Source organism: Coffea eugenioides, chromosome 6 (genome assembly GCF_003713205.1).
Source record: "Coffea eugenioides isolate CCC68of chromosome 6, Ceug_1.0, whole genome shotgun sequence".
In the NCBI taxonomy this organism is placed as follows: Eukaryota; Viridiplantae; Streptophyta; class Magnoliopsida; order Gentianales; family Rubiaceae; genus Coffea; species Coffea eugenioides.
The window spans coordinates 18,889,148-18,944,532 of NC_040040.1; the positions used below are offsets into that span (position 1 = coordinate 18,889,148).

Here is a 55,385-nt window from a genome sequence, read left to right on the forward strand (position 1 = left end):
CTAATAACACATCAACATCTTCTCATTTATACCATAGACTCTCTTACGAATAAGAAAAGAATTGACCACAGTACATAAAACCTAAACTATTGATCCGGACAAACCTTATCCTTTTTCTGAACAAGAATGAATGAACTGAATATTTGGGTATTAGAGATGTGCACCACTTATTCAGCCCTTCAATAACCAATAGATACTAACGAATTATCCTGAGCTTGTAGTTGTTTGATAAAGGATGAGTACATAAATTGGGATCTTATTTATTTTTTTCTTGTGATTGCAACAATACAATAATTTTACTATATCTTGTATATGTACAGCATTCTTTATCTTCTTATGCACATCGTGGAGAAACGAGCCCAACGTTGCTCAAATTGACATTGTTGCATGAAGCTTTTGCTGCTCCACCTCCTTCACCTACTAAATTAACATTTTGTAGCACAATCCCTCGACATGGGAAGCTTTTGCTGCAATTCAAGTTTATGGCTGCGGCTGAAGCACTTGTTCCATAGATGTTCTGATAGAGTACGTTGCTAATTTGGATGGCTGTATGCTGTGATTAAAGAAAAGATTTAATTGCAATTATTGACGTTAATTTTTGTAAGAATAAAAGCTGTCTCGTCTAAGATTTGCTAAAAGTAGAGATTAAAAAAGAGAACATCTAAAATTTATGTTCCTCTTGAAAAGATAGGGATTGGTTAAGTTTAGCCAAAAAAAAGAAGAAGAAGAAGAAGAAAAATTGTCCATGATTAATTATTCACATCTTGGTGGATAATTCAAGAATTAAATCTTCTACCTGTTGTGTACAAGGCGTGGCTTGGTCACAATAGTTTTGGTCTATGATTATCGGGTTCTGAACATCATGCACTTGGATATTTTGGAACTTGATGTTGCTTACACTCCCAGCTGCCCCCTGCAATAACACAGGATTGAGAGCTGAAGAGCTATTTTTGCCTGCATATATTGATGAAGCAACAGTTGGGAAGAAATTTGGAAAACTCAAGTTTTTTACCTGCCATGTCTTGATCCTAACTCCGTTAGTGGTGCCGGAAAGCCTTGCTCCATGTACAGTTACATCAGAGACATGAGCTTCAGAATTTTCTGATCCCAAGCTTCCAATACTGATTTCGCATGCCAACCAAAAAAAAGCAAAAAAAATAAGGGACAGAGAAATAAAGTAGTCAAATAATCTTGATGGATACAACACATGTTGCACCTTTGATTAGAAATTGATTTTTACTACTGTACCTAATTCCATGTCCTGGTCCACATGTTATGTCTGTAGCTTGCACGTTTTGGGATCCACTTACAATCGAAATGCAATCATCACCTTTTATGGACAAAGTTAAAGGTAGATTCAAACGTTAGTAAGGTGGAAGAGAGTGATATGATTAGGTTTTCTTTGTTGTAATTAGACGTTGGAAAGCATTAGTACTATACCTGTTCCTATTGTGCAGCCAGAGATTTGGATATTTTGAGTGTTTGTTACATGAATTCCATCAGTATTGGGGCTTTCCTCTGGTGCAGTCACAATTAAATTGGAAGCTTGGACATTTATGCATTTCTCAAAAGCCATATGAATTTGTTGTGCGTCTTGGAATCTGAGATTCTGGACTACCAAGTTCTTGCAGTTGTAAAATATCACAGCCTGAAATCGTGTTAAAAATTCATGTGAAAATAGAAATCAAGTTGATGTCATCCCAAAAAAAAAAATTGTAAACATCTATAAAAGTAGAAAAAGGTAGTTTACTACTCTTGTTTTTTTTTGGGGTATGAAAGAAACATACGCATAAGAGAAGTTACGAGTCAGTTACAAAAACAAGGCAGTCAAAGGCCTCTAGAGTCAAGTTCTGCTAAATTACAGATAGCCAAAGGTAGTCTTGTTTCAACGTAAGTTTAAGTCTACAATTATTTGATAGGTTTCCCAAATGAAAAGGCAGGCAGATCATGTCAAGGTGTGAACAGACTTCTCAGCAAGAGTAGGAAGACTAATAAGAGTTGGGTTTACATCGTGGAGTATTGGAATCTTCATGTTAGAAAGGAAGTATGACAAGTGGTCATTCAAGGGCAATGGACCTAAGATTTGTACCACATGTAAAGTTCAAACCAATGTTTTGAAAATCAGACCGGACCGGCTAGATCGGTTGAACCACGAACCCGCCGTGCTTCCGGTCCGGTTTAATTAAAAACCCAAAAAGTTAATTAAACCGGTCAAAATCGGTAAAAATTAGGAGGTTTAACCGATTTTTATTAAGTATTTATTTTCTAAAATAAATATTTTTGTTTTATTCAAAATTCTTAATACTAAAATGAATAAAAAATTATGAAACCTTTGAACGGGGATCGAACCGGTTGAATCGGTCGAACCGTAAATCGGAAGGTTTTTCGATTCACTCTTCGGTTCGCGTTTAAAAACATTGGTTCAAACAGCCATTTTTGAAGGGCCATTGAGCTTTCCGTATTTATGGTATTTGATCCAAATCTCGAATTGGAAGCCAAGACATATTATTTCTAATCGTATGCAAAGTATTAACATGATGTTCTTTGCCATGGTATACAATGTTGTTTGTTTGAGAATGATAAAGCAGACGTCAAGCGCCTAGCTAGAAAATCAAATAAAATGGTTTGATGGGAAATAAAACTAAAGTTAGTAAGCAAGGAACCAAGAAAAAATAAGCTGATTTTTTTGGGGGAAAACAATAAATGATACTACTTTAGTATTCAAAAAAAAAAAAAAAAAACATACCGTTGGTGCGTCCTTGCATGGCTGCAAGAAAACAAAAATTGAAGAAGACGTCAAGATAAATAATGGTAACCAAAAAAAAAAAAAAAGTCAAGAAAAATAGTATAATATAATCAAGTCAAAAAAGACAACACTAGTTAAGAGAAGCATCTCGAAAAACTTCTGTTGTTCAATAATAGTTTACCAGAGCTTTGTTGATTTTGCATGAATTTTGCCACCATATATTTCCTCTCCCATTGATAACTCCACCCCCTTCAACAATCAAGCCTTGGACGCTGTCAAAACGAATCCACTGCCTCCCATCTCTACCATAGTCTGATCTATCATCAGAAGCTAGAAGGACACCATTAATCTGCATATTTCATGGAAGTAATAGCTACTTTTGGTTAAATACTTTACATGCAAAAGCTTTGAAAAACATTACTTGGACTCACAAATTTTTCTCGATCGAACTGACCTGCACTGTAATTTCAGACTTGCAGGGACCTGAAAATTTAACAGGTTTAAGAAGATAATCTTTTCCTTGGGATACCACAAGAGTAACAGCTACTGTAGACAAACAAGCTTCTCTCCAAGCAGACTGAAATGCCTGAGAAAGGAAGTTCATAGGCAAATTAAAATTGCTCAATACAAATCATAAAATTGAAGTGGAAATTTGCCTCTAAGAAGTCCATTCAATTTATTGCATGTCATATAGTATAAATTAAACGTTGTTTTATTTATTTATTTATTTTGGTTCTCGCACGCTAGTAAAATCTATAGTAACAAAATAATGATCCTAATTCTTCTTAGCAGTCGAGGTACTTACATTTGAATCGTCCTCAGCTCCATTACCCTTAGCTCCAAACCTATCCACATTAATGATTCTACCCGAGCTTTCGAGTCTGGAAAGTTTGGTCAAGCCATCAGAAGCCCCGGCTTCAAACATCATGGAGTTATCAAATTGGCTGCCATCAACAGTACTAAGAAATGAAGGGTATGCTTCAGAGTCATATCCAGTTTGCTGGATATCGCTATGATCATGTAGGTCCCCATGAAAGGCTGAGGGACATGAAACTAAAAATAGGAATGTAACAATCAAATGTGCAAAGAATTTTGTATGTAGAGCCATTATTTCCTATTTTGTCCTAATTAACTTGTCGTGTGAAAGAGGGATGATTATCTCAAAAGTGTGGGGAGATTGATGGGATGATAAGCAAAGAGGTGTAGGCTTTAGTAAATGTGTGATATCAGTTCCATGACGAAGTTGCATATTTATAGAGAATTGGGTATGGAAGGAATGGGTGTAGATTTTGTGTTTTACGACTCTTTATGGTATGGAATGATGAGAGTGATTCGGACGCAAGGGTCTCTTGCACTTATTCCTGCAATTGCTGACATTGGCAAACCGCCCCCTCAATATATATATATATATATATATAAAGAAAAAGGAAATATATAAAGAAAAAGGAAAGACATTTTAGCATATGAAAGTTAGGCATTCAAGAGAATCAAGATATCTGTCCTGGTTTCTTTTTTTTAAAAATTTTTCAGTTAATGGTATTGGCACTCCACCGTTTTTTTTTTTTTTTAGTTACACTCCATTTTTTTCATGTGCTTTTGTAGAAAATATAAAAGAGATAGTGTTATCAACAATGATCGAGGCATTATTAACAGTGCTATTTAAGTTGTTTTTGCCAAAAACTTTTTGAATTGTATTCCAAATAGCCATGGTTATGTCATTATCTTATTATGCTTCACAACCATAATATTTTGAGTAAATCTTACACTCATTATCCCATAATGTATACACTATCACAGTAAAATATATGACACATGAGCAAAATTTAAAATTTATATTTATATTTAGTTATTGTCAGTGTATAAAAGATTAATCATAATATTTTTTGTATAAATTCGTATAATTTAGATATAAACTTGAATTTGTTAACTTATACAACAAAATTGGTATCAAATTCATGACTATGCCAAAATCAAATATAATAAGAATTACATGAACCGATTTGAAGTGAAACTCTAACTTCTGTGGTCCAAATCCAATATGTAACTGTCTATACTTTTTGTCCCTAGAGCACAAAGATGAAACCAAGACATCGTAATGGAACTTGAACGATTAACTATTATCATCACTACTATTTTTTTGCAATGATACCAAATTCAGCTAAATGATCTTACATCTATTCAGGCATGAGTTAAGACATGGAAATTTTTACTCTTCATGCTTTCACTCTAATCTTTTTTACCACCATATTAGCTCTCTTTACCCGTGCATATATGTATCCTGCTATGATCTCCACAAGGAAAAGCTAAGTATACTTCAATCTGCAAGAAAGATACCTTTTGCATGTTAATATTACAACAACATAAAGTCAAGGTAGTTGGAAATGGTCTCATCCATGAACCATATTAGCCGAAGAAATGCTGCTAGACAAATATACCTATTTTTAAAATACTACAAATGGTTGAACGAACACCTTCATGATGCATCATCTTATGATCCTGGCGTGTTTCAAAATTTCCACATGTTCATTTTCAAGAATGGTCAGTACTATTATTTTCATTTGTTTTACAATGGTCAAATTTTAGATCTCAGAAGCCAATGAGACACGTAATTAAAGTGTGGTATATTCAATCCTTTTGCATCCAATTAACATCTATATCATCCCTGAAAAAGGAAACAGAAGTCATGTACGTAATTTTTAGAAGTTTTATGGCGTGATCAGATGCCTCCTCATTCATTTAATTGCTCATGTCACGTTTAGTTCAGTTTAATTGTTCAAGGCATTCCAGGCACCAAACTTCAAATCTCTGTGGATCCTGATCCGGTACTGAAGTTAAGGCTAAAAATTCATACTCCTAATAATGAGCTTGTGAAAATTGTAATTTAACCTCCTAGTGGCAACCACTAGCCTTGAAGGCTTAACATGATCTGCTTCAATTTTTGAAATTTCAATGGAGAGTTGCACCAAGCTACTACTTCTTGATTACCAAAAAAAAGGGATAATTTCAGAAACCTCAGGCGTGATCAGATGCCTCCTCATTCAATTAATTGCTCATGTCACATTTAGTTCAGTTTAATTGTTCAAGGCATTCCAGGCACCAAACTTCAAATCTCGGTGGATCCTGATCCGGTACTGAAGTTAAGGCTAAAAATTCATACTCCTAATAATGAGCTCGTGAAAATTGTAATTTAACCTCCTATTGGCAATCACTAGCCTTGAAGGCTTAACATGATCTGCTTTAATTTTGAAATTTCAATGGAGAGTTGCACCAAGCTACTACTTCTTGATTACCCAAAAAAAAAGGGATAATTTCAGAAACCTTCCCTGAGGTTTCTGACAATTGCACATAAGTACCCTCTAATATTAAAAATTACACTGCCCTCCCCTTTCATTCTGATGTGACCAATTGTCAACTTCAATAGCAATAAAGTGACAGAAATACCCTCATCAGTCTCTAAAATATTAGAAATGTGGGGAAAATATAAGTCTTCCAAGTAATATTCTTGATATGCAATTTGGCGCCATTACACTTGGGATATATAATGCTTCTGGCGCCTTCTGAACAGTCTTACTACTTCTAAAGTGTAGAAGAAATAGCTATAGAGAAAGGACAAGATCTAGTAGCAAAACTGGTAAAAATCCTTCATCTCATGAAGGATAAGCTAGAATAGTGGCATATCTGCAACATATGAGCTTAATAGAAAGTTGTTAAGGTTATCACAATTTTGTTGGATTTATTGTACCTATTTACAAGTAATAGACACTAATAGTGGATGTTAATGATCTATATGCTTGTTATAGTGGCATATAATCTGTTATTAATATTATAAGATGAAGATATGGCTGTGAGATTGCTTCAAAAGTTAGGTAGTAGAAAGGGATGATGGTTTTAAGGTTAGATCATATCTACGTTGATGTTTTTTATGCTAAATCTGTGACTAATAATGCATGCATGTGGTGTATTTGATGGATTTTTGAGCAACTGATGTTCATATAGCTTAATGATTTATAGAGGGAGAATTGTATTGCAATGAGTTTTACTTGATGATCAATATGATGTTTCTTGTTTTTTGTCTAAAATATAGATGTTTGGTGACTCAATAGAGTTTTAGTTAAAAGTATTTGTTCATCTCATTTAGTAGATAAATGGCTTGTACTTGTTATGTAGAGCTTGTTGAGTAATAAAGGATGGTAATAGAAGAATGAAAGACAAGTTGAGATTGTTCTGGAATAATAAAGCTATCTGATGTGAGCAAATGAAAAGAAAAAATCTATGATGGATTATGGAGTTTTTTGTATTTTGAAAGCTGCTCTTAGGTATTATTATATGACAAAGAAGATTTAACTTCATTATTTAGATTTTGATGTTAGTAAGTAACAACTATGATATTAATGATTAATTTGGGTAAAACAGAATGTCACCTGTGGTTGCACATGACTTTGTAGTTCACTACAATGGAAGAAGAATCAGGATTCCCAATATAGATCCTGATAGGTATTTTTATATAGAACTGTTGAATGATATTTGTGAGAAAACACTTCATGAATTACCTGAAAATCTTAATTATTTGCTACATATGAGATGTGGAATTCCAAGAACTACTGCAACAATGGACGTCAACACTGATAAGGCAGTCTTGGAAATATTTAAGGTGTATGAAAATAAGCTGGTAATCAATTTGTTTGTGGACCACATGGATGTAATTCCATTTAATATGCCTGAGGTAAACAACAATAACAACTTTTGTGCTGGGCAAGAGAATCTAGGAATTGAGGATATTGCTGAAAATGCTGAACCTAATTTACAAAATATTGAAAAGGATGATGAAGTGTTCATTTCAAGTGATGATGATTCTTGATTATATGAAGCAAACAATGACAAAGAGAACAACTTAAGCAATGGCAGTGACGCACATGAATCATCTGATATGAGTAATATTGCTTTCTCAGATTATGAGGACAAATATGAAGGTGATGTCATTTCGAATTCTAAATATAAGGATGAAATTGATCCAAATAGGGCAGCTTTAAGAGCAAAAATGTTCACCTATAATCTGAGAGAGGATATTGAATTTGAGAAGGATATGTTATTCACCAATATTGATGCTTTTAGGGCTGCTTTGAAGGATTATGTAATCCAGAAAGGTTTTCCCATAGTAAAACTGAAAAATGAAAAGAAAAGGTGTACTGCTAAGTGTGCTGTTGAAGGCTGTCCATGCAAAATCCATGTTTCTCCTGTTGGTGAAACAACTACTTTTCAAATTAAGTCTTACACACCTCAGCACACTTGTGTTATGAACAATAGGAATACGGAGGCTACATCTGATTGGATTGCAAAGAAACTGGTTCCACTTCTTTGGATCCATTCTCAAATGAATACAAAAAGTGTCTATGCTGAGATTGTATCAAAATATGATGTGCATCCTAGCAAGATGCAAATTTGGAAGGCAAAGACAAGGGCATTAGAAGAGATATAAGGTACACACTATGAGTCATATGCAAAATTGCCCAAGTATACTGAGATTTTAAGGAAAAATAACCCTCAATGCATCTACAAAATACATTTGATAGGCCAAATCTCTTGGTGGAATGAAGATTTTTGAGAATTTTTATTAGTTTCAAAGCACAAAAAGATGGATGTCTAAGATATTGCAAGCCATTTGTTGGTTTTGGTGGTTGCCACCTCAAAAGACCATATGGAGGAATGTTGCTTACTGCTGTGGCTTTGGATGGGAATAACAGCATATTCCCTCTTGCAATTGCTGTGGCTGAATGTGAAAACAAAGAGACTTGGTCATGGTTCTTTCATTTCTTTGAAGAATACTTTGGTCCATTTGATAACCAACTGCCTCTAACATTTATGAGTGATAGACAAAAGGTACATTTTGTTCTACTTACAAATGTCCCATTTCTATTGTCATATAACTTAACTACCAATCTTCTGTTTGTTCTAATTAAATTATGTTAAATGTAGGGTCTAAACTTAGCATATGAAGAACTGATGCCATACACTAATGCAAGATACTGCTGTAGGCATATTCAGAGCAACTTTAAACTGTCCTTTCCAGGGTTGCTGCTTAGTAATTACTTCTGGCAGGCAGCTAAGAGCTTTGATACAATTGGTCATGAAGAGGCAATGGAGAAAAGAGATAAACATTGAAACTTGGAAATACTTGACAAAGATACCGCTAACAACTTGGGCAACACACTCATTTTCTCCTATTATAAAATGTGATCATGTGATGAATAACTTCACTAAATCTTTTAATGCATGGGTTGGTGATCTGAGGGGGTTGCCTATTCTTACATTGCTTGAAGGTTTAAGGAGAAAATTCATAAAGAAACTATAGAAAAGATTTCATAAGAGCTGTACCTACACAGGTGTTGTGCCAATTGTGGAGAAACTGAGAGAAATTGCCAATCAATCTAGAAAATGTGAGTTTTCTATGGCTAGTGAGACACTATTTGAAGTAAAGGAATTTGGCAAGTCCTACATAGCCAATCTGCAGGAGAGAACTTGTGAATGTGGAGCATTTCAAATTTCAGGAATTCCATACAAGCATGCTGCTTTAGGAATTATATACAAAAGAGAGAATCTTGAGAAATATTGTGATCCAATATTTACAATTGAAGTGTACCAGAGGATATATTTTGGAATGATAAATCCAGCTTCTGATGAGAGAAATTGGCCTGATATGCTAAGGTGACCCCTGCTACACTATTACTAGCCCTATTAAGAAGAGCACCAGGTAGACCAAAAAAGAATAGGAGGAGAGAATCTGATGAGGATGCTCCTTCAACTCAAACAGGAAGGTCTAAAGCTTTTAGGTGCTCATTGTGCCAATCTTATGGGCATAATAGGAGAACTTGTGAAAGAGCTCCAGTGAAAGCAAAGAAAGAAAGCAATGCTTCTAGTAGTGGTTATGCACATTGTCTATATGACCTTTGTTCGTTATTTGCTTTGGTTAATATGACATTCTAACTAATTTCATGTTATCAGGTTCGTCAAAGAAAAGGGAAACCAGGTAGAGGATTGGCTAATACAGGGTTATCTGGGGTTGTACTTTGGGTACTACAATAGTTGTTGGATTCAAAATTTATTATGGCATTCATTATCAACTGTTACACTTTATATCTGAATGCAGGATCATGTTTCTAGAAAGGTACCTGTTGTTTTCTCAAGTCAAGGTAGCAATCTAATTGTCCAAATTAGGTATGTCTTATATTCATGTCCTTGTGCAAGGTAGAGCCACTGCAACTGCAAGACTGAAGGATAGAGGAAGAGCTAACAAGAGCTTTTAGCAAGTTTGAACTATCGGCAACGAAACTGGAAGGGGTAGATCTCTGCCCTGAGGACATTTGCGAGGGGGTTCAAGACTGTAGGCAGAGTTTGGTAGGAAGACTGATTGGTGAAAAGGTTGCAAATTTCACGGGCATAAAGAACTTTACTAATCATGCCTGGGGATACCCCAGGAATCTGACTGTGACTGAACTGGGTCCTAACATTTTCCAGTTCCAGTTGGAGAAGGGAGAGGACCGTGAAAAAATTCTGATGGGAGGACCATGGATTATGGATAACCAGATTCTTGTGATGAAAGAATGGAAGGCTGGGTGCGAAAAGAAGGATCACAATTTCCGATTTGCTCACCTATGGGTACAAATCTGGAATCTCCCAGTTCATTGGTTGTGTAAGTCAGTGGGCTTTAAGGTAGGAAAGGTTTTTAAATCTGTTAGGGAGGTTCTTGTTCCGCCAGGGGGGAGGAAATCTAGGAGACATATGAAGATTATGGTGGAAGTGGATCTCCTACAACCTCTCCCAAGAGGAACTTTGGTTAAGCTTGAGGGAGTGAATACATGGGTGGAATTTAGGTATGAGAGATGCCCAGATTTTTGCTACAATTGTGGGATCATTGGGCATGGGGATAAGTCTTGTACTGGGGACAAAAGGGAGGGTCAGACGTGCAGGGAAGGACAATATGGAGCGTGGATGAGGGCAGGGAATATTATGGTTTCCCCTCTGAAAGTGTGCTTAATGACTGGTACAGAGGTGATTAAGAAGTCCAGAGATGTAGCATTGGTAAGCAAGGGACCAAGTAATAAAGCCGGGATGATAACTGAGACAGGTCCTGGGGTCGAGACTGGTACAAGCAGCAGGGAAAGTGACAAGGTATATAAAAAGAGTGACCAACAAAAGCTAGCAATGGAGGAAAAATGGGATGAGATTCTGAGGGAGAGTGTAGAGATGAAAGGAAGCTGAGAGAAAGAGGACAAGGAGGAGTGTACACGAAAGGAGGGGGACGAATTCAAAGGAAGAAACAATACCGAGAGGCCTAAAGTGGTAGTGGACCTGGGAAATGACTGGAACGGGAAAGAAAATCAGCGCCCAGAAGATATGGTTTTAGATGCAAGCATTGACCGAGAGGATAAAAATAAATATGAGAAGGGGGTATTAACTAACAATGAGTCTGAAACAAAGGAAGCCAACTGCTGGACTCAGGAAAGCAGAGGTAATCAAGGAAGGAAAAAGCAGTGGAGGAGGAGTTCACGTATTAAAAGGGTGCCGCTGAAAGACATTACGGATAGAGGGACAGTGAGTAACCTTGGTGAGAAAAGGAAAACAACGGAAGAATGGAAGGACCTGGACTTTATGGAAGAGGACATAACACATAGTCCACAACACAAGCTATTAAGAAGGGACCAGGAAGTCGATCAGCAAGGAGGGGAATTGGAGGCTAGCCCCGCAATGCCTCCACCTATACAATGAAGGTTGCGGTGTGGAATTGCCGAGGTGCAGGAGGCCCCTTGACAATTTCCCAACTGAAGGAGGTAATTCACCTCCACTCTCCTAGTGTGGTGTTCCTATGTGAGACAAAAAACAAAGAAAGGTATATGAAACAGGTGCAAAATAGAATTAAGTTTGAACATAGTTTTGTAGTGAATCCTAAGGGTAGAGCAGGGGGACTAGCTTTGTTTTGGAAGGAGGGGGTACAATTATTGGATATACACATCACTGATTGGTATATTGCAGCAAGAGTGGAAGACAAGGAAACGAGTGATTATTGGTGGTTGGTTGGTATATACGCAAGTACAGATGAGAGGGTGAGAGTGCAGCAATGGGAGACAATAGGGGAAAAAAAGAGGGCATGGGGTGAGAAATGGGTAGTAATGGGAGACTTTAACGACATTTGCTCAAACGGGGAGAAATGGGGGGAAAGAGAGGGATCAGAAGGTAGTTTTAGGGAGTTCAATAGCTTTATTTCTGATAATGACTTAGTGGACATAGGGTGTAAGGGGGTGCCTTGGACATGGAGTAACACATGGGAAGGGGATGGAGAAATAAGAGAGAGACTAGATCGATGTTTAGGAAGTGTTGGGTGGGTACAAAAGTATGAGAATGCTGCTGTGGAACACATTGAAATAGAGGCTTCTGATCACTGCCTGCTCCTGATGGACACAAAATCGAAGCAAAGGAGGGCCAAAAGAAGGTTTTTCTTTGACCAAAGATGGGCAAGGGATGAGGCATCAATAGCTGTTATTAAAAGAGCTTGGGGACTGGAACAAAATGGGTCTAGAATGTTCAGAGTGGTGAAAAGGATTAAGGAATGTAGAATTGCTCTGATTGAATGGAACAAGTCACTTAAAGGCAACACAAAGGCAAAAATTCAGGAGCTGAAGGAGAAACTAAGGTCCGTCCGTGAGGAGAATGAGCCATGCAACAAAGGAGTTATCACAACCTTAAAGCTACAACTAAGCAAAGCTTACAAGGATGAAGAGTTGTTTTGGAGCCAGAAATCAAGGAGTAGATGGCTCAAAGAGGGGGACAAGAATACAGCATACTTTCACCTAAGTGTCATGGCTGCTAGGAAACGGAACAATATCAGTATACTCCAGAAGGCTAATGGGGAGTGGTGTACGAGTGCAGAGGAAATCGAAGCTGAGTTAAGCGAGCACTATGCGGAGCTGTTCAACTCAAGTAATCCATCTGAATTTGAAGAAGTGTTGCAAGGCATACCGTGCACTATTTCTAATCTCGCGAACACACAGTTGATCAAGCCAGTGACAGAATTGGAGATAAAACAAGCCATATTTTCCATGTTCCCAAATAAAGCCCCTGGAGTTGATGGTATGCCCCCTTTATTTTTCCAAACATACTGGCATATTATCAAAAATGATATTGTCAATGCTGTCACAAGTTTTTTCCATTCTGGTAATATCTTAACGGCTATCAATGAGACCATTATCTCCATTATCCCTAAGGTTGACAATCCTGTTGTGCTTACTAATTACAGGCCTATAAGCCTTTGCACTGTCCTTTATAAAACTATTTCCAAGATTTTGGCTAATAGATTGCAAAAAGTCCTAGTGCACTGTATTAATCCGTCTCAATCTGCTTTTGTCCCTGGGCGTCAAATTCTTGACAATGCTATCATCGCTCATGAAGTCTTGCATTTCCTAAAAAGTAAGAGAGGTGGTAGAGTAGGCTTTATGGCTTTAAAGCTTGATATGTCAAAAACCTATGATAGAGTGGAGTGGAAGTTTCTAGGCAGAATTATGTTACATATGGGCTTTTGTCCTACTTTTGTTCGCTGGATCATGACGTGTATCTCCACTGTTTCTTATTCTTTTAATTTAAATGGACAAAATGTGGGTTATATCAAACCATCTAGAGGTCTCCGTCAAGGGGATCCCCTATCCCCCTACTTGTTCATTATATGTATGGAAGGGCTGTCCAATTTAATCAAGAAAGGTGTGGATTCTAAGCAACTAACGGGCATCAAAGTCTGCAAAGACAGCCCTATGATCTCTCATCTCTTTTTTGCAGACGATTCTCTTTTGTGTTGCAAAGCAAGCAAGGAGGAGGCTAAGAAGGTAAAGGAGATCATTCAGACTTATGGACAAGCCACAGGACAGGTAGTAAACTTTGGTAAATCAGCCATGTTCCTTACTAAAAATACCTCCAACAGGATTCGAGGAGAGATTAGAGAGGTTTTGGGCAATATGAGGGCAGCCTCTAGTGGGAAATATTTAGGATTACCTATGACTATTGGGAGAGCTAAGAATCAGGTTTTTGGGTCCCTGAAAAGTACCATCATTAGCAAACTCCAAGGATGGAAACATAAAGTGCTTAGTCAAGGGGGTAAGGAGATCCTAATCAAATCTGTCATCATGGCCATGCCTACCTATATAATGTCTTGTTTTAAGCTCCCTAAAGGCTTGTGCAAGGGTATTAGTGCAACTATTGCAGGTTCTGGTGGGGCGGGGATGGTCTAGAGAACAAAGTGCATTGGGTGAGGTGGAGTAAGCTTACTGAAGTTAAAGGGAAAGGGGGATTGGGCTTTAGAGATTTAGAAGCCTTCAATGTTGCCTTGCTTGCAAAACAAATTTGGAGAGTTGTTACAAATCCGAATTTGTTAGTAAGCAAGGTCCTGAAAGCTAAGTACATGAAAAAGAATGACTGGCTTGTTCAAAAGCCCCCGAGCACAGCATCTTGGTGCTGGAAAAGTTTACACAAGGGAGGTGAGCTGCTTCAGCAGGGCCTATACAAGAGGGTAGGAGATGGAAGGTCAATTAAAATCTGGGAAGACAGATGGGTAGCTGGATCGTGCAATGGAAAATTAACTACGGCAAAACCAGCAGGGTGTCAACTTGAGTGTGTCCATGAACTAATAGAGGAGGGGAGGTGGAAGACTGATACTTTGCATCGCTGGTTTAACATAGATGATGTGGAACTCATAACTAACATCCCTCTTAGTCTATATGAAAGGAAAGATAGATTGTATTGGTTGCATAGCAAGTCTGGTGTTTATACAATCAGAACAGGCTACGTTATTGCCAAAGGGGGAAGGGAGACTGTGAACCACAGGATAGCACTTGACTCTGAGACTAGCTGGGCAATTAGGAAGCACACGGTGTGGAAAAGATTGTGGGGCTTAAATATCAAAATGAAGCTCAAGCATTTTTTATGGAGGTGTTTGCAAAATAGGCTGGCTACTAGTGAAGCTCTCTACCAAAGAGTTGGGAAAGGAAGCAATCTGTGCCAATGTTGTGGTGAGGCTACGGAAACCATTGAACATGTATTCTTTTTTTGTCCAACAGCTCAAATAGCTTGGAGGCTAGCTCCGGTGAGTTGGGAAGGGATAGTTGAGCTACAATGCAACATGTGGAGGTGGTGGGATGTTATGATGGAATCGGCAAAGGGGGCCCAAGGAATGGACCGCATCAAGCTCACAGTAAATATCCTTTGACAGCTCTGGAAGGCGAGAAACAAGAGAGTATTCCAGCTGGAGAGTGAGGATGCAAAAGTGATAATTGACAAAGCCCAGCAAGAGTGGATCGAATTTGAAGAGGCAACTGTTCCTCAACCCCGAGGATTCGCATCAACAGAGCAGGAAAGACTGAGTCAGCATAATTGGGAGCCACCAAAGGAGGGAGTAGTGAGAATTAATACGGATGCAGCAATCTCAGCAAAAATGGTCAGGATCGGATTGGGAATTGTTGCACGGAACTGGCGAGGAGATCTAGTGAAAGTCCGAGGGATTAGTAGAAGGAAAAAAGGGGAAGCTGCCACAGAGGAATCATTAGCAATCCGAAGTGCGCTGGAAATGGCTCAAGCTGCAGGATGGACAAAGATAGAAGTCCAGTCGGACTGCAGAAACGTTGTGAGCTCGATCAATGCGGGCAATGTTCAGGATTGTAAGTTACAAACAATCCTAGAAGACATTGAGGCCCTAAAGACTAGTTTTGACAGTTGTATTTTCTCTTTTGTTCCCAGAAGTGCGAATGGCTACAGTCATGAAGTGGCTCAATTTGCAACCAAGGTGGTTAAAACCATTGATTGGCAAGCTTCATTTCCAACATGGTTAACTGTTCTTGCTAGAAAAGATATGGGGGTAGTTACCCCTTTTTGTAATTAACTCTTGTACTTTCAAGTGTTAATATCTATATAATGTTATCGTTTGATTAAAAAAAAAAAATTCATGTCCTTGTAAGTTGTATACTGCTGTTAATTTATGGAGATACCTAAATGTTGGATACAATCAAGGGAAACACAAATTCTGTATTTGCTCGAGCTCAATTGGGTACCGGAACTCCATCTGCTACTGTTAATGTACAAAATCAATTCCAAGCTAGCCCGAGTCGAACAAAGAAGGTATAACTTTGTTCATTTCAATTTCATTTGATAGCCACATACATCTTTATATGCATATACATGTCTCTGGTATGATAAGAGCACTTTATGATTTATTTTTGTTAGAAAGGAAGGCCTACAAAAGCTAAAGCCATAAGGACAATAAACACTATTGAGAAAAAGACTGGTGGTACCCCCATTCATTCACGCATGCCTTCTAGAGAAAATGCCCCTGTAGAAAGCAACAATGGAGCTTCTCAAACATCCAGAACTGTTACCATAGAAGCTAATGCAACTACTAACTCTGTCAATGTTAGTAGCTCCTTCAGCATGTGGTTTTAATGGCTGATCACTACATATCTAATTAGTAATTTAAATAGTATTTTACTAAGCAAATACTAAGCCTGCATTCAGTGGTAGTGGTCTGAATCTTTTGTACATCAAATCTCATGATGGAACTGATACCATATAGTCACCTAGTCACCTAAGCTTAGCAATCCTTACCATTCGGACAACTAGTCTGAGATGATGTTTTGTGTTCAATGGATTGCTTGGCAAACTCAAATCTGTAACTGAAAGTAAGGTGCTACAATTGCAACATTTACAATCCTAACCATCTTCAAAGCCTATTAAGATTTTTTTTTTTTGCCTTGGATTGCTCATTATGGGTATTCAATCAACTTGATATTTAAGATATTTAAGACTTGTTTTAGTTTATTTTGTTTATAGTGCTTTGTACCACTTGCATATGCAATTGTATAAGTGGTTTTGGAAATTTTTTTTTATTTTGAAGCATGGTAGATAAACTTCTATTAAATATTGTAGATGAATTTAAATCCACCATATCTTGACCTTGTGGTTCTACCACTATATAATTACCAAGGCTCAAGTTTTGGTGGTACAGTCTTACAATTTTATCCAATTTTTCTTCCTTTTTTTGTTGCCATTTTTCTTGCCCAAAAATTTTAACTCATTTTCTTGTAGGATCAATGGGAGTAAACTTGGAAAATAATTGTTTGACAAGACTAATTCATTATTTTTAAATTTACTTTTTACGACATGGACTTAATTTGTTACCAAATATGTCAATCAAGGGGTGGGTAGTGTAATTTTTGATATTAGAACGTATTTATGTCTGAAATTATCCCAAAAAAAAAAAAGAACTACTACTTCTTTAATGTTGGATAATCCCCCAATCTTCCCTATATTGTCTTAACCTAATCAAGTCTAAGATTTTTTTTTCGAATCCCAATAATTATGTACCAACTATCACCTCCTGGTTTCCTAATGTTTTTTTTTCGGGACACGATAGACCTATACTTACTTTATACTAGGGAGAGGGAGGACCTTTTTTTCGGACACGATAGACCTACACTTACTCTATAATAGGGGGAAGAGGACCTAAAGAGATCTAAGATAGACTTACAATTACACTTACTCTATACTAGTTTCCTAATGTAAGGGGAACAGATTTGAATAACTTAAAGGCTCTATAATGTAGAATATCATAAGCGCAGAGGTTCAAGGCGGAGTCAACCGGGGGAAGGGTTGCCGCCAATCCATAAGTTTTTAAATTTTTAGGATTAATTACATTTACTTCCCTAGAAGTTTGACCAAATTATCAAATGGACCCCTTGATTTGGCCAAACTATAGGGCGCCCCCAAAAAATCATAAATTGTTAACTACTACACCCCTCCCGTTAGTCCTCTGACGTTGACCACCTGAAATTCAACAAAGACTGTAGTAACTTTACGTGAAGGTCCTAAAATACCCTCGAAGCACTATTACCTTTTTCTTCTTCTTCTTTTTTTTCCGCCACCCTTATTTCTTCCTTATTCCCCGGAAACACCAACTGTAGCCTTGCTAAAGCAGAATCTCCAACTCTACATGCCAATCTGTCATGGATGTTTCAAGATACCTAGTCATGTAGGTAGTGATCTTTCTTTTATTCAAACTACCAAAATCCAAAGAAAAATTGTCAAGGCCACCTCATTCATATTCATTAATATCTCTTAGATCAAACTTTTTTTTTAGGAGTCTTAAATCTAACTTCAAACACTAAAATCAAAAGAAAACACTTTTTGAGATGTCAACAGCAATAATATTTTGGTCACAGCATCTTAATCTTATAACACGGTAACCAAGACCAAAATTAATAACAAATAAGAAAAGAAGATTCAAAAAAAATCTGCACCATTAGCAGCAAATTCATGCCACACTCCAAAAAGAACATGAAAGAAAAACTATTTTGTCATGTCAAGAACCAAATCTAAGTTGTAGATTCAATTGATAAAACAATACGTTCAATAGAAAAGGAAAGATAATACGAAAGAAAAGAGAATTGATTGAAGAAGAGGAAAGAAAGATTTGGTCCATTTGGAAGATGAATATCAGCGCGGAGATTTGTTCTTATCCCATTTTGTTCCACGTTTGTGTTTTATTTTCCAACTTTTTGTACTGGGTCAATTTTGTCATTTTAGTAATATATGTTAGTTGGGTTTACAGAAGGTTACTGACGGAGGACTTTTGTAGTTTGACCAAACGATGGGAATCATATGGTAATTTGGCTAAACCTCAAGGGTGATAAATATAATTAAGCTAAATTTTTATTTAACGACTATTAAATTCTAATTTTTTTTTTTTTTAAAAAAAGTCCTCTTCTTGACCCCCGAAAATTTTTGATATCATGTAATATATTTTCTCCATTTTCCTAATTTTATGTTTTATAAAGTTTTAACTTATTTCTTTTTAAGACTGGAAAAGTATTGGTGTTCAATATGGACAAGGTGCCCCTTTCCCCACCCCTTTCATAAATTACTTGCTCCGCCACTAAAATTCCATATCAAGGTTAACGCTGTTTGGATAATTACTCATTTTGAACGAGCATCATCTCATCCAAGACTGGTGAATTTCATCTTCTGGAATTTAACTATACATGTAGGCAAACGTTTGTGACAGCATGATTTTCAACTTTCTTTATCCAAACAAAATGGGCATGTGTGTGGTTGGTTTTTTGTCAGTCCAACAAGGAAAATTCGAAGCAATATGTTCTGTCACCAGGCCGACCACGTTTCTAAGAATTGGTCTTTTTTCCCTGTTCCACCATTAGCTTTCAAGACTTAATCGGCAAGCAAAATTAAAAGGCAATTTCAATCAAAAACTAAAAGGACTACTGAGGTACAACCCAATACATGAAAGATTTTGCATGTTGAAGGTTTACCTAATATCCATCAAAGGCTAGTACAATCCGTTGTACTTGCTCTATCTGAATTTGATTCTATAACAAGAAGAGTTTCCAGACTAGCTGTACTTGGAATTTCTTATTCATTCCTTTTGTACATTCTTTGGTAATTGACATGCAAGAGTGAGTATAGCATCTTTCAAACACATAAAATCAGCAAATTACTGTTTTCCAATAGTAAAAAACAAAGAAAAGAATCTGCCGAAAACCTAATACACCAATTAGCAGATCATCAAAATAAATTTTCTTGCTTTTCATGTTTAATCATCAATAAGCTGTTAACTTTTCTCTATTGCCCCATTTCTAAAACACTTTTCTTTGTTTCCGGGGGAGGATGATTGGTAAATTATGTTTTGACCCTCAAACTATGCACTTTATATCACTTCAGTCCCTAAATTTTAAAATGGAACACTTAAGTCCCTAAATTATTAAATCCATCCCAATTAAGTAAAATCGTTGATAGAATCCACAAAATCATCAGTCTTCTTGAGGTGTGCAAACATACGCCATTAAACGAGACTAGGTTTCAAATTCTACCAAAATGATGAGGGCATAAATCTAATTTCATTGCAAAATAAATAGAAAACAAATGGAAAAACATTTTGGGCTCTTTGGTTTAGGGGTTCGATTTGTAAATCACGGAGAAAGACAATGGAGAGAAGGACAAGAAAAACTCAGAAATTTTTGGCTAATACTAGCAAAAATCGATTGAGATCTTCAGACGGTGAAGATTGCAACAATGGCAAGAAAGAGATGGCATTCAAGAGAAAAGCCATCTCCAGCAAAGCTAAAGAAATCGAAAATGAAGACTGAAATTGGTAATCAAAATAAATTTTTTGCCTTTTCATGTAGGTTAATTTAATAGCATAATCCATACATGAATTAGAAAAAACTATTAATTTGTAATGAAATATGTCTCCATCGCCATAGGGATTAGTGAAAAGTTAGGGTTTTATATGGTATTGAAATTTGTCTCCTTTAATATGCTTTGTACGGTCATGGAAAAGATCTATTGCATAATTTACTCGAAGAATCTATAGTCCTTGTTTTCAAGATATAGTGATTTATGGCATAATCTATCTCCCTAATGCTCCTTGTGTTGATGACATTGTGATACCTTTTTAGAAATTATTGAATTTTTTAAAATATTTTCTGATTAAAAAACTTATTTGCTTAAAATCAGAGAGCGGGCAACATGGTATTTGGCATGAACCATTTACTTTGGAGATGAACCATCAGGGGGAGTTTACAAGATTGCCAAACACAGAATACGTAGCAGGAAGGGTTGACCCCATTGATGAGTGTAATCCTGAAAAATGGTCACTTCAAATGCTTGATAAATGTGGAGAAAAACTTGGATACCCAAAAGATGTAGGTTTTGGGTGGTACGGTAGACTGCCGGGATTACCACTCGATCAAGGACTATTTTTTGGCTTATGTGATGGGGACTGTGAATTACTTGTTAATACCTTATAGGTGCTGAGCTGTATCTCGCAGTTGGAGCCTTGGAGGTAGAGCTAAGTAGCTAACAGGGTGAGGTTCCATGCTAAGAATATGTAGAATAACGCCATGCATGAAAGTCAGACAACTCCTTCAAAAGAGGCTGGGAAAGATAAAGGTGCAGCTAGTTGCGATAGTGATGTTATTATAATAAAAGAGAGTGAGAGTGATGACGAGGGAGTAAACATGAATCCACAAAAGTGAGATGCTCAAGAGGGGCTTTTTGATGTAGCTAACTCGGAATCCTTGAAAGTAGACATTGAAAATGAAACTGATGTGGGAGTAGGCATTCCAAATATCATCAATGAAGCCACAATAAATGCTGATGACACAAATGACTTTGACATGGTAGCAAAGAAAGCTGAGTGCAGTAAAGCTGATGAAGTGAACTAGAGAAGGCCAATATGGCGGATACTGGTGACCATGGAACAGCGACAACCCAGTGAAGAAACAACTATACCTTCAACCTCCTTATTTTCCTTTGCCACAGCCTTGAGTTTTCTTGCAACCTCCCATTCTCAACTTCTATTTTGTTTTTTGTTCTTAACATTCCAGGGATTAGACCCTTGAACTTTTGACATATTTCAAGATCAATGATCAATCCAATTCTAGTATCTACATCCTCCCGATTCCTACATTAACAACACCATTAAGAGAATAAAGACAAGTTTAGCTAGGTGCGTTGCATACAAACTGGAAACATGGGAAAGTACAAATAGAAATACCTAATGGAAATTACCATTGACGAGACCTTCTTCCTGGGTTTAAGTCACTGGCAGAGCCAGAAAAAATTCTCAGTGGGGGCAAAAGCAACTCTAAAATTTTTTACCTAATTTTTTTCTAGTTTTTTAAGCAAAAATAATAATATTCACTAACAAGTACAAATGATGCATATATTTCATGAAAAATATAAAAAGACAAACTATTATTAATGTAATAATAATTTTATTTCAAAAAGCAAACTAAACCATTTACAATTGCTCACGACGAGTTTTCATATTTTGATAACGGTTTACAACCTTCTCATTTTGAATTTCACGAAATATATTTTTTTCAATGTAAGCAACTAAACAATCAGTAATCCAAGTGTCTCCCATTCAATTTCGTAACTGATTCTTTACTATATTCATAACTGAAAAAGTCCTTTCTATGGTAGCTCTAACAACACACAAAATCAAAGCGAACTTTAGGTGCATATAAACCAATGGATACACAAAATTTCATGAGGCACACTTGAGATTATATCAAAATTCTATGGATACTATAGAAATTTAAGGGAGGCAGTGAGGGCCTGTGCCCCCACCGTAGTTCTGCCCCTGGTTTAAGTCTATCCATGATGTTCATCAATGGTTGTTTTTCACAATTACATTTGTTCCTAATCATCTCTCCTTTTTCTTCTTTTTTATCTTCAGATTTCTAGCCTTTTTTTTCTTCTTAGTTCTTTCCCCTCATTTGGAGATGCAGCCAATTGGTCTCTATTTGTCTAGGACACATCGATACCCTTTTATGAACTGGATCGGATCAAGAATATGACCCGTATGTGGTGAATAAAAGGAGGGAAATCCCTCCTTTGTGCTAAATAATTTCCTTTTTATTTTTTTAATATATTTTTATGAATTCCTATACTTGCCCTCATTCAATGGCGCATGTTTACATACCCCAAGAAGACTGAAGATTTTGGGATTTTGTCAATGATTTTCCTTAATTGCGATAGATTTGATAGTTGAGAGATTGAAGTATCTCATTTTGAAGTTTAGAGATTAAAGCAGGATACGTGCATAGTTTGAGAGGTCAAAATGGAATATACCCCAGGATTATTTGATATAATTAGAGATGTTGACCAAATTATACAATTTTTATCTCAACATCTCATTCTTAGTTTTGTTTAAATTATTCTTGTCAAGCCTATGAAGTTAGTTTTAATTTGTCTTAGAATCTATTACAGCACTTATTACTTTTTCTAGACAATGAGTAATGACTAAGTACTTTGAGATATCAAATTGTACGTGATTAATGACCCACCAATTTGATATTGTGATATTTAAGTAGAAGTTAATAAATACTCCCTCCGTCCCACTTTGATAGTCTGGTTGTTTTTTCACACAGTTTAAGAAAAAACAGTTAACTTTGTTAGAACAATCAATTTAGGTAGCTATTTTCCTAAAATACCCTCACATTAATTAGAGTATAACTTTATGGAAACTTGATTTGATGGTAAAAAAAAATGAACTCTCATTAAATGGGGTAGGTTTATAGTAACAACAACTTACATTGAATAAGGGTATTTTAGGAAAATTAAAATACAACTATATTCTTCAATTGGAAATTGGACTATAATTTGGGACAAACGAAAAAGGAAAACATGACTATTAAAGTGGGACGGAAGGAGTACATGCTACGTCGACAATATTGTGGCTCAATCTTTTTTGAGAGTCGCAAAACTAAATTGTGAGAATAGGGTTGATTTTTTCTTAATTGAATTAATCTTTTCTATACTATAATAATAATGTAAACACTTTTTACACTATTATGAGTACATGCATATCCCATGTGTGAAGACAGATTTTTAAATTGCAAGAAAAGTGAAGTACCAATTAAAACGTTACTCTAGAAAAACTTGCACTAACAACATTACAAAGATTATCCCTTTTATTAATATTTCAAGGCAAAAGAGGAAGGTGACTTTATCCCTTGCAGTTCTCACAACAATATGGATAATAAAGTAAAGATAATTCGTTGAGGATGCATCATTTTAGAGCAAAATGGACCTCTTAAAGCAGTGGCAACTAGTGAATGACAGCCTGTAAAAGAAGTTTCTTAAAACAACAAATGTTGACGCGTAATCTCTCGTTGGAATATTGGCCTCTCAACCAATCTTGTCTCTGTGTCTCTTATATATCAAACCAATAGGGACATTAGAAACAGTCTAATCTGCAGGACACATTCCGTGTGAATTTAGATACCTTAGTGAACTGTGTCGGCGTATCTCATGTAATGTTTTGCCCCACTTTTCCTGAAAATTCACAGCAAAGTCTAGAAAAGAGATTAAAGTCCACAGCTCCAAGGATGATGGCTGCTCTCCGCGTTTTAAGATAATCCTTTTAGGACGGTGAAATAGGTTCTTTCTGATATGTAGCTGCAGGCCAGGTGCAAGTCCCCAGATTCTATTGACATTGTAGCCGTGAATCTCAATTGCAGGACCCCCTTAATTTAGAACAGATATCTATTTTTTCTTACCAGCTTAATTTTGAAACAATTCATGTTTTAAGTACTGACTTAGCTATAATGATTTTAGACAAACTTATCCCGAGAATTGCAACTTTTGCTGATGTTGAATAAACTTACTCTAAGGAATAAACTTACTCTAAGGAAGACCGATATATTATGTCAAAGTTTATCTTGTAAAAAGTGCTTTGCCAAACTTTAGTATCATTAGTAATATTTCACGTGATTTGCACGTGATTATATTATCTTAAAATATAATTTTTTTTAGATGTTATTAACAACCATCATACTTTAGCAATAATATCACATGGGTCTACTAAATTATTTATTATTTTACATTTATTATTTGTATCCAATTTAGTCCAGTAAATCATCTGATCATGTATTATACCAATAGATTAGATGATTTGAGACATTTATCTACCCTTTTTCACTTTTTCTTTTTCTTTCACTCTTATAGATACTTTCAAGTTACTAGCCAGTTGACTTTCCCTACTTAATTTCTCTGAAGCAAATTGAGCACAATAATAACTTTTTTGTCTTAAGATCACCTTTTCCCTAGTATATATTTTAATATTTTTGATGATCTTGGAAATGGAATTGTGGATATATAATCGAGAATTTTTTTTATTAACAGATAAATTGGGAGTAAAACGAAAATGGATAGTTTAATTTAGATAAAAGTGCATTATTATCTTATTTGTCACCATAATTTAGATTTGATGCTTCATTTTTGTAACCACTGCCATTATTGTCTATTATTGAAATGCAATGACTTTAATTATTGGAGGGTAGAGTATTTTGGGCATCACTAAAACTAAGGCCAGATTTTGCAACACTTTAATCTAAGACTGATGATACTTTTGGTATCAAAATATCTGTATCTATATCTATGTATTTCTATTCCATTCAGGTGATGTTAATGTTCTCTTTTATGACATCTAAATTGAATTTTCCAATGTTTTTTGGGGTAATATTTATCATTCTTTATGTCACATATGATTTTTTAGTTTTTGTCTGTTTTTTAGTTTCTTTTTTTTTAACTATTAATATTGATACAATTATGACACTAGGTGCAACATGTCCGAAATTCTTCTCATTCTTCTAAATTGGATGTGTACAACTTATTATTTCATCTATTTGCTCAATGTTTCTCAATTCAATTTTTTCCTTTATAAATCAATTTGGTATGATATAATACGGTGAATTTAATCATCAACTAATATTCTATCTTGCCATCAACCATTATTTTCTATAATGAATTTTAATCATCATAAATCATAAGAACATAATATGAAACGCTAATCATCAATTAATAAGAATATAATTGAAATGACAAAAACTAAGTTGACAAAAATGCTTATACTCAAAGGTACCAAGACTCATAGTACTTTTTATAATAGTAATGATAATTATGTATAGCGGGATCTTTGAAACAAAAACTTAGTGATTCATAATTGATTTTGAAGACCTGAGGAGGAAATTCGTTGTTTAACTGCCCATTCTTGAATTTTTAATTGGTTAGCATACGTAATTAAGAACATTTCTGTTCAGTTTTAGTTTAGCTCAAGTACGAAGAATTTTGCCATAACTGTTGGAAAAATGTACGTCGGATGACCAAGAAGAAGTGACAAGATTGAGAAAGGCAAGAGACCTCACTGTGACCTTAGAGCAAGAAATTTGAGCAGTTCAATCGCATGTTTGCTCGGAGATGCTGGGGATTATCTTGAATTTGATGAGTCGCAGACCATTCTTAGATTACCCAATTCTCTCGAGTTGATGATTGTTTCAAAGTGAATATTTTACTTATCTTTGTGGTCTGCTTTCAAATAATGGTCACTTTCCCTAAACGAAAATTGTAGATTATAAAAACACACCTTGTAGTGCCAATGAGTTAGGTGGAGGAGCTCAATACCTCACCAGCAATTATCATAGTATTAGTTAACATAAGTTGGTTCGATTGGTAAGAATGGATTACTTTCTCACAAAAGGTAGTATATTCAAATCCCATTACCGATATAAGATTCCGAGAACATGTCCTGACTCATGGTAGCAATCGAAATCAAACCCACTCAAACATTTTCATATTAAAATATATATATATATATATATATATAGATATCTATCGTAGCCTTAGGGTTTTGAAATGTTTTTGGTAGATTGCACTTTTACTCATTATGTGATAAGTTTTGTGCACCACAAGTTTGATTACATGTTTTAGTCATATAAATCAATTCTTGTGCTGCTAACTTGAAGGCGAAAATACAGAATTGGTCTACATCCCTTGCCTGATAATAGCTCCATAAAGGATCACGCCATCATACGGTCCTGTCCATAAAGGCCCAAAACTGCTATACCAAAATCACGTTTTCTAAGGGCCCTGCGCCTCCTCTTTTCGAATCTTTATTTGAGAGCTACTACAACCCGCCCTTAATTTACAACAATCTAGCCCCAGAACCAGAAGGCACCCAAAAAAAAAAAAGTGAATCCAGAGCAGAATTTATGTAGTGATTTGTAAATTGAACATTTTGGTATTTTATCCTCTAAGTACATAATTTGGTAGCCTCAATCGCACAACCAATTGAAGACACAATTAATACTGTGGTATTTACGTGTCACAATTAGTCTAGCAATTATATAGACTGCCACTCTTATTTGCATATCACAAGGGGGTCACAAAGACAAACTGCTTTTCTTGCAGTGTTACCATGAATTTCTTTTTCTTTTTTTTTAAGTTTCTTTTGATTTCATCATCTCAGATATAGATGTTTGACATATACACAGAATCAGGGAAGATAGGGAAGATTTAGATATTTCATCAATCAAGTTTTATGCACAGATAAGACTGCTTTATCATATTTACATAATTTAGCTGAGAGACACGGCAACATTTAACAAGATGAATCAGCTAAGCCATAGCAACGATCCAGATGGATATTCGCCCCCTCAATTTATGCAGTTGGGTAGGAAGAATCCATAGCAATTCCACAAAGGCCTTCTTTAGCAGCAATGCCCCGTTTCATCTTTATATATCCACTCTCACCCCAGCTTGTTCCCCATGAGTTCTTGACCAACCAATACTTTGTACCATTAGAAGTTTTCCCGTATCCAACTGCAGTAACACCATGGTCTAGATCCGTTCCACAATCTCCGGTGAAAACTCCACTGGAGTAGAATTGGAATGCCATCCCACTCGCATCGATGGAAACAGAAACTGGTTGGTTTGCCACAGCTTTCAACAATGCTGCTTCGCTGTTGACAGGCACCTTTTCATAACCAGCGATCTTGGCTGCGTGGGAAGCTTCTTTAGTTTTGCTGCAAGTTCCATCAGCTGCCGTGTATGGGTAAGTGGTTTCAGTGGCAATGCCTTTGTTTTTCACGATGAATTCGAAGGCATCTTCCATGTAGCCACCACTGCAGCCCTGATCTTGACTTGTTCTGTCGCAGTCCACTATTTCTTGCTCAGAGAGTGAAATCAACTTACCGGTACTCAGTTTTGTAATCCCTTCAGTCGCTGCAATTGCTGAAAATGCCCAGCAACTTCCTGCAAATCAGAAGCAAATTACAAATATATATATATGAGAAAACCATGCCCTTTTCAGATTTGCTGCTATCATTTATTAATTGAGAATGTGATAGTAATGTAAAGATTATAGAGTGGCTTAAATTTAATTACCACATTGTCCTTGATCCTTAATTGGAGTGACTGCACCTTTGGTCCTCCAGTCCACGGTAGCAGGCACAGCAGTCACATTTTCATACTTGAATGATATACTCCCGAACAGCCTTGGGGAGGAGGACATCTTCAATCCATTATGAGAGGCAACAAACTCCTCGTTGGTAAGGTCTGCGAATCGATTGATTCCAAGATTGTAAGGCCTGTTTCCAGCCCTGTTAAAAGATTCAATGAACTCCACATTGTCCTTGAATATCTTGAAACGCCTTTCTTTCTCTGCACTGTCCTCGTATACGCGTCCGTGGAGGCTCATCCACTGCTCATGTCTCTCTACCATGGCCTCATCATTCAGGTTACGTGCTGCACCTTGGATTGCTAGCAATCCCAAAAGGAAAAAGAAACCGATGACTGCTTTCATTTTGTTTTATTGGTTGTGTGGCTTGAAATTTGAAAATGTTGCTTGGCCTGTTGGTGCTTTGGTCCATTGCAGAGCTAGGACTATATAGAGAGTGCAGAAGGTGCTTATGGTCATTGATGCTCCTCCAAAATTGAAGTTTCAATGTAATAGTGTGAGCAGAAGAGTTCAAGTTCTCAGTTTGCCGGGCAAACTATGCTGTGGTGACTGGTGAATTGGACAACCTTATTGAATAGCTTACGGAGATGGTAACTATTTGACAATGATAAGTACTTGAAATTGTAGTTCAGTACTACTATGAGGCCTAAATTGCACATAACCCCCTTAGGGTTGGAGGTGGCATGCACATAGTCCCAACAAATTTTTATTTATCATCAATTTTCCCCAAAGACTAATAGTTAAAGTTTACTACTATTGTTTTTTTTTTTAAATTTAATAATGTGACATAATGATCTTTATATCCTTAAAATATAAGCACCTAATTAATTTGCCTCTCTATGTTTTTGTTTTGTTTTTCCTTTCTTTCCTCGTAGTCTCGTGACATTTGTTGTAGTTAATTTATTTCTTAGTTGCTTATATAATAAAACATACTTTATTAGTAACTAACTGGGGAGGGGATGGGTTGGGTGGTAAGGTGAGAGGAAATATAAGTAGAATCTCCTAAATTCAAAACCTCCCACTTATCAAAAAAATTTTAACTGGTTTAAATGTATATATACAAACAGGTTAGATCGTATAATAAATTAATTGTTAATAGTTAAGGTTATTAAATTAAGAAATTATGTCAAGAATCAATATAATTCAAATCTATTCCAAGCATATACAACTAATAATTACAAAGAGTGAAGATTGCTTTCAAAAAATTACAAAGATGAGGTCGTGGTGGTATGACTATAGGATGGAAAAGAATTTGGGAAAAAAAAATCCGGAGACAAATTAATAGTCATTTACATTATTGTCATGGAGTAATTAAGCCTTACTATTGGATAGCTAATAAAATATTATGCATGTACTTTTAACCCTTTCTTAGGCTATATGCCTTTGGATTTTTTTTCCTTCCGTAGCTAAGTTAATTTAAAAGTTTTATGTGCTTGATATTTTTTTTTTTTTGGTTTGAAATTTCTTGCCAAGATTTTTCTTGTTTTTGCCTTTCTTTTATGAGTTTACATGTACATCCGCTTGTGTTCTCCACTTTAAAAATCGAGTGGACAAGAAAGTTGACACCAGGCAAAATAAATCAGTTGGGTTGTATCCCAATTGACTAGGGAACAAGATGCGGAGCTCGATTCCCAATCTTAAAATTTGTTCTAGTATTGTGTGCGGGTTGCTGTTTTTCACTATTTGAGTGGATTATTCATTTATTTGCAATGTTAGACAGTTGTACTACATATGTAATTATCCTTGGATGTACTTAATGTTACAATTATGGGTTTTGATTGTAATCTTGTACTCCTATAGCCAAAAAAAAAAAAAATTGTTAAAATAAACCTAAAACTAGAAAGTGCAATTTACTCTACTTTAAGATGCAATTGGATGAAATCATAAGGTACTCACTAATTTTATGACGGTTTTTACACTTAGAGCGCATTTGATAAAATTGAAATTTAAAATCTAATTCTGTTAAGTTATTAAATTATTAAGTACTGAATTTATAACATTTGAATGTATTCTGCATTAAGTGATAAGGTGTTAGTTTATCACTTATTATTTTGATTAAGTTTTGCCTAAACAATATTTCAGAATCATTTAATTAATTAAGATATCATATTTTTTATTATTAATCACGTTTGAATATATAAAAATCTAAATCTATTAAGTTTAAGTGCTAAATTGATTTATAAACAGGCCATCATGGTACATAAATTTTAGAAGTTTCAGCCAGCACTAGTTAAAAGATGTTTACTTGAGACGAGAAAGCTCAAAACCCTGCTTCTAAACAGTGTTGACTAGATGCTAAAACTGCTAAAACTGCATTAGAAGTTGATGCTAAAACTGCTCTAGACTTGCTTAAATCGGCAGATACCTCAACTCATGAGTATGCTTCAATTATCTCTGATTGCAGGTTCCTGATCTCTGCCCTGCCGAAAGTCATACTTAGACATGCTTATCGAGAAGCAAACCAGTGTGCTGACAGATTGGTAAAACTGGGTGCTCAACAAGATGTTAATTTTGTATGCTATGAAAGTATTCCTTATGCTTTGAGAAGTCTAGTAGATGCAGATCTTAAGGGAATTTGTTTCCCTCGTTTTGTACCTATAACTTAAGTTTGTTTTAATATATAGTCCCTTTTATTACCAAAAAAAAAAAAAAACAGTGTTGACTAGCACTTGTAAGACATTAGCATGACTCTGGAGTAACATTGTTGTGGAACCAGTCAACATCTACGAACCGCTAGTAGCTATATTTTCGAAGTCACCATAGCACGATTTGCCCGGGCAAACCGACATATTAACTAAATCTTGACTGATTCTCATGTTACATGCATGGAAAACACTTTTTACATGAGACAGCGAATTCATCTTCTGCTCTGCATATATACATAGCTCTAGGACGGCCTCTAGAACACCAGTAGCTGAAGCAACATTAAGATTGATTATTCACAATGGGAACAGCCATTGGTTTATTGTTTATTTTGGGATTGCTGACAACTCAAAGTTCAGCACGCACGCTAAACGAAGAGGCAATGATGGAGAGATATGAACAATGGATGAGGCTCCATGGACGCGTATACAAGGACGATGCAGAGAAGGAAAGGCGTTTCCAGATATTCAAGAACAATGTAGAGTTCATTGAAGGTTTTAATAGAGGTGGCAAATCAACCCATTTAATTAAATTACCCATACCCGTCCATGAATAGATGGGTATGGGTATCTTAAATTTTTGTATATGGGTATAAATGGGTTACCCAATAATACGCATTTAATAAATGGGTATTATTGGGTAACCCATCAAACCCAATTAACCCATTTAGAACTCTCTTCCCCCCAAGTCTCTTCTTTTCCCCCACCCATTTTTTTTTCAAATTTTTCATTTTGTCATGATGTTAACTACTTTTGTTTCATTATTATTATTATTATTATTATTATTTGTTGGTTTTATCTTATTATTTTATTTTCTCTTAGTTTGTTAACTTGCTCATTAATTTATGATAAATTTTAGCCTATTTTCTTATCTTTCTAAAATGAAATTTTAAATTTATATATGAAAAAAATGTTAGGAGTTCAAAATTTTTGGATTAATTTTTATATTAATTTTTATAGTACTTAGTTCAAATTTTTATATTCTTATTATTCAATTATTAAATAATAGGTAATTTTGTGACATAGAGTATAAATGAAAAAAAATTGGTAATTAAGTTTATTGAACATTATAAATAAATATTTAAAACTAATGATGGGTACAAAGAGTGGTATAAATTGATAACTTAGTTTGCAAAAATGAATTTAAATGAGTTTACAAAAAGTTAAAATAAATGGGTTATAAATGGATAATTGGGTTACCCAATTCATTTTTTGATTTACCCATTTATACCCATCTAATTAAATGAGTATAAATGAGTTGACTCACTTATACCCATTACCCATTTTACCCAACCCAAACCCGCCCAAGTCACCCATTTTGACACATCTAGGTTTTAACAAGGCTGGAAACAAGCCTTACAAGCTCGGCATCAATCAATTTGCAGACCTTACCAATGAGGAGTTTGTTGCTACTCATAATGGACTGAAGGGACCCTTTTCACCAAAGTTGCTCACAAGTACATCTTTCAAGTATGAAAATGTGACCCCAGTGCCAGCTACCATCGACTGGAGGAAGAAAGGTGCGGTCACACCGATTAAGGATCAGGGACAATGCGGTAAAAATTTAAGCCCCCTCTGGTTGTATGAACAAAGTAATTATTTATCTGGGGTTTTAATTTTAACACCAATCGGTTTGTGAGGAAAGGTATACTTAGTTTTTCATATACATATATATATATATATTTGCTTCTGATTCGCAGGGAGTTTGCAGGGCATTTTCGGCAGTTGCAACAACTGAGGGGATTACAAAACTGAGTAACGGGAAGTTGATATCACTGTCTGAGCAAGAACTAGTGGATTGCGACAGAACAAGTGAAGATCAGGGCTGCAACGGCGGCCTCATGGAAGGTGCCTTTAAATTCATTGTGAAAAACAAGTGCATTGAACAACGAAACCACTTACCCTACACGGCAGCTGATGGAAATTGCAACAGAACTAAAGAAGCTTATCACACAGCCATGATCAGTGGTTAAGAATTGGTGCCCGTCAACAGCGAAGCAGCATTGCTGAAAGCTGTGGCTAATCAGCCAGTTTCAGTTGCCATTGATGCTGGTGGGAGGGCTTTCCAATTCCACAGCAGCGGAGTCTTCACTGGAGACTGTGGAACTGATCTAGACCATGGTGTTACTGCCGTTGGGTATGGAACTACTAATGGCACAAAATACTGGCTGGTAAAGAACTCATGGGGCACAAGCTGGGGTGAGAGTGGATACACAAGGATGCAACGGGGCATTGCCATGGTTCAAAGTCGCGGTTGTGGTTGTGGTCGCGGCCTGGACCGTTCCACATCGGTCTCGGCATATCGGTCGCGGTTTCGACGAGACGCGAATTTTTGAAATATTTAATATTTTAAAAATTGTAAAAAATATGATAAACAAAAATAATTAAAAATTTAGTAAAAATAATAAAAATTCGAGTTGACTCGGATGACTCGGAATGATTCGATGTAACTCTGCCGTTTCAACCCTACACGGTGACGTTTCGACGAGTTGAGTATCTCGGTATCGTTTCGTCACGGTATCGTATCGGCAAAGGCTGAGACGGTGACGACTGGCCGAGTCTTCGAACCATGGGCATTGCTGCAAAAGAACGCCTCTGTGGAATTGCCATGGATTCTTCCTACCCAACTCCTTAAGGGAGGGGCGAATCATGATCTTTATAACTCGAGTGGCTGAGCTGATTCTGTTCGTTAGATGCTGGCTCGTCTCTGCTCAAAGTAAATGTCGTAAAGAAGTCAGTGTGTACATAAACTTCAAGAATGGAAGTTCTTGTACCCGATATCTTCCTCAATGGTAGTTGTATACATTTAAAAACCTTGATAAAGCATTATGTGCTCAATTTGACCATCTGCAAGAATCCTCAATATCATTTTCAACTTGATATCAAACTTAAATTGATGTATTAACTCTTATAGTAGAATACCCTTAAAGCCAAAACAATGATTGAAAATCAACGAGTAACAAATACAAATTAAACGCCCCTTCCTCAAGTCGAAACAAGTATTATTTAACTCGGTACATGCGTTGATGCATGCAGCCTGGTTAAGCAGTAAGCAGAGACTATTTAACAGTTTCATGATTGTTTCTTGGTTTCCATCGAGTCCTTTTTCCATCCAGGATAACTTCATTTGCTGAGGACAAAAAATGATATCATTGGTGCATTCTCTGAACCAGTTGGTACCTTTCCACAGGACTTAGAACATGTTATACTTCTTGAACAACCCTCGAGAGAGTTAACATCTATACTGAGAAGGATAGTTGGGAAAGAACGATGAGACTGGTAATTATAAACCCAAAAAAAATAAGTGTATTCAATCATGGACAGTAAAAAAGACCTCAATTGACAGCTCATCAGCAATCTTCTGTGGAAAAATCAAATCAGAACAAAAGTATAAAGAAGAGAGAAAAGGGAAGGGAGCCTATAATTCCAAATTTTTTTTAAAAAAAATGAGCTTTACTTTATAATCTTAACAGTTATCAGCCGCAGAAAGTATTAATTCATACAGGATTTCGATCTTCTTGTTTATATTTCTACGTTGGGTCATTAGTCATCTGCATTGAGCTTTGTTGTTATAGGAGCAATACCCAATGTAGGTTGGATAGAATTCTTGAGATATCTTTCATTTCATCCTAATTAGAAAAAGAAAAAAGAAAAATTGTAGCTTTTTGACTGATGAGGAATCAAATCATCATCAGATAAAGGTACAAATTAAGAAGTCAAATAAAGGGTACTTGCAAATCTTGCAAGTTGATTATAGCTTATAGTTCGAGGTACATATTTAGTGCACAACTAGGCGAGCGTAGATATAAGGCAGATAGCGCTAGCCCCTCTAATTTCTTTGATTTATTGAAGAAGGATTTGAATAATTTTGTTATACATTATAATGCAATTCAAGCAAAAAAAAAAGAAAAAAGAAAAAAAAACCCTGTGAGGCTTATTCTAATTACTCATTATTAACTTTTTCAGTAATCACATCTAATTAATAGTGTTCTCTAATGTCCTCTGCTACCACATAATAGAGTGTGTTTGCAAAATATGGAATTTTAGTTCTGAAATTTGCATCTAAAAGAATTTATTAACGGGAGCAATTATAATTAAAGAACAACTGAAAAATAAAAGCAGCTACAAATGCTTATGGGAAAGGTAACTCTAATTGCAAATTAAGTTAAATTAAGATGGGAGGCCTTTGTAACAAACATAACATTGAGCAATGATCAGCTAATTTTCTCTAGTTTAACATGCCATTGCATCTCACAAAACTCAGAAATTTTTTGAATCCACCAATCACTATTTTAAATGCAAAAAATGGTTATTGTTAGTCTCACTGTTGTCGAGTGAAATGAAATTCACATAAGTTTATAGCCAAGAAATCAAAACTTTGACATATTTAGTGGTAGTGACTTTTAAATATTTCCTAAAGATAAGATAATAAGTCCAAATACGTATTAATCAAACGTAAAAGGAATGTAGGAAATGAGATAGACAACTTAGTTAAAAGACGTTAGCTAAAGACAGGAGAGAACTCAGAATACTCCACCTGAAAATGTCCTGATTATTGTAAACGTTTTCAGGAACATCGGCCTTCCATCAAACATTGTTTAACCAGCCACCGTCTACGTACGGTACCTACCTAAGTTGTACAAGCCACCATTGCAGAGCTTGCCCGGCAAACTGGGAATTTGGATCTCTTCTGATTAGAATATTGCATGGAAAAAGCAATGTTGAAGGAGCATAATGTAGCCCATCCATCTTCTGCTCTCTATATATAACAAGCTCTGTAAGGAACCTAGCACCAATCACTAAAGAACATATTCAAGAAACCAACACTTGTACAACGACTTCATCTTTGAAAATGAAAACGGTGATTGCTTTTTTGTTCCTTTTGGGATTGTTGGCAATTCAATCTGCAGCACTACGCACACTAAAGGATGAGGCTATGGTAGAGAGACATGAGCAGTGGATGAGTCTCCATGGCCGTGTATACAACGATGATGCAGAGAAGGAAAGGCGATTCCAGATATTCAAGAACAATGTAGAGTTCATCGAAGCTTTTAACAAGGCTGGAAAGCTGCCTTACAAGCTTGGTGTCAATCAATTTGCAGACCTTACCAATGAGGAATTCAAAGCCTCTAGTAATGGATTTAAAGCTTCCTCCTCGCTTAAGTTGATCAGAGGTGCATCTTTCAAGTATGAAAATGTGACTGCTGTGCCTGCCACCATGGACTGGAGGAAAAAAGGTGCAGTCACTCCAATTAAGGATCAAGGACAATGTGGTAAGAAAGACGGCTACGTAATGTATACAAATGGACTAGTACTAGCATTCTTAAATAATTGCAGAATTAGTGATCATTTGAAATTGACAAGACTTCTCATACACTATGCTCCTGATTCACAGGAAGTTGCTGGGCATTCTCAGCAATTGCAGCCACTGAAGGAATTACCAAACTCAGTACAGGAAAGTTGATATCACTCTCTGAGCAAGAAATAGTGGATTGTGACAGAACAAGTCAAGATCAGGGATGCAATGGTGGAGAAATGGAAGATGCCTTTGCATTCATAGTGAAAAACAAAGGAATTGCCTCTGAAGCAACTTACCCCTACACAGCAGCTGATGGAACTTGCAGCAAAACTAAAGAAGCTGCTCATGCAGCCAAAATCGCAGGTTATGAAAAGGTACCTGCCAACAATGAGGCAGCATTATTGAAAGCGGTGGCTAATCAACCAGTTTCAGTTGCCATCGATGCAAGTGGCATGGCTTTTCAATTCTATACAAGTGGAGTTTTTACTGGAGACTGTGGAACTGATCTAGACCATGGTGTTACTGCTGTAGGATATGGCAAGGCGTCTAATGGTACCAAATATTGGCTGGTAAAGAACTCATGGGGCACAAGCTGGGGTGAGAGTGGATACATAAGGATGCAACGTGGCATTTCTGCCAAAGAAGGCCTCTGTGGCATTGCTATGGATTCTTCCTATCCAACTGCTTAAGTATGGGGTGAATCTCACTCTTGATTATTCCAGTGGCTTAACTAATTCCACTTGTTTAGTATTGGTTTGTCAATGTTACTCCTTTTAAATCATGTAATTTTAGTAAAGCAGTCCTATGTATACTATGTATATAAACTTCATAAATGAAAGAGCCAGCGCTGTTACTATTTGTCAGAATTTTCCACAAGCTTTTAAATCTGATACCAAATTGGTCTTGATAGTGTGAATTTGTAATCTACAAGTATTGTAGCTATAAGAGCAAAAGTATTGAACAAGAACAGCATATATCTTTCCGCAAGAAGTCCAAAATATTCTGCTTTTTGGTTTTTTCCTTTTCTTGTAGAGCCTGAATTTGAATCTTGCAAGAGCAACACTTGATGTGTTAAGTTAGAATTCGTAACTGCCTCTTCAATCCCAATTAAGAACCACATTGCAGCATTTTTCTTGACTTGGCAATCGAATAAGATTAATAATGCAAGATAGAAACTGATGCTTTCGAAATCCCCATCTCACGATTCTCACCCAACATTTTTAACTTAATGCATTTGATTACCTATCTCTTGCAGCTTGATTTACTGATCTTTATATTCAGCATATCTTCCTTCATTTAAATTTGGGTGAATTACTAATAACCCCCTATAGTTTCACCTATTGTTACATGACCTCCCTAACATTTTAATATATCTACTTCACCCCGCTATGGTTTCATATAAACTAAAAATGTAACGAAAAAATAACCTATATAACGTTGTTAGTTGAAATACCAGTAGTGTCCTTACTTAAATGATAAATCAAATGACTTAACCACCTTTACAAAATCATAAGAGATTACCTTTACAAAATCATAAGAGATTACATTGGTAAATACAAAAAAGTAATAGGGGCAAAGTAGATATTTATACAAATTATAGGGGGTTAAGTGGACAATATGATTTCATGACATGCACTTTTGGAGAGTAAGTGGTTTAATAGTTGTGACTAATTATGCATTCCGTTCATTTTCTACTTTATATAAAATTATAGGGGATTATATGACTATTTTAAAACTTTAGAAAGGTCATCTGACATTATGCATAATTACAAGAGGTCTATATAATTTACCCTTTAAATTTTGATAGAAATTCAAGTTTGTTTAATCTCTTCGACACTAGCTACCTTACAACCCATACTAAATCCTCAAACCCAAAAGAGGGATGAACATTTAGTGCCAAAAAATTATTCAAGAAAACATAAGGTTCCATTATTTGCTACTAACAAATAGGAAGAGAATAATTGTTTGTAAAACCAAATACAAGTTTAATCTTCCTAATCAGAAAAACATAAATTTATCAAGACACAAACAAGTTTTTAAAATCTTTAAACAAAGAAATTACTTGAAACAACATTATAAGATCGAAACTTGAGAGACGAAATAGAAGGTTAGATGTGATTCCCATATCTAAATCAATCATGCTCTAAAGGCAGCAGAACTTATGCATTTAGTTAGCGGACATTCAGAAGGGATAATACGAGAAACTCTCTTGAGGTTTCTTTTAATATCATTTAGAAAATTTTAAAATGTCACTTACCACCCATACTTTCATTATTTGTGTAACAAAATTTTTTAACAAAAATCCTAAACTGCCCTTTTCTCCTAAACCACTTTGTTTACTTCAAGAAAAACTATTAACTAAAAAACAAACTCTAATAGTACCATTACATTTTAAAGTTATAGTCCATAAAAATACAAATTTAGAAAATAAAAAATATTTGTAAAGAAATACGTCAACACCAATTCAACTCTATAAATTTAAAATCGATTTCTTATGAACCCTTTTTTCCCCGGCCTCCTCTCAACTGTTGGTCCAAGCCTTTAAGTTGTATTAAATCATTATAAAGATCAACTCAAAATAAATAAAGAAAACATACAACATTTTATCATAATCACAAAAAAGAAAAAGATAACTATAATTCAATTTACCATAATTTACAACTAAAAAAATGCATAGTCATATAAAAAATGAGTAAAAGAGAGTGTTGGAGAAATGGGAAAAAGAAGAAAGTGACTTTTGTTTCTTTTTCTTTAATTTTTTAAGCTCCATTTATTTATTTAATATGTGAATTATGTATCAAGTGAGGGTTAATATAGTCATTTTGCAATTACAAGGGGAGAAAAGTGATATTTTTAAAATCTTAGGGTGCTAAGTGATATTAAGAAAAACCTCAAGGGAGGTTTCTAATATTATCGCTATTGAGAATCCTGATTTTTGAATTTTAAGCGCGTGAGTTTGCATACGGTTTCAACCACTTTAGGTAATGGGAGTTTGATAGTTTCTGAAAGCGCGATTTTGCTATGTCAATCATGTATGCGCCTTCAACAGCAGGAAACATACAAGCTGGCGCGATTTGAACAGCAATTCCTCCAAGGCTGGCTTTCCAAGGCGTGCTTGTCTTGGCAATATATATAACGCCTTTATATTAGCCCATAAAGAAGCTGTTTTGTTCTATCACCCATCTCTGAATCTGGCACTTGGAAGAGTTTATTAGTGACTACTTACCTAGCTTCGGTGGTTGGCTGTAGCAGAAATGTTTGCATGTAGAAACTCAAGTTGGCAAGGACGATGAGGCTCCGTTTGTTTGACAAGAAAGTCGTGCAAGGAAGTACATCGCGAGAAAAGTGAGGTGAAGTGATGTAAAAAAAAAAAGGAAACTAAATTTCCTGTATGTGTTTGATAGACAAGAAAAAAGTGTAAAGAAATTTGAGTTATTGTATATAAATTTGAATGTTACAGGAAATTGTTTAAATTTCTTGGATAAATACTATCGAAGTACATTGGTTAGAAACTAACGCATTGAAATATAAAAATACATTCATTTGCTAAAAGATTACCTAAGAGGAGCATAAAATATGTAATAACGTATTTAATTGCATAATTATTTCAAAAAATAAATAAATAAAAACTAACATGAAATAAAGTTGAATGCATATACTTTTATGCCGTTACATCTAAGTAATTTATTCAAACACTACCTGAGAGTAATTGTCTAAGCATTGATTTGAGTGCTTGACATATAGAAAAAAGATATTGAAACATTCATGCTTTATAGGTAAAAAAATTAGCAAAAATGGAAACTCAAATAAACAGAATCAGAGGTTTGACTTCTGTTCAGAAAAGAAGAATTAGAAGGTGTAGATATGATACGAGGGCTTAGAGTCCTAGACTAAAGTTTCTCTGTTTGCACCTGTAAGTAGCAAAGTTATATCCAAAAGAAACTTCGAAAGAAATTGGTTAAGAGTAGGCGAATAACTACTCATGAGTCATGACTATTTTCTTAACTCAATTGCATAAATGTACTTCCACATTCAACTGGTGAAATGCGCAATACACAACAAAGCTCAACATCTGTAACTTTGGCCGTAAGAGGACAAAATTACTCATTCCTTGAAGCAGTGCAGTAAAAGAACAGGCATTGCTAAGAACTCTGCTCAAATTAGCACCAACTTGTGTAGATCTTATGATCAAAGCAGCTTTATTAGAAAGCAAATGAAAGCGATACAAAGGCCCCTTCTCATTATTCCCCCCACACACACAAGGCTCACTCTTACTGCCCGCCCACCCACATTCTCCCCAGCAATAGGAAAGCTACGTCTAACTAATGCGTCACCAAACACAAGGGGCAGCCTCAAGCATGAATCCCCATCGTAACAGCGATTTCCCCCCACTACCTACCTAATGGAACCAACTAATTTAGACGTCAATTCCAATAGTCCATCTATGCATCTCCTCCTTTGGAACTGGAATGTCGATAGCCACCAATCCTGTTGTCGCTTCATAGGTAAAGTCAGTCTCAGCACCATCCACTGAGCATTTTAGCGGGCGCTGAGAAGAGTAAGCTCCAAACGGGCCACATCCCCTCACTTTAAGTATGATCTTTGCCGTTGGTGATCTCTTTTCACTAAGAGAACCAGAGATCTCAGACGTAGCCTCACCAGCAAAGATCTCTGCTTCGTTGTCTGAAGTCGGTTGGACCTCAAACTGCTCAACAGCACCACCGCTGTTGAACATGTTGAGCAGACCAATTGGTGCGAAGGAAATGTTTGCAGCAATTTCCTGCATGATTTATCAACCATTGGTATCTCCAACTATATAGAATGTACATAGCATCATTAAGAAGGAAATGCACTCTTTTTGAAGGCTCACCTTCACAGGACAGAAGTGGAAGAGTTCATATTCAAGAACTTTGAGTGTCACAGGAAGAGAAGCACCTTTTGGTAGCCGCATTACCTCCCCTGCGTTTCAGTTCGAGGATTATTCTCAGAGTCAGGTTTACAATTGATTGTTAAGGGAAAATAAGGTGGTGAAAACGAACAATGGATAAAAAAGCCAAGTACCTGATCTTTGGGCATAGACTACTGTTTCCCCATCCCAGTTTGGGCCAGCAATTTGAGATATGGGGTCAACATCACTGGCTTGAACAGAACCAGTAAGGGTGCCAGGAGAAGCATCATGGATACGTGTCTTCTTTGTGATTTTGCACCAACCAGCACCTTGGCAGTTGAAAACACCAACAACACCAGTGCATTTGTTCACATTCCAAATCTTAAGCAAGCTGCATTATTTTTATTTTTTTTTTGAAGTAAATATTACTTGTAATAAATAATACTGCATGATTCTGGATATAATAAAGTGTTCAGATCGAATAGCAAACCTTTTCCCATCTCTGGCTGGATCAACAAAGAGGCAGTCACATGTAGGCCGCCCAGGCAACTGTGCCCGAAGGACAGAACCATCAGGTAGGACCAGCTTCTTCAAAAGCTCAAAGTTGTGATTGCCAGGCTTGTCACTGAATATCGAAAAACAACATGAGCATTAACACATAGGTCCTAAAAATTAATGAAACCAGAAAGATGATTCAGGTGAGGACACAAGTATTTACCTGACATAGATTGCACATCCTCCAACAGCTCGAGCTGCAGCATGGTAGTCGGCAGCAGGGTGTAAGCTCTGCATCACAGATTGTCATCAGTATTTCAGTTGGTTACATGGTAATGATGTGTAAGAGTTCATTTATCAGCTTCTCATCTGCCAATCTTTAACTGGAGAGAGATTTAACTTAGCATAATACTCACATGGAACATATCCCAATCAGGTTGCATAAATTCTCCAAGGAATAAAGAGTTGTAGGCAACAGATGAAATGTGTATGGTGTGGGAAGCAGGGTCACGAGGGTAAAAGTCATCAGAAGCTCTGACAACAGCAGTCTGCTTGGCACTGTAGATCCCATCAGTATTATGACACATGCAGGCAATACATCCATTGTCAGGGAAGTTCCGTGCCACAGAAGCTTCAAGGGCCTGGTGATAGCTGCGAGTCAGAGAAACTCTACCACCATGGCCAGCACCGAGGGTCTCAATAATGTTCTGCACATCAACTTTAACACCATCTACTCCACAAGAAGCCAGGTATGAATGAAGCTCATTATAGAAGTTGAACACCTTCTTTGGGTGGACCAGACCCAAACCATGGACAGCAAGACTATCCATGACTATATCTGGTTGGTTACCCATCACACCTGGAGATGACACGGGGTATGCCAAAGCAGAGTCATAGTGCTCCAAGCCTGCACCAGCTGGTTGTACTCCACCCCAGTAACCTGCTAGAGCATGCCACACATAGACGTACCTGCACCATATTAGAAATAGACTGAGTAAACAGCATCCAATAAATTAAGCAACTGTATAAATGGAAACATGGCCAGACATATTTTTTCAACAGTCTAGAAGACCATCAAAAGATAATTTCATGTACTTGCCAGAATTGTTTTAGGTAAAAAGGAAAATGATTGCATGCATTGCCATTTACATAGAAGAACTAGCAAGGAAAAATGTAACAAAGAAGAAATGAAATAAGAAGACAAGAAATAAGAGCTGATAACACTTTCTTTAAGAAAGAATGTATGCATGCAAGGACACCCAGAGATACAGAAGAAAGTGCCTTATTTCTAACCAAGTACCATGCAATTGCACCATAGGGTATATTAGCTCTCAAGAGAGATTGAGAAAACATTATACAGGAAAAAAAGAAAACCGGGTGAACTTACTTGACATCATGGCCCTGCTTGGTGTCTTGAACGAGCTGCTTCAGGCCAACCTGACTTTCACCATTCTTCTGGAATTTCTCATTTTCTTTTATGCCTGTGAGTCTGTTTGCAAATCTGCAGAAAAAACTGTGTTAAGCATATTTTACAGAAGTCAGAAGTTACAAAGGTACCTAAAGATTTTTGCTTAAAGTAAGTCCATAACCCCTCTTCTAGACGAATTATCATATCTTCAGTGCTTTTTTTCTTTTGTAGGTTTTGTTGTTGTGGGTGGGGGGAGGGGGGGGAGTTGGTTGGGTGGGGTGCAATGTGTCTGTTGATGTGAATTCAGAAACAAGGATGCGAACCAAGAATAGATTAAGGCCACTCATACCATAACAGGGGCAACCAGAGTATGGTTCATATCTTAAGTGATTTAACCACATTTGCTGCCGCAAAGAAAATTTACTAATCTACACGGTCAGTTTGTTTGATCTCTACTAAGAAGCATAGTGTGATACCGCCTATATAAAACGCTTTCTCAGCTTAATTGAAATGACTACCACGCAACCAAAACTTATACTGGACAAAGCAATAAAGAACAAAACTTACTGAGCTCCTTCCTGCACTACGCAATTGGTATCCTTCACTTGACCAATCTGTTGCCAACCATCATCCACAATTAGGAAACGAGGAGGAGTGCCACCTTCAGACAAGCTGCAAAGATAACCACAAAAAATTAGCAATTCATCTCCACTGAACATCAGTTCGGAAGAGCAAACGAAAGTTAGATTCATGTTTCACCTTGTAAGGCCTTCCTCAACACCCTCAGCTGTGACATCAGTGTAAAATGCATCCCATGTGCACCAACCAAACCAGTCGAGGAATGAGGGGAGCTACAAAACAACCCACCAAACATAAGATTTGAATTCCAATTTAATCCAACTACAAGACAGAGACAAGAAAAACTTTGCTTACGTTTTTCCTCTCTCGGTGGTGAAAAGTTTGCATGTGCTTCTCTACAGCTCTATTTATAATAAGAAAAGAAGAATATTATTGTCAGTCAGGAAATGGTAATTTACTTGTGGAAAATTCAACTATGAAGACACCATGGTTGTTTTATGATAACATGGAGTCAAGCTCCAAATGCTTCTCGACCCACACCCCACGGGAAGGGGCCACAGGCATTGGAGGACCAGCATGAATAGAAAAGTGGACAAGGAGAAGTGAGGACGTACTTTACAGCCTGGTTGATGACTTCAAAAGGATTGGTCCCAGCATGAATGTAGACAAGGTAAAGTCCTTGGTTGGTTTCAACAGCATGATCTCCTGCAACAACCATACCACAAAAACAAGGTCGTTTTGGTTCTTTCGAACTCTTTCTTTTCTAAGATATGTTCCCAAATTTTATTAACTCCATTATTGATTCATTAGATGACAAGATCTAATTGGTTTCTCCAGCTTGGTCATGTCAGAGCACAGTGGACTTGGTCCCCATTTGATGATGAAGGGATGGTTCTGGCTTAATTGAAGATACGGCCTCACAAGATAGGCAAAGCAGCAAACATGTATCCTACACCAAATACTTTGGGATGGCCTGAGCCTACTCACCACTCTCAAGGCAGATCTCTAGTTCATTCTTCTCATTTCCTTGAAGGGCAGCTCGGAACTGGCCTTCAAGGAGAGGGAGGAACACAGTGTAGATGAGGGGGGCATCCTCACGCTCGCCTTCTGTCGTGTCTTTGCTCTCCACAAGCATAAACTGTGTCTCCAAAGGAATGTCCTTCCCACATGATCCCATTCTCTGAGTCATCCACCACAGCTTGAACCGGAAGCAGCACATGAAGCGGAGCCCCCTACCAAAGAAGCAAATTATAAAGATATGTACATATCTCGAAAACATAAGACAATCATCAGAGATTATAGGCATACAAAACTTTTTGAAAAAAAAAAAAATGGTCATCCTCCGCAACATTTACTATGCTACATTATATAATCAGTGATGCACATATTTCTCCTACCGTTCAACTTCCTGGTACATAGCTACTTCAAAAGGTTAAGACAGTAGCAGAACCAGAAATAAGTGTTAAATTACAATTAGGGATTAGCACATGGCTCAGCTTGATACCTCAAACTAATTAGAGATTAAAGATTAACTACTTTTCCATGTACAAATTAAAGTATTCTTTGGATTTCTACAACCGGATTCAAAACTAGAAACAAGCACCAAAGAAAGCATCAGTAATAACGAGTTAATTAGCCCGATTTCTTGACCAGTACAACTTGATTAGGTTTTTACCTAATATTCCAAAAAGAAATAACATGTTGGTATGACACATGCAAGGATTAACAATCCAGAACAATGTGTTCCTACAAGCTGAACATCGAATTTTCATCCACTACCAACAAATTCAAGAGGATTTGGGTGCTTACTCTAATCCCCCAACTGGGAAAACATGCAAGCTTTTGCTGTGTTCAGCTGTGGCACCAAGAAAAGCACCCTCCACAAGTCCCACACCTGATCCAGGAGTCAGCACAATGTTGTCAGGGACTCCCGTGAGTATGGTCTTTCCATGAACCACAAGGTCCCCGTTGTTGATGGAGATTTTTGGTGTGACCGTCATTTTCACCAACTTGGATGCTTCTTCACTATAAACTGCATCATCACAACCAGCACATAAGCTCTAGCAACAAACATAGAGCAAGCATAGAGCAGACATCATGACTAACTACTTCAGATCATCACATAAGTTCAAGCAACAACTAAGCATCTCAAATGCAACAAACAGCAAAGATAAATACTTGCCTTAAGGACTTTTATCTTGATTATCTATAGCTATTACAAGTTCATCTTATATTAACTCAATTTGATCATGTCAAGATATGATTGTAGCCGCAGCCAAGTAAGACGGTCAAACTTTACCGCCTGGCTAACGAATCAGGCGCCAAGCCGACACCGCGACATCGACATCATCTACCGCCATGGTTGGACTAAAAAGCAATAATGATACAACAAAGTTGAGGGTCCAAACTAAAATTTTTTTTTCCATCAGTAGAAAACAAAGACGGACCTTTTTCTTGAAAATAACAAGAGCACGAATAAAAGTAGTAAAATAAGGTGACAAAAAAGCCTTTTTATTGGAGCAAACAACTTGTGAAAATAGGAATATGTGAATTAAAGGCGGCCAAAATAGAGAATATTCCCATTGGAGTGATGACAAACAAATCTTTTTGCACTTTTGATGGTAAGTGGTAAGGAGAGAAAATTTGACTAGAGAGCAAGGGCATTTTTGTCAATGAAACGCTGTAAAAACATCCGAATCTACTAAAACTGGAAAGATCCGCTGATGCCAACTAAAATGAAACTGTAAAGAATATTCAAGCAGTGGTTGAGGAGGAAAATATGAAAGAATCCAAGGGTAATTTCGTCAAATAAGTTAAATAATTAGTATATAGGTTGTTCACCGTCGAGTAGCGACAAAACTCTCCGATCAGAACGACGACGGTTTAACTTCAACTGCTCCTTTAAAAGTTAAAATCAAAGCTGGAGCTGAGGATTCATAGCAGGGTAATATTCTAGTTGCTGAAAAAACCATGGTAGGAACGGTAAATTCGAAGAGTATAAAAGGGCATACTAGTCAAATCATCCAAACTACTCCCTAAATTTAAAATTTCTGCGCGAAAATTGAGAAAAAGAAATAGAAAGAATTAAAGTGGGAATATTCATCTAAATCACCTCTTGAACATCTTAATATCTTCCCAAAGAAAAAACTTCGAGCTGAAGATCGAACCGAAGGTAAAACGCTAGCCCAACGAAGAACCATTTACAGTAAAATTTTCTTCAGAGAAAGAGGAAATTCTCTGGAGGTTTGTTCTTTCCACAGAAATTAAGATCTCAGACAATATAAGATTTAAAAATATCTACTTTCTGAAAACTTTGTATAGATTTTCCAACACAGGAGGAGGCAAGAATCACTAGCTAATCCTAGAAATTCAAATTGAACCATATATAACAGGTGGGATTTTGAAGTTATCAAACATTTTCAAATCCTAGGTGTTTAAGATTCCTGCGAAAAGGGAAAACATGATAATGAACACTTGGGTAATTTTTCCTAGGAAACTTTAAGGCCCTTTTCATGCATAAACATGCACAGAACAAACAACTGTAATCCAAACACCTCAAAAGAATCAACTCAGACGCCATAAGAATCAACTCAGAACAAACAACTGTAATCCAAATCTCACTGACATCTTATCTCACCAAGTCAATTTGTAGTACTATTTCTCCACTCAAAAAGAATCCCAAAAACTCACCTTAAAAAGTTTTCCTCTGTTGAAGCTTGGATGATCAAGATGGAAATTCAAAGTCTCAAGACGAAGAAATTTGCTCAGCAGAAGTGCACTCCAGACGGGAATGCGAGCTTCTTTTGAGAAGGACAGAGAAAAAGAGAAGCAGATGTAGCCAGAGCCCGGTAGAATTAGAATGCTCTTTAACAATGGGGTGACTCGAAGAAAGAGTTGGGGAGGTTTTTATAGTCCTCCTTGGTGGTAAATGCCGAACAAGCTTCCTCAAGAAAGCTAGTTAAGTGTTGACACGTGTACCACTGTTACTAGTGCTTAATAGTATCTTAATTACTACTATTTTTAGTTTATCTTTTTTTATTTGTTTTGATTACTATTTTTAGTTTATCTTTTTTTTTTTTCATGATTGTCTCCACCATGGATAACAAAAAAAGTGATTACTCGATGGCATAAAAAGTATTTTTTTTAACTTTAGATGCTTTATACTATTTTTAGAGTTAATATTTATACTAATTATGAATTAATCTAAATTTACATTAATAGTGTATACATCTTCGAATTTAGTTACATGAGAAAAAAAATCTCAATTTGAGATTGAATTTTAGACATGACATATACGTGATGATGATCCGTTAATACATGTATTAATGTGTAGTGTAAGAAAGTAATTCATAGTCAATCACATGTTACGATGCATATACATTATATCTTTTATCCTACTTTGATAGTCTTATTTTATTTTTTTATCCGTCACAAATTATAATTTACATTTCAATTGAAAAATATAGTTAACTTTTAATTTCTCTAAAATACCTTTATTTCATGTACTTTCTTATGATTGAATATAACTTATTTTATTCAATAATTATCCTAATTCATATCTTGAATGATGAAACTTTTCTTCAGTGTTATTATTGTAATTAATATAAAGGGATAATGACTAGTCATATTCCCAACATTAGTGCGGGATATTTTAGAAAAATAATATGTTAAATTTATTTTTTCAATAAAGTTAACTATTGTCTTTGTCCCACCTTAATAGTCTTTTTTTTTTGTTTCACACAGTTTAAAAAAAATTAATTAACTTTGTTGGAATTATAAATCTAGCCTATTATTTTTTTTAAAATACCCTTACATTAATATTAAGAGTATGATTAATCATTATACCTTTACATTAATTACAAAAACAATATTATGAAAAGCTGCACTATTCAAGGCAATTAATAAATAATGTAGATTAAAATAAAGATATTTTAGATAAGTTATAAGTTAATTATATTTTTCAATTAAAAAGTAAATCATAATTTAGCACGAGTGAAAAATGAAAATAAAACTAATCAAAGTGAGACAGACAGAGCGAATAATTTTTTCTTAAATTATATGAAAAAAATTCACGGCCGTGAAAGCGAGACAAAGGGAGTACGTCATAGAAATGAATCTGTCAATTATTGAGAGCCCTGTTGCAGTTTACTGTGCAGAGTGGTTGCAGAATTGCGCAAGTTTGTATTTATGTATCAGCAGGTCAGGAGCAAGTTGGGGAGTTTAATGTGATCAGCAATTATGAACACTAGGAGAGTTGGTGGTCGTTTATTATTGTACATTAATTTCCTTAGACTTGAGGAGGGCCAAATACGACTCTTGACCGGAATCATGGGTCATTCATTACCATTTGCTAGTAAGGGATGCGGATCTCTGTTTCCTGACCAAATTTGATTGCTAACTTGGAGTTATTTATTATGTGCAATTGGATATGAATGATGGCTTGCAATTATCTTTTTCCATTTCCTTGGAGTTTGTGTAACTTCATGCCACCTATGTCTACGTTCATTTTTGTGTACTTTTTTTGGTTTCCAAATTGCAGCTAAAACAAATGCTCTCATATTGAGTAAAAGCCAAGGGAAAGGAACACACTTTTTTTTATGTGTTTAGGGAAAAAAAATTCTAATTGGACTGATCAAAACAAGAAAGTCGACAAGATTTTATTTTCTTGGAAATTATTGGAGACAATTGGTGGAAATAATTCACATACAGAATCTTTTTCCTTTTTTTTTTAGTTTTATGTGGTGAAGATTAAAGGTTATAGAAAATTCAAAATCTTGGGTATAGAAAATTCAAAATCTTGGCTATTAAGCTGTCTTTCTTTTTTCTTGAGTAATATATAGTAATAGTTTTGTACAGTTTAAGCAGAAGTAAGAGTTGAATAAGGCCGGCATGTTTGTTTGGATTGAGCATTATTTCCCCAATTTTATTTGGTTACATCATCATTACAATTTTCAATACACCTTTTTATCTCACATACATCACATCACAAAAAGTGTTACAGTAAAAATATCCCAAATAACTTACAATCCAAACAATTAGTTACCTAAATAAGCAAAAAGTGTAATTTGTTGAGATATCAACTTGTTAAGTAGTGCATCATTTAAAACTTCTTGATTGTGACTTTTTCCTTTCTATAAATTTTCTTAATGAAATTTTAAACCTCCTTTGTCGTCGTCGTTAAACTAAGTACTCATCACTTGTCTAGTCTCACATTTATATCTTTTCCAATGTTAAAGCAAGATTTCTCTTTGTAAGAATTTTTATTAAAAATATATATATATTGTATCGAGTTAATATATGTGGAGGTAAAAAAAATAATTGATAAATGTATTCACAACAAACGTTAAAATAATTTCTGTAAAAAAAGCAGCAATCCAAATAGGGCACAGTCTTTAACCACGTTTATGTGTAGTACATGATTCTAGAGGTTTTTATCACATTATCTACTCGTCCAAAAAAAAAAAAAAAAAAGTTCAGATGAAGAATTGATCTTAGCTTAAATGCCTTGATTCCATTGAGTATTCAACAAGTGCATAAGGAAGAAAAGGGCCTTATCACTGAATAATGTCTGATTCCAAAGCTATACAACTTCGTAACCTGGACTAATATTAGCCACCAGTCATTGAGGATTTCAATTATGATGCCTTCTTTTATTCCTAAAGAAGCATTATTCTTTGATCATTGAAGCTTCATATGCGTTAGCTAGCCACTTTATCTTTAATAAGTGCGTGTGATAATTTAGGGGTAATGAAGTTGAATAGGAATAAATTAATCAGCGATCATCAATCTTGAATAACTGAATGGCACACATAATGTCCTTTTTTTTAAATTTTTTTTTTCTGAGCGCGTGCGTGAGATGCACATATGACTATATATTCTCTTCTCAAGTCTGAGAGGACATTTTTTCTCCCAAAATAGATGCTTCATTTACTACATATGCATGAAAAAATACGCGCACACACGTGCGTAGCGAAAGCAATTTTGACACATATAAAAATATGTGGGAAAAGGAGGAAAATAAATGCTCAACAAATCCTCAATAATTTTATTAAACTCAAACTCAACAATAACAATATCAAATAATAACCTTTCGTTTACGACAACTCACAAATCTCAACTCTAAGACTTTCTCTCAAACCTATTTTCAAAACTCAACTCTTCAAATAATAACTTACTAGACTAGTGCTATTTATAAACTCCAAAACTTCCTAAAACAAATACAATTATAAATCGAAACTTATTTGGAAATTGATTTGAGATTTCCTAATCTAATATAAAAACTTAACAAATAAGATACAAAAATGAATTAAGACACTAAATGCTAAAATAGATTGGTTTAATTTCCTTCAGAAAAACACGTTTGCTAGTTTGGATGATCAAACTCTTTGACTGACTTAAATGGAAAATAGAAAGCTTGTCGAATAGAAGTTGAAATATTCTTATGCATGCATATTGGTGATGGATAAGTAAATGTTTTCATGCATCAAACATAAGTACTGGCTCAGGTGAGAGAGTTTTACCATCATATCACATTACTAGATAAAACTACTTGCACAATCTATTTCAATGAGATAATTAATATAGATAAATTGAGCAGTCAACAACCTGATTTTTTTTTTGTAAGCAGGAGATTTTTAATTCGAGATCTTTTACTTACAATTGCTCCAATCTTATCATTTAACACAGCTCTCCCATATCAACCTGTCTAATTGTTGTATGTCTTTATCAATTGTAAGAGATCGAGAAGAATCAATATCTAACACTATTTAACTTTATAATGGAAACTTGTACCACACAATTGAAAATTGCCGTCAATCAACAATAAAAGGAAAACATACGAGAGCTAAACCTAATATCCGGTGGACATGAATAAGAAATCTCAAGTGAATTAGCAAAGCATTACCTAAGCACGTAATTTCAGTTAGTTCCCAACTAGTCACAAAATAAGAAGGGACAACATTGCTTGGTAATGGGAATTTCACCAAATGAAGTATGACCCTTTCTTTATGGTTTTACATAATTTTGGCAACGGTGAACACAATAATTAATCTTCTTTTTCCTTTAGTTAGTCCCTAATCACTCCTCTTTTGTCAAGTTAATTAATGGAAACACAACATATTACTCGACCAAACACGAAATTCCTTCTTTTAGGTAAGTGATATAAGAGCTTGATAATGGACTACTAGAAAAGATAACACATGATCTAGAGTCCCTTGATGTTTGATTGTTTTGCTTCTAGACTCTTCTATCCAAGAACAGGAAAAAACCAAGGTTAAGACGATTGTCGTCCTCAAAATGAAGTAAACCACCAATAATAAGGGTTAAATAAGATCAGCAAGGTGATTAGCAACACATTATAAATTTGATCATGTGAAAGTGGGTCCATGTCAAAATTAACGTGGGCTAATTAAAATTTCTCACGTACCAAATCGGAGTAGATATGACAATCGGAGAAAAAAAAAAAAAGAAATCGGAGTAGACAATACCTAAATTAGTTGTCGTGAAGAAATTTGCCATGTCAGCTGAATACCCGGAGGAAATGCCACATCATCAAAAGCCTAGGTTGAGGGAAGTTCAAAATCTCTATAATATATACTCTTATCCTGGCAATTTGATTTTGTCTCGTTCCGTAAAGGAGTCTGTTTGATTAATGAACATCATATAACTTGAAAATGTTTTTGTTTATTGATTTTCCTTTTTTTATTTTTTTCCTTTCTTTTCTTCTTGATTAGTGATAAGGAGGACAACATGTGGGGTCCATCCACGCCAGCACCAGGTCAGAAATCACGAGATCTCTTCCAAACTTTCGCCTTTTCTGACGAGATGTCGCCCACTTCTCGTTCCTTGCTTGCGTGGATCAAACAACCGTAAGTCCGTAAAACCGAATTCGACTTCCATATTTCGCGGAACAACAAATCTCTTGCCAGCATATTTAGGCTTCAAAGTAGTCTCTGTCCTCAAAGTAGTCTCTGTCCTCTCTGTCCTCTCTGTCCTTATTTTATACAGTTGTCACGTGTTTTTAATCTTTTATTAATCCAAACTCAAATAAATTTTAGATTAAATAACTATTTCTTGCAAACAAGTGAATTTTGGAATAACTAAAATTTAATTATAAACAAGAAAATACTACCTGTGACAATTGCGTTGAGCACAACATACGTTGGCTATTTGGTTCCCATATGTTTAAACCATCTCTACTACCAGTAGGACCTTCATGCACATGCTTAAAAATAAAAAATATAAATGAATAATTATATCATCAAGACTCAAAAAAAATTATATCAGCATAATATCTAATTAAAAGCTTGCTTTGCATGCAAACAAACCCATGGGTTATTTGAGTTTGGGTTAACAAAAGATTAGAGACACGTGACAGCTGTATAAATAAAGGACAGAGGGAACAGAAACTACTTTGGGGACAAAGGATTTGAAGCCGCATATTTAGCCATGTATCTCCATCTTCTACAATTTTGATTCTTTTCTAAATCCTTTCAAGCCAATTTTCAAATAAAACAATAATGATATTCGCACTCATTCCCATTTGCCATTTGATATTCGCACTAACTTGAACGTCGGATTTACATTGGGAAGATAGCCCGTCATCTTCTTTTCAAGGAGAATATACAATTCAAGACACCTCATCCTCATTGCGGATTTGTGTATATGCAATATTCACACATTCTCTACACTTCAAATTTGCTTAAGATGCAATGTCAATTCTTTAAGACAACAAACGTAAAAGAAATCAACCAGGAATGCGTGGATACCATGTTACTAGCATTCCAAGTATATGATGGTATCTTATATTAAATGTTTTCTTGATGGAGAATATCAAATTACTAATGCTCTTAAGATGAGAAGAGGGAAAAGTGTCTTCTTCTTTTTTTTTTAATCTTTGGGTCATAGATTACTTTCAAAGTGTGACTGTTAGCCACTTCATGATGAGTCAGATGTTAAATTTTTGTTTTTATTAAATTCCTTTTACTCTCAGCTAATCTTTGCTTTAGCACCAATCGAGGGAATAAAGGAATGAAGAAAAAAAAGTTGATTTTGCTTTGAATTGATTAACTGAATCATGGGTGTGCATGAACGGAGAGAAACAAAAGAAGAGCAACTTTAGAAGGGACTGCGAAAGATCCAGTGAATGTGCACTAATAATTCGTGTTAAACTAATACTTGTATGACTATCATTTTACGCATCATCATTCCAGTTCTATTTTTCTTTAACTTTTTCAATAGTGACCCTCCTGTTCAACCATAAAGATTGATAATTTTACTTTAGATTAGGTCTTTGTCTAGCAACCATGCGCAAAAATGACTAATACTGGGGCGGTTTGACGCCTAGCTAGCTTTGTTTGAAGGGGCGGCAAACAGTTTGGCTGCTGTCATGATTCGAATCCTCTGTCTAATATCTTTTGTATCTCAGTTTCCTGTTTAACTTGTTTTACTTAAAAAATGATCAAGTGGCTTTTCATTTCTCCCGTCTTTGGCTTGCGTTTTTTGCCAGATTACAACTCTCACTTTCATGGAAAAAAACCCTCTAAACCTGGAGTTGCAAAGATGTTGCAAAAGGTTTGAGTCCAGAACTTGACGGCAGATTAATAATCCAAATCATGTGATTGATGAAGCATATAGTAGTCAATGAAACTGCAATCGTTGGACTAGAAGCCGATTAATTAACCTGCATTAATGATGGATGAGATTGAATATTGTATTCTCAGAGAATAGGACTAAATAGAAAGCTTGAGACTCACAAGATTATTGGTAATTTCAGTGTACTAGCCGTTTGTGGATTTAACGTTATGTTTGTCACAGAGAACAAGCTAATTTTTTTCTTAATGGCCCCTTCATTGATCTTCTTTTGGTTTACCGTTGTTTTAAATTGCATGGCTTAGCCCAAAACCTTTGATAATGTCGATGAACTTTAGGAACTATATCAGTATCTATCTGCTTTAGGTACAATAATAAAAGTGTTAAAGAAAAAAAAAATAAGTGGAAGAGTTATACCCAAAATTATTATTGTTTTAAAACAATTATCTCAATATTGAGAACAATATCACAAAACGATCATATAACCGAACCGAGAGAAAAATTAATCGTCTACTTATAGAATTATTTGGAAAAGTATTTGGGATTTTTTTTCTTGAATATATTTAAAATTATCTTTTTATTGTTCTATCTATCATTTTATATTACATGCATTATATTATATAAATTGTTGTGGCAAAAAATGTTTCTGAAAAACAAGCGCCCGGTGGTGCAAATGAACCATGCTTAATCGAGATATTTTCGATTTGCTCGATTCAAAATCAAACTCGAGTTAAGTTTAAACTGCTCAAATCCGTACCTTGACGAACTCGAGTTCCAACCTATGACGTAAGACTTGAAAGTTCGTTAACCTTAATTAAGCTCGATCAAATTATTAGCTCGATTGAGCTTAACTGAACTAAATCCTATCAGATTGGAGCTCAAATATTTCATTTTGAGTTTATTCAAGATCTACTCTTCTCGTTTGCATCCTTTTAACATAAATGAGGGAAATTTGGAGTTTTGAAGTCACCTAAAAGAGAACCCAAAAAGACAGAAAATTTTGCACAAATAGGACAAATATTAGCTCCTATAAGAAATTTAAAAAAAAAATAAAAAGAATGGACGTGAGGGATTTGTCCACGTCACGGACATCCGACTCAGCACTTGGCAAAGGCCGAGTCTGGCTGCTCTAAAAAGTAAAAACTTGTGTAAAGTGTGTCCTCTGTTTCTACAATGGGCGGCACAGCACATGGTACTAACTAAATGGTGGGACCCACTTAGGGTACCACCACCACTGCACGAGCTCGACAGTTGGTTGGTACCGAAAGAATAGGAATCAACATTTGGAATCTGCTACGTCGTTTTATTGTAGCGGGGAATGTTGCTGACTGATTCACTGACTCGTGACTATTATCTTTTCTTCAACTTTTGATTTACTATTTCTTAATTAATGCTTTGTGTTATTATTAAATTAAATAAGTATTCTGGACAGAATCTTTTGATGTTTCATAAATTTTGATGACTATGAAAGTCGAGAAGAAATGTTGTTGATGAATTCAACTTGTTTCTTTAATAATCAATGTTCAGGGACGATCTGGTTTGAATCTTTCACATCCACTGGGGAATCAAATGGTGGAATTGGATAGGCGGCATGTCTAATTCAAGAAGGCAAGATCATTCATTCCCTCCAGCAGCTTATGCTTGATTAGCATCTAATATTCTATACATATGTGCGATTCTGCATGAATTTCTGTCACATCTCATGCTAATTCTCATTTGATTTTGTAAAACGATAAAATTGTAGAGAATTTGTATCTGAATATATTCTGCACCAATGGCACAATGAATCACCAAAAATCACTTGTGGTTTATAATGCTAGCTAAGTTTGAGATTTCACAATAAGCTACACATGTATGTTAATTGGAAAAAAAATTTGCATCACAAAAGACGAGT

The 55,385-nt window shown here is 35.7% G+C and overlaps 4 protein-coding genes and 1 pseudogene across 4 annotated transcripts; 2 read left to right on the forward strand and 3 right to left on the reverse strand.

The window, feature by feature from the left end:
* Positions 1-334: 334 nt before the first annotated feature.
* Positions 335-3,854, reverse strand: LOC113773768 (polygalacturonase-like). The gene is made up of 9 exons (XM_027318384.1): positions 3,552-3,854; positions 3,201-3,332; positions 2,928-3,095; positions 2,747-2,767; positions 1,441-1,648; positions 1,249-1,330; positions 1,013-1,121; positions 797-913; positions 335-553 (listed from the first exon to the last, which is right to left on the reverse strand). The coding sequence occupies exons 1-9, from the start codon at positions 3,852-3,854 to the stop codon at positions 335-337; spliced, it is 1,359 nt and encodes a 452-aa protein (XP_027174185.1).
* Positions 3,855-26,792: 22,938 nt separating this feature from the next.
* Positions 26,793-27,935, reverse strand: LOC113773769 (senescence-specific cysteine protease SAG39-like). The gene is made up of 2 exons (XM_027318385.1): positions 27,518-27,935; positions 26,793-27,385 (listed from the first exon to the last, which is right to left on the reverse strand). Exons 1-2 carry the CDS (start codon positions 27,933-27,935, stop codon positions 26,793-26,795), a joined length of 1,011 nt encoding a protein of 336 aa, XP_027174186.1.
* A 106-nt stretch (positions 27,936-28,041) lies between these two features.
* On the forward strand, positions 28,042-32,867 carry LOC113773771 (annotated as a pseudogene).
* A 14-nt stretch (positions 32,868-32,881) lies between these two features.
* LOC113773772 (senescence-specific cysteine protease SAG39-like) lies at positions 32,882-36,220 on the forward strand. The gene is made up of 3 exons (XM_027318386.1): positions 32,882-33,024; positions 35,015-35,505; positions 35,628-36,220. The coding sequence occupies exons 1-3, from the start codon at positions 32,882-32,884 to the stop codon at positions 36,218-36,220; spliced, it is 1,227 nt and encodes a 408-aa protein (XP_027174187.1).
* A 3,294-nt stretch (positions 36,221-39,514) lies between these two features.
* Positions 39,515-46,771, reverse strand: LOC113774579 (probable galactinol--sucrose galactosyltransferase 2). The gene is made up of 14 exons (XM_027319140.1): positions 46,592-46,771; positions 44,711-44,933; positions 43,889-44,133; positions 43,516-43,606; positions 43,256-43,304; positions 43,082-43,173; positions 42,890-42,994; positions 42,302-42,415; positions 41,331-41,883; positions 41,138-41,205; positions 40,910-41,044; positions 40,593-40,810; positions 40,402-40,490; positions 39,515-40,311 (listed from the first exon to the last, which is right to left on the reverse strand). The coding sequence occupies exons 2-14, from the start codon at positions 44,899-44,901 to the stop codon at positions 39,949-39,951; spliced, it is 2,313 nt and encodes a 770-aa protein (XP_027174941.1). The 5' UTR covers positions 44,902-44,933; positions 46,592-46,771; the 3' UTR covers positions 39,515-39,948.
* Between the last annotated feature and the right edge of the window lie 8,614 nt (positions 46,772-55,385).

What these genes read in the sequence shown, in the direction of transcription:
- LOC113774579 (XM_027319140.1), bottom strand. Translation starts at nt 44,901, where the DNA reads ATGACGGTCACACCAAAAATCTCCATCAACAACGGGGACCTTGTGGTT. An exon ending in GTAGTGCAGGAAGGAGCTCA is followed by an intron (nt 42,416 to 42,889) that starts GTAAGTTTTGTT and finishes TTTTTTCTGCAG; the next exon opens with ATTTGCAAACAGACTCACAG. An exon ending in CCAGCCAGAGATGGGAAAAG is followed by an intron (nt 40,811 to 40,909) that starts GTTTGCTATTCG and finishes AAAATAATGCAG; the next exon opens with CTTGCTTAAGATTTGGAATG.
- LOC113773769 (XM_027318385.1), bottom strand. Translation starts at nt 27,935, where the DNA reads ATGAAAGCAGTCATCGGTTTCTTTTTCCTTTTGGGATTGCTAGCAATC. An exon ending in TAAGGATCAAGGACAATGTG is followed by an intron (nt 27,386 to 27,517) that starts GTAATTAAATTT and finishes TCTGATTTGCAG; the next exon opens with GAAGTTGCTGGGCATTTTCA.
- LOC113773768 (XM_027318384.1), bottom strand. Translation starts at nt 3,854, where the DNA reads ATGGCTCTACATACAAAATTCTTTGCACATTTGATTGTTACATTCCTA. An exon ending in CATGCAAGGACGCACCAACG is followed by an intron (nt 1,649 to 2,746) that starts GTATGTTTTTTT and finishes ACACGATTTCAG; the next exon opens with GCTGTGATATTTTACAACTG. An exon ending in GGACCAGGACATGGAATTAG is followed by an intron (nt 1,122 to 1,248) that starts GTACAGTAGTAA and finishes ATGCGAAATCAG; the next exon opens with TATTGGAAGCTTGGGATCAG.
- LOC113773772 (XM_027318386.1), top strand. Translation starts at nt 32,882, where the DNA reads ATGATCTTTATAACTCGAGTGGCTGAGCTGATTCTGTTCGTTAGATGC. An exon ending in ACCCGATATCTTCCTCAATG is followed by an intron (nt 33,025 to 35,014) that starts GTAGTTGTATAC and finishes AAGCTCTGTAAG; the next exon opens with GAACCTAGCACCAATCACTA. An exon ending in TAAGGATCAAGGACAATGTG is followed by an intron (nt 35,506 to 35,627) that starts GTAAGAAAGACG and finishes CCTGATTCACAG; the next exon opens with GAAGTTGCTGGGCATTCTCA.